Source organism: Helianthus annuus, chromosome 1 (genome assembly GCF_002127325.2).
Source record: "Helianthus annuus cultivar XRQ/B chromosome 1, HanXRQr2.0-SUNRISE, whole genome shotgun sequence".
NCBI classification, from domain to species: domain Eukaryota; kingdom Viridiplantae; phylum Streptophyta; class Magnoliopsida; order Asterales; family Asteraceae; genus Helianthus; species Helianthus annuus.
This window is the reverse complement of record NC_035433.2, coordinates 68034621-68106709: the sequence shown is the minus strand read 5'-3', so window position 1 is coordinate 68106709 and position 72089 is coordinate 68034621. Positions and strand designations below refer to the sequence as shown.

The following is a 72089-nucleotide window of genomic DNA, read 5'->3' as shown; positions in this document are numbered from 1 at the left end:
ATAGCCTAAGGAAGTCCGAGTATCGAATCCAAGAGACTCTACTGATTACGCTAACGACTCTATCTAGACTTAGACTGACACGGACTTAACTAATTGTTTATTTGATGGGGGGGTTTTTCTAAATATCCTAAAAAAAATAATTAAAATTATACTAACTAGACGCGAACTTGAACGAAGGCTTTGACCAGAGATGATGAAGACTACCTAGGCTAGACGCAAGCTAAACTCAGAATGGATCTCTATTCGATGATTTTGTGGTGTGGAACCGGGATCTTTGAATGCTAAACCTATTAAGACGCCACTAAGCCCCTCAAACACTCTCAAGGCGATTCTTATGGCACTACCTAGGCTGTTACGCTCACCGGTTTTCTAGATTTCTTTTCCGTCCTCTAGTTTCTTGAAAGTGCCTATGTAAGACGCTCTACTTTGCCGCGCGAACGTCTAAAGCAACTACGGGTTTTAATCTTGGCTTAATAGACAATGGGTTGTTAATTCCTTATAACTACACCGAGACCTATTAATATCCTCGAGCCTTTCCGCGACGAGTCTAGCAGCACACTTGATTTTATTTAATTACCGATTATTACTTCTAAGGTTACTTACTAGATTTTCACCCTAAAGGATTAAAGATTTATTATGTGATATAGACACTCACCAAAACCTAAAACCCTAGCCCGACTCTATTCCGTGATAAAGACCGTCACCAAGAATCGAACGAAGCAATAAACAATAATCAAACAATCACAAGCACGCATATGCACCAAGTTAAATTCCCAAAGCTTTTACAGTACAAGAAAGATCCACAACCACGCCAAAAACCGAATAAAAATCCAAACTTTATTAAACTATTGTCATTAGCCTAGGTAGTTAAAGGTTTTTAGCCGAATATCATAGTCAAGAACAAGAAGCAAATCTCAAATAACAAACAATCCATAATTATGAGTTCGAATAACATAAAGTATATCAAGCTAATAAAAATAATTATTTGCAAACCCGGGATTGAATCTTGATCGTGGCTTGAACCCTTGAACCAATTGGCTTCCCTTCTTTAATTTCCTCCACACTAATTTTTGTCTGATCTTGCTTCTGTCGATGTATGTCTTCACGTCTGATGATCGAATAGATGTTCGAATTATTCCCCAGGTGATGTCCAGCCGTCTCCAAGTTCCTCCCCTTTCTCTGTCGTATATGTCTATGTATATATTAAGAATGATTATAATTCCTTTCCGTGCAAGGAAGCTCCAACCAATTATATATCGTCCACCACTCACGTGCGTCCCAATTTAATTGATGTGCGGCTTGGCCCAAACCAATTCACGGCCCAATGTGGGATCCTGCCAAGCCACTATATATTTGCAGTATTTAACAATTGGCCCATGTATGAATATAAATGATCTGATCACTTTTGATGTTTTCTCCTCCAATAAATGCAGCCTCCAACCATAATAATTGTTATTGTCAGCTTTTTGTTCTATTCGATCCCCAACAAATATATCTATATATGTAGGATTTTGTTTTAATAATATAAAGATAAGTGGGTCTGGCCTAATCCATGAAAATAGCGGCAATTTTACTTCGATCTCTGGCATTCTCCTCTGCTTAACTGGCTGGCTATTTCCATATTACTCGTTTTTACTTCATTCGCATCAGGACCTGGCAAAACACAAAATAATATAATATACACTAAAAAGAATAAAAAAAACTATACAAAATTATACAATTTACACGAGTCAAATATGTGTATTTTAACCTACATCAAATATCCCCACACTTAACCTTTTTTCGTCCCCGAAAAAGAATTATGCAAAACGGAATCATAGCCAAGATAGTCGCTCGGGCCAAAAGCTTATGTTAATTTATTAAAATCGAGACATGTGTTAGTTGCGATTGCAAGTATTTCGATCCTCTTAAACCCAAACCCGGTTCCGAGCCCTTATCATGCAATTTAGGTTCAAATATGGGTCAATCCACCTAGGGTCTCACACTAGAAATCGCATACCCATCTAATCCCACCTCAAACTTATAGGACAAAGAGAACGATCACTGGACCAATTCCCAACCGTCTTATATCAAAACCAAGAGAGTTCACAATCAGATTTTTTTTTTCTTTTTTCCATTTTTTTTTCTTTCGTGAGTCTAGACGGTGCTTTCCCGACACAAGAGGCAATCCGGCTGTAGAGTCGCTATCCCCAACCACAGACTACTTAGTTTCGGTACTTTTTTTTTTCATTATTTTTTTCTTTTTACTGCTTTGCACGGTTGATTTCACACACCCTAGCGGTAATCCGGCTGTAGAGTCGCTATCCCCAACCCAGACTACATAGAAGTGGCTACTTTCATTTAGTTTCTAGCTCACTTTTTATTCTATTTTTTTTTTCACATGATCACAAACTCTAACGGTTTTAACTTATAACGGTGCCCCTTATGTTATTTTTGGCGGTTTCAACTTCCCACTTTTCCTAGATGAGAACCCACTAGTAGACCGACATTAGGTATATTAAGATCAAAGGAACTCAAAACCGAATCGAGCCTACCCGCGCATCCCAAACTAGACACAAGCTCAATTAAATTGTCTCATATTATTATTATTTGCACCCGAACAAAAACTCGACTTTTCTATCATTTTCCGTTTTTATTTTGCAAACTTCTTATTTCAAAAGACATTTTCTAATTTTTTAATTTTTTTTTTATTTTTGAAATTTTTTAATTTTTTTTTGTATTTTCTTTTCATTTTTTTGACTCAAGACACTATTAACTAGACACACTGAACACTAGTTCCCATCCCCACACTTAAACTTTACATTGCCCTCAACGTAGGATGGAAACCGACTCAAAAAACTAAAAATAAATAAGAAATAAAAGACACAATGGCATAAATGGAAAGGACTTAGCTGGTAATATGACGCATAAGCTCCAAAACTCTCGTCCAATCCAGCTCGATCGTATAGCATTTCGTTCGCGATCGGCTTTTGACTCAACTGGTATACTCGATAAATGCTTGAAATTTGATAAGCAGCTCCAAAATCACCCGAATGGAGATTGAGTACGGGTGGTACGATTTAAACCTGCATAGACAAAAACAAGCAAAAACCAAAGCAATACCGACTCGACACAAACGACTGACTCAAGCCACTAACTTAGACTCATGTACATAATAAAAGATTCAATATACAAACTACCGAAAATATACCAAATAAATAAAATTACAAACTCTACAAAACCTCCCCACACTTGAATTTAATCAGGAGGCTTCTCTTTGACCTGGACCCTGTCCAACCCATTTAATTCCACCCGAACCTCAAAAATTTTCAAAAATATATTGGTGGAATTATAAAATATTTTAAAAATTTGAAACGGGTCAGACCACCAAAACTTAAACTTACCTGGAAGAAACCGGATGCGTGGCATGTAATGAGAAGACTGATCATGTTTGAAATTCAAAGGCTTTTCCTTCTTCTTCTTGTTTAACCCTTCGGTCCTCTTCCGTTTTTGATCTTTTCTTTTTCGTTTCTTTGCCCTCTCCCGTGGTTTTGTTGATTTTTTAGTTTCATCTATCACTAATACTTCCACGGGCCAGCTGTGGTGCTCTTCTTCTTCCACCACTCTCGCATGATGATCCCCACACTTAGTCTCTTCGTCTGGGGCAGGTTCGATCACCTCTGTCGATTCACCTTCAAGTAGGGCATCAAAGTATGCTATATCCCCATCAGGATCCAACACTCCTACCTCTTCATAGACCGGTAAACCATCTAATTCTAACTCTAAAAACTCATCCTCCCCAGACGACTTAATTTCTACCTCTTCAATTTCTTCCTCTGCACCAAACATTAACCCTATTGAGTCTCCTAACTCTACTTCCTCCTCTATCACTTTTTCTTTTTCCACTTCATCAAACATCCAACCAGTGGAATCCCCCAATTCCACTTCTTCTTCAATTACTTTTTTCTTTACTAACGACCTCTGATACGCCGCCCATTCTTCTTCGTCTATTTCATCATCAGAGTCACTCCCGAAGTCATATATAATACCCTTCTGGACCGGAGGTGGGACTTCGTCGTCCATTATCGTCTCCGTGACTGGAATGATCTCCTCATCTGACTCTTCTGCTACTTCCTCTAGCTCACCCCGCTCTCGAACTAACTCCTCTACTCTCTTTTTATTTCTCTCCGTATATTCAGCCATGCTTTCCAGGGTAGCTTGATTTTGCGCTATGAACTGCGCCATTTGTGTCATTGTCTGAGTGAACATCTCTTCTAACCTACTCATACTACCCTCAAAACCTCTATCGCTCATCTGAACCAGATTATGTTGCGGCTGCTGATACAGATCATTGTAATATGGCCGATTATCATAACCTTGCAAAGAATATCCCTGTGAAAAATATGGCTGCGGCTGCACAACAGGGTTAGTGTAACGTGTGGAGTACCTCGGGGAATATGGACAAAATATAGATATGTGAGGTATACCACAATTTTGACACATAAAAGGGTTGGCGTCACATCGTGCAGAGGACCCCTCATATTGTGGGCACTTAACAGTAAAATGAGGTCCTCCACAAATTTCACACATATTTACAAGACTCAAGAAAAATAAAAGACGCGGACAATTAGACTCCTACGACTCAATATACAAAAGCAAGTAGCACGTATGTGTCAATTAAGTCCAAACAAAGTAATCAACGCAATTGCCAAAGAGTCCCCGGCAACGGCGCCAAAAACTTGATGTGCTGAAAGTGGGTTAATTAAAACAACTAAAATTACCCTAATTCTAGACTCTCTAAGCTTTAAATTTATAAAACTAAGACTCTCTAAACCCTAAACCACACAACCGGCAAGTGTACCGATCGGTGTAGTATAGCCTAAGGAAGTCCGAGTATCGAATCCAAGAGACTCTACTGATTACGCTAACGACTCTATCTAGACTTAGACTGACACGGACTTAACTAATTGTTTATTTGATGGGGGGGGTTTTCTAAATATCCTAAAAAAAATAATTAAAATTATACTAACTAGACGCGAACTTGAACGAAGGCTTTGACCAGAGATGATGAAGACTACCTAGGCTAGACGCAAGCTAAACTCAGAATGGATCTCTATTCGATGATTTTGTGGTGTGGAACCGGGATCTTTGAATGCTAAACCTATTAAGACGCCACTAAGCCCCTCAAACACTCTCAAGGCGATTCTTATGGCACTACCTAGGCTGTTACGCTCACCGGTTTTCTAGATTTCTTTTCCGTCCTCTAGTTTCTTGAAAGTGCCTATGTAAGACGCTCTACTTTGCCGCGCGAACGTCTAAAGCAACTACGGGTTTTAATCTTGGCTTAATAGACAATGGGTTGTTAATTCCTTATAACTACACCGAGACCTATTAATATCCTCGAGCCTTTCCGCGACGAGTCTAGCAGCACACTTGATTTTATTTAATTACCGATTATTACTTCTAAGGTTACTTACTAGATTTTCACCCTAAAGGATTAAAGATTTATTATGTGATATAGACACTCACCAAAACCTAAAACCCTAGCCCGACTCTATTCCGTGATAAAGACCGTCACCAAGAATCGAACGAAGCAATAAACAATAATCAAACAATCACAAGCACGCATATGCACCAAGTTAAATTCCCAAAGCTTTTACAGTACAAGAAAGATCCACAACCACGCCAAAAACCGAATAAAAATCCAAACTTTATTAAACTATTGTCATTAGCCTAGGTAGTTAAAGGTTTTTAGCCGAATATCATAGTCAAGAACAAGAAGCAAATCTCAAATAACAAACAATCCATAATTATGAGTTCGAATAACATAAAGTATATCAAGCTAATAAAAATAATTATTTGCAAACCCGGGATTGAATCTTGATCGTGGCTTGAACCCTTGAACCAATTGGCTTCCCTTCTTTAATTTCCTCCACACTAATTTTTGTCTGATCTTGCTTCTGTCGATGTATGTCTTCACGTCTGATGATCGAATAGATGTTCGAATTATTCCCCAGGTGATGTCCAGCCGTCTCCAAGTTCCTCCCCTTTCTCTGTCGTATATGTCTATGTATATATTAAGAATGATTATAATTCCTTTCCGTGCAAGGAAGCTCCAACCAATTATATATCGTCCACCACTCACGTGCGTCCCAATTTAATTGATGTGCGGCTTGGCCCAAACCAATTCACGGCCCAATGTGGGATCCTGCCAAGCCACTATATATTTGCAGTATTTAACAATTGGCCCATGTATGAATATAAATGATCTGATCACTTTTGATGTTTTCTCCTCCAATAAATGCAGCCTCCAACCATAATAATTGTTATTGTCAGCTTTTTGTTCTATTCGATCCCCAACAAATATATCTATATATGTAGGATTTTGTTTTAATAATATAAAGATAAGTGGGTCTGGCCTAATCCATGAAAATAGCGGCAATTTTACTTCGATCTCTGGCATTCTCCTCTGCTTAACTGGCTGGCTATTTCCATATTACTCGTTTTTACTTCATTCGCATCAGGACCTGGCAAAACACAAAATAATATAATATACACTAAAAAGAATAAAAAAAACTATACAAAATTATACAATTTACACGAGTCAAATATGTGTATTTTAACCTACATCAATACTGTAATTGCTATTGCTCCCTTGGCTTCGAGGTTGGCTTCATGGATGATGTATAACAATCCTTAGCCTCCTGCTGATCACTGTCGATCTTGATTATTCCCCATGGGCTAGGGAGTTTCACACATTGATGATAGGTGGATGGGACTGCTTTCATATCATGTATCCAGGGCCTGCCAAGGATAACATTGCAACAAGATAAACAGTCAATAACACAAAATTTTTGATAATTATGTAATCCTTCCACGTAGATTGGGAGTTTGATGTCCCCCAGAGTTTTCTTCGTTTCTCCACTGAATCCTACAAGCACGGAGGATCTTGGTGTGATGTCTGATTCTGGAATACCCATTTTCTTCAGAACATCAAGCTGGATAATGTTCACTGAGCTTCCTCCATCGATAAGGATCCTGCGGACAAAATGGTTAGAGATAAAGAGAGTAATAACCAAACTATCATGATGAGGATCCTGAATGTTAATGCGATCCTCCTTATCAAACGTTATCCTCTTCCCCTCTGAGACACTTGATGTCCTAATAGGTCTTTCTCCATTATCCATTTTTGACTCCTTTGCATGCCTTTTGGCCGCCGAGAAGGATGTACCACAGATGTCTGATCCTCCGGAAATAAAGTTGATCACTTGTGCATTTGCCGGAGGTGCTGGAGCCTTTTCAGGGATCCTTTCAGGATCCTGAGTCCTTTGCTTTTTTCTTCCCAACAATTCTTTTAGGTGCCCCTTGCTTAACAGATATCCAATTTCTTTTCTTAAAGCTATGCATTCTTCAGTTAGGTGCCTGAAATCCTCATGGTATGCACACCATTTTGACTTGTCTTTAGTCCCGGATGGTTTATCATTCTTCCTGGGCCACCTAGCTTTTTCACCTAGATTCTGCATTGCAAGGATTAGTTCATGATTATCAACGGAAAAACAGTATTCTGAGATTGGAGGATAATCTTCATCATCCTCTTCTTGGTCAACAGCATGCACATTCTGGTTCTCATTTCTATGGTAGGATTTGAATTTGTTGTTCTTGAAGGAGGATCCTTGCTTCTCCTGTTTTGAGGATCCTACTTGTCTCTCCTGGATCCTCTTGTCATCCTCTAGCCGGATGAACCTGAGTGCCCGAGTCCTTACTTCATCTAGATTCCTGCATGGTGTCATAACAAGATCATCATAGAATAATGAATCCTTAAGCAGTCCCATTTTGAAGGCTTCAACAGCCGTAGCCATATCCATGTTGGGAATGTCCAAGGATTCTTTACTAAATTTAGTTATATAATCCCTTAATGATTCATTATGACCTTGAGTTACCCTATATAAATCACTGGTTAATCTTTCAAATTTTCTACTACAAGAGAATTGGTTATTGAATAAATTAACTAAATTAGCAAATGAAGTAATAGAGTAAGGGGGAAGACTTAGCAGCCACTTAAGAGCTGATCCAGTGAGAGTGGATCCAAATCCTTTACATAGGCATGCTTCCTTCAACTTTTCTGGGATAGGATTGATCTCCATCCTCTCCCTGTATTGTGCTATGTGTTCCTCTGGATCCGTTGTACCATCATACAGCTTCATAGTAGGGATATGGAACCTTTTGGGTACCTCTGCATCACAAATTGGTGGTGCAAAGCGAGATACCTTGTGGCTTCCATCTGCAATCTCAGGGATAGGCTTGACTACCCCTGGAACACTTGAGATCATATCTTTTAGCTTCTGCAATTCCCTGGCCATAGCATGATTGATACCTGTATCCTGCATGAATCCATGGTTAGTGGTAAGATAATTATTTAAAGTGTTACCTCCTATTGGGTTCAAGTTAGTGAATCCATATTGCTGGGATTCTGGAATAACGGAGGGACCAGTGGAAGCAATGGTCTGCATTGGAATGAAGTCCCCTTGATGGACATCTAGATTTCCTGTTTGCAAACTTTTTAGGGATCCTGGCATCTGGAAGGATCCTGGTATCTGGAAGGATCCTGGGATCTAGGATGATCCTGGAACGAAGGAGGATCCTTGAACCTGGAATGATCCTGGAACAAAGGAGGATCCTTGACCCTGGGATGATCCTGGAACAAAGTAGGATCCTTGAAACTGATGTGCTCCCGGATAGGCTCCCGAATTCATGAAGGATCCCATATGCTGGGGATAGGATCCTGCCGGCTGAAAGTGTGAGCCTGATGCCTGAGTCATTGCTGTTGATCCGAGGTGCAATCCTCTTGATTCTCCCATAATTTGCACGTCTGGAATTCCCGATGGCTGAGAAGTGATCATTGGAGTATCAAAGCTCAAGGATTTGGGCATCAGTGGGGAATGATCCTCTGCCATTCTCTTTTGTCTTTTGAGATCTCCAATTTCCCTGAGGATCCTATCATTAGTTTCATCCTGCCGCTGCATACGATCATTCATCTGCAAAATCAAAGTAAATACATCACTAGTACTGGGAATATAAGAATTCATAGCAGAAGAAGATGGAGGTTTAGAGTTAGTAGGAGTTTGTCTCTTCTCAGCATTCTTCTGGGATCCTGCCGGTGGGGGAGGCAGAGTGTTCTGAGATGAGGTGACTGCAGACATCGCCGTGGACATGTTTTTCAATGATGAAGCCATGTAATTCTCTGAAATGATTTCAAACAACAGGTTTTCTTATGAATGAAGCACCAATTGCCCCACGGTGGGCGCCAAACTGTTTTGGTCAAAAATCACACAAGGATAATGTAACCAAACTTTATGTAATCGGGGTATGATGCTTGGTTAATTATAAAAGTAAAGGATCACTTTTGTGAGAAATATGCAAAGACACAATGATTTATACGAGGAAAAAGCCCTTGATCAATGTATGATCTCCGGCATAAAAAACCTCGGGTGATGGCAACTACCGATCACCAACTTCAATATAAGAAAAATATAGTTACAACTTCGGATGATAATGAGCTGAGTACAAGGATCACTATAGTTTCGAGTGTCTAAGCGTGTGAGAATTGTGTTGTGTGTTGTCGTGTGTTCTTCCAAATGAGGAAGAGTGGTATTTATACAAGTGTAGGTGACCTATTTTAGGTAAAAAGACTAATAATCAGCTCATTACCCCTTTAGAAATAAAAGACAATCTAGCCTAAATTGCCGCCCATAAATCAAGCTAAGTTTCCATATCCTTTGCAACGTCTATCTTCGATTAAGCTCATGCTATAATTGTGAAGACGCGTCCCTTGATTATGATGCTAAGAGCGTATCCTGCTAGATGTTCCTGCAAAATAACATTGTTTTAAACGAAGGTAACTGTTAGCATGAGGATCCTTTGATGATCCATGATCCTGATCCTGAAGTCCTGCTGAGGATCACTGTCTGCCAAAGAAACGAGGATCACTGGTTAGGATCACGTATAAGGATCACGTATAATAAAAATCCAGCCCTAACAGATCCTATGCAGTCAAGGGTGAGAAACTAATGGAATACCTCGGTATTCTTAAAAAATTAGCAGGATATTTCGATGTTTTTAAACTTGAACAGGTACCAAGAGAGGATAACGCCGAAGCAGACGCATTGGCAAACTTGGGATCATCAATCAGGATACAGGAGGGAATCCCAATACCGATATTACATATCCTGTATCCTGCAACGGATCCTCAGCATAAGGAAGTAGCAAGTATCCAAGATCCTGAAGTGGTGTATCCTGGAAAGGATCCTAAATCCTGGACAACCCCAATTATGAGATATCTCAAGGAAGGACATATTCCCGAAGACGAAAATCCTAAGGCATTTAGGATGAAGGTATCACGATTCACTATCATAAATAATATTCTATATAAAAAATCTCTTGCAGGTCCATACTTGAGATGCTTGGAGGATCCTGAAGCCAAAGAAGTACTTCAGGATATACATGAAGGGGATTGTGGTAACCACACCGGGGGCAGGTCATTATTTTCGAAAGTGCTGAGGACAGGTTATTATTGGCCAACAATGAGAAAAGATGCTGCAGAATATGCTCGAAGGTGTGATGCATGTCAGAGGCATAGTAACATATTGCATCAACCAGCTGAACCACTATATCCTGTAGCATCCCCTTGGCCGTTCATGAAATGGGGGATGGATATAGTAGGGAAGTTACCAAAAGCTCCGGGAGGAAAAGTCTTTATGCTGGCAATGACGGATTATTTCTCTAAGTGGGTTGAAGCTGAAGCATTTGTGCAAGTTAGAGACCAAGAAGTAGTATCCTTCATAAAGAGGAATATCCTGACCAGGTTTGGAGTACCAGCTGAAATAATTTGTGATAATGGGTCCCAGTTTATAAGCAAAAGGACTACCGACTTTTGCAAGAGTTGGGGAATCAAGATGATAACGTCTACTCCGGTGCATCCTCAAGCGAATGGGCAAGCTGAGTCTTCAAACAAGATAATAGTGAACAACTTAAAGAAGAGACTTGGAGCCAAAAAAGGAAGATGGGCAGAGGAATTACCCTTTGTGTTATGGGCTGACAGGACAACGGTAAAAAATGCAACCGGCCAAACCCCATTCTCCTTAGTATTCGGAGCAGAAGCAGTAATTCCAACGGAAATGGTGATACCTACTGCAAGATCTATCCTACAGAATCCTGAACAGAATCCTGAAGCCTTATGTCAAGATTTGGATACCATAGACGAAAGAAGAGACGCGGCAAGGCTAAGGATGGCAGCATATCAACAAAGAATATCCAGAGCATATAACAAGAATATAAGGACTAGGAGATTTCAAGTGGGTGATTGGGTGCTAAGGAAGGCTTTTCAGAATACTACTAATCCTGCCGATGGCAAGTTAGCTCCAAAATGGGAAGGACCATACGAAGTTGAATCAGAAGCAGAGAAAGGAGCATATAGACTCAAGAATATGGAAGGGGATATGCTACCAAGGTCTTGGAATGCTGTACACTTAAAGCTCTATTTCAAGTAAGAATAGAATTTAATTTCTATCTCAGAATGGTATGTGTCCTATCTCTTTTAAATATATATGTTTATTATCTTGAACCCAATACTGACTTAGGCATCGGAGGGGTGTTAGCCAAGCTAACACCCACCTTAGTTTACAATTGTTTTGCAGCATATGCTCCAGGATATAGCTCCAGGATGTGTACTCAGGATAACTCAGAAGATTAGAGGATTGGCCCCCTCTCTCACGTTTAAGGGATACTGATCCCTTCACAGGTTTAAAGGTATTCACCTTTCTCCCGAATTGGGTTTAAACACCCCGCCTGGAGCGCAAGTTATTCAGAGATAGTTCAAGGTGGCGGGACCAGTCCATGTAAAAGTGGCTGACAATTTCGTTACTGTTGGCTATATCCTGAATTCTAAAGGTATATGAGGATTGATCACCCTCTCTCACGAAAGGGTATTTTCATACTCTCTAAGGTTTAAAGGTTTTCACCTTTCTAAGTCTTGGAGTTTATACACTCCCGCCTGTAGCGCATGAAACTCAGGGTTTATCCGCAGTATACTAAGGGTTCATTTCAGGATATCAAGAGTTTTGCCCTGAGGTATGTGGAATTCATTCGAGTCAAAAATATGAATACATTTGTGTTTCTATGTTAAGTACAGGGGACATACGTCATACTATTCTGAAGATGGATTCGAGTTTATAAGTATGCACTGGGGACAAGCCTATAATGAGGAATTGAAATTGATTCACTAAGAATCTCTGGTATGATCTTTCCTTTTTATTTAGACAACTAATAGGTTGTATTTTAATCAGAATATTTTTCAGGATATTTACCAGGATACATTTATAATGTGTTCCGAAAAATGTTCAAACAAAACAATTTTCACAAGTGAAATTTATATATCGACGACGACGATGATAAAGCCAAAAAAGGGTTATATTATTAACATAGCAAAAGATTATGCAATTGGCTTCGTCTCAAACCGAGACCCATCCACCAAAAGCATAATTAGTTTCCTAACATATTTACTTAACAAATGAAGGCTTCGTCTTGGAACCCAAGATACCTCCACCTTCACTTGTTAAAAGCGTTCAAAACAAACCATACTAACTGATGACCAAGGGCTTCGTCCTGAAACTCAGGATCCCTCCACCTTTGGCCATCATATTGTCTACGTGCAGGAAATTAAAATTGTTCAACAGACAAGAAAAGTAAATTGTTCGAGACATCAACCATCAAACCTAAAAAAAAAAGTGGGCTCCGGCCTAGGCATCAATATCCATCATCGCCCACTCAGCTGCCCTCACACAGCGGCACCCTCTCCTGCTTTCCCCGGCTTCTCAGCACCAGCATCCTCTCCAGCATCCTGTCCAGCATCCTCACCAGCATCCGCTCCAGCATCCTTCTTGTCTCCAGCCTGATCCGCCACCTCTGCTGACTTGGAAGATTCACCGGCTTCAGATGGGAGTGGCACAGCCTTGCCTCCGAGCTCCTTCAGCTTGGCTACCCAGGAATCAATTGGCCAGGATGGACAAACAAGACCTGTCTCCTTGGCCTCATAGGCCATCTTGATGCGTGCTTGTAACAGGGAGACAATAGCGGAAGTCTTGATTCCTTCCCGGAAATTGATCATGGCCTGATCGTGATCCATTTGCATGGTGGCCAATTTGAGCTCAGCATCCTGGGTGACCTTTTTCAGCTTATCCTCATAGTGCCGGCTCTTTGCCTCGGCAATGGCACCTTGGTCGGCAACAGTGGTTTCGAGCTGCTTAATCCTGGCTTCATGGAGGGCGACAGTACCACATGCATCGTTGTACAAGTGGAGCAAATGCTGGAGGCCCTGTGCATCAATAACAGGTACGAGTTAGAATCTATATATCTATAATGACCAAGATATCCTATCAGGATATCCTGTTAGGATATCCAGGCAGGATATGTGTGCAGGATATATATGCAGGGTATGCGTCAGGATATTACCTTGTTAAGGAAGGATGTCATCGGCTCTAAGGAATCGGTAAAGCTGAGATCGTCATAGGAGAACCCTCCTGAGCTTGGAGCACTGACCTCAAGGCCCTTCCTCTTTTTCGCTGTGGAAGCACGAGTCCTTGGGTTGGCCTTGGGAGCTGGAAGTGGCTTGGAGCTGGTGGCAGTAGGAGCCTCCTTCTTGACTAAGGTTGGAGTTGGATAGCTGTCGAGTTCGTCAAGGTCCAGATAGACTGGAACTTTGCTGGAATCTGCACACAGGGAGTAAAATTCTAAACCTTTCCTAAAGATATCAAATAAAAAAAACATGTATCTACAGGATATCTTGCAGGATCCTTACCAGACATGGTTGCGCTTGAAAGAGGGCTTGGAGTTGCTGGAGATGGGTTGAAACTTCTCTCTGCTTCCGGAAGGAGCCTGATAGCGTCTATTCTTTTTTGAGAATCTGCAAGGGGAGGTGCTAGCTTCCTAAAATCAGCTGTACAAGAAAACGACAAAGTCAGTTCAGGATATAAAGCAGGATAACAAGCAGGATCATCTTTAAACCCTAAATCCCACCCTTCTTCAACCAATGCACCGGATAATCCGCTCCACCAGGGATTGAATCTCTTTTTACGAAAAAGAATTTGGATTTCCATTCCTCTTCATTCCTGGTGGCTCGGAGGATTAGTGGGTCACTGGAAGTAGAATAAAACAAGAGTCGACAAGAACCGTGGCACCTAAGTCGGTATGCTAATGGGAGATCATGAACAGAAAGATCAGGGATATGATTGTTCTTGATTTGATCAAGAACGGACAAGACTCGCCAAAGCATTGGCATTGTTTGACTAAAACAAATTTTTGTGACGTCAAAGAACTCGGTGATAAATTCAGAAAAAGGAAATTGTAGCCCTAGAGTAAAGGGGAAAGCATTGAAACACAACCACTCGTCGGAAACCATGTCTGATCGGATTTCCCGATCAAACGGCCGGAACAATGTCCCTTTTGGGAAAATGCCGGAGGTTTTAAGGGCCGATAAGTGTGCACCATCGAAGGTGCAAATTTCTTTCTCCGGATCCTGGAGAATATTTTGGTGGATGAACGTAGGAGCGGAGTCGCCGGAACTAGACCTGGTCTGCCTTGTCATATTGTGGCCGGAATATTAGAGAGAATGAGAAAAGAAGTTGAGAGAGAAGTCTTTACCTTTTTCTCTTTGGTAAAAGCTAAATGGGGATATACATGAGAAGATATAGGGAGCAATGAGTAAATATAGGCTGATTGGTTACAAGTAGTCACCTCATGGGTCTTATCACTTAATTGCCTCGTTCTTCGGGAAAAAATATAACCGTTAGTGACCAGGATACTTAACGGTAACATTTTTTGGGGACAATTGTTATGGGTGAAATTCTGAGCCCATATCCTGGAAAATATCTTGATATATATCTTGTTTATTGTATCTGTTTACATCCGGGATGCTGACTCAGGATATTGGTAACATCCTGAATGGTATCCTCAGGATCACTAACGGATTAAATGCAGGTACGTGGGTTAGAAGCTAGCAACGTTCATGAAGACCTTTTCTACTGAAGACTCGGTCCAAGTCGTTCACAAGAAGCCGTTGAAGCCGCATTACTCGGTCTACAACGTTCACATTGGAATATTCGGAGCATCCCATGTTTATAGGAATTTTAGTTTGTAATTTGTTACTATAAATAGTGGGTATATCAGATCAACTAGGACATCACAATCACACTCTCTACACTCTCAACACTTGCTCTCTCGCAACTTTCACAAAATTCATTGTAACACTTAGCGATCTGATCTATATCCTGCACTGTATCCTGAAGTTTAAAGCAATAAGAAGAACTAGGCAGCTGCGATTGTCAGCTCCCGAGGTTTTATGCCGGCGATCTAGATTGATCAAGGGCTTTCCTCGTACATCTCGTGTCATTTACTTTACTTTTTTGCTCATTGTTTGATCGTAGATACAGCTCAATATCCTGAGCCGTATCCTGAACACTGTTTTTCCAAAGAACCTAACAAGCATATTTTCAACACACTTTTTAGCACACTACCTCACTTAACTAATTTGATCACTTAATTGCTTCGGTAATTTTTGACCAAAACAGCCATAACCGCAGGTTCTGAGCAGGTTAAAATTTATTAAAAATCTTTAAAAATCCCAAAATACTATTTTATTACAGTGGGTAAAAGTTTCGGTGACGGAATCTTGGTTTAGGTAGGCGTTATGCTAATTGCGCCGTTTATTACAAAAGTTTCTTATAAATGCGCTATTTAGCATAACTCCCATTCTAGACCTCGGATTGGCGTGAAACTTTTAGGGACATGCTTAGAATTTAGTAAGCATAGTCATGGTCCTTTCACGTATCCGAAATACTCGTTTTATTTTGAAAAGGGCGTTACGGTCAGCTTTTTAAGCAATTAACGGAAACGCGTAAAAGACTCGGATAACAACGAACCGGTCACAGAGGGTTATACCATCATATAACCTGGTCCTAAGAGAGTCCTAAGGCATATCTATATTGCACTAAAACGGGTCAGAACTGAAGTCAAAGCAAAAGTCAAACTTTTGCGACATTCGGTTCCGAACCGGGTCAATATAGCAAATGGCCGAATCAAACGAGCGTAAACAAGTTTATATATTTATTATCATGTTTTATGAGTGTCTAAACAGGTTGAATATCGTTTATATTACAGATTATGCATAAATCGCAAAAATAGCTTTCTGTTGACTTTTTAAGTACACGTTTGACTCGACATTTGAACTAGTTAGAGTGGTGATCATGGGGAACCCTTTCAGAGGTTTATTACCCACATAAATACCAACACATAACCACTTTTGATTCGACAAGCGACTGAGCCATTAAGGATTTATCTTGAAGTCAAACCGTAGTTACGACGGTTTGATTTTTAGCTATTAAACTAGGAAAAACTTAACCACAAAGGATTTGAATTACTTACAGAAGCTTGACACGAAATAGGATGCTAAGAGAAAGCTTTGAGAGCTCCAATATCAGAAGAATGTGTTTGAGGTGTGGTGAACATATGCACACAATGTGTCTATTTATAGTGTTCAAATGGCTCTTAGATCATTACACAATAGCCTACAAGTGGTCATGGATGAATGGCATGTGTCTCTAGGTGTTATGGGTCGAGTAGGGGGCGCCCATGCCTCTGGGAAACCCATCCTTAATTGTTTTACCGCTTTAAACAGCCAACTTTCTGTCGCTGGGCATCGCTTACGGACCGTATGGCTAAGGCCTTGCGGTCCGTAAGACTGTAGCGGATCTGAGTTTAATCATGCGCTCCCTTACGGTCCGTAAGGCATGACCTTTACGGTCCGTAAGGGGTTAAGAAACAATATTTTTAAATCTTTTTACAATGATTACCAAAATCTTGGTAATTAATAACCTGACCTTTCGGGTTTGAAGGGGTAACTTTGCGATATGGCCCTCGGTTAATTATAATTAAGGACCTCGCGTTATTTACCCGTGTTGTTAAGCCCCCGGATAGTTTACTTATTATCCGAGAAGCCTTAATTTATATAGTTGACGCTTTTAACCCCTCTCGTACGAATTTGGTCATAAGTTTCTCGTTTTAAAACGAAACTTCGCGGAATTTATATATTATATTCTAGTGAGCGTATTATACTGTTACAAGGCTTCGGGTACGTCAAAGGGTCACTCAGAGGTATAATTAAACATGTTGACACAGTTAACCCCCGCAGCTTGTAATCTCTCACTTTCTTCCGCGTTTCGCTTCCGTACGATCCATGATTTATTCGTTTTAAGGTACGAGCATCTTTTAGGGTTACTATACAGTATACTTACCCTTGTTTGACATTTATAACCCTCGAATTTACATACTTTCAAGGTTTGTCAATATTAGTCCTTTATTAAATATTAAATGCCACGTGTAAACTCAAGACACGTGTCAATACATTATTGGACTCAAAATTTCGAGGTGTTACAACAGGTCCGGAACTGGTACTTGAAACTTCAGAGAAGATTGTCCAGATCAGAAATCGTATGGCGGCAGCGCGCGACCGTCAGAAAAGCTACGCTGCTAAGCGAAGGAAACCTTTAGAGTTCGTTGTAGACGATCGTGCCATGTTGAAAGTCTCACCTTGGAAGGGTGTGGTACGTTTTGGGAAACGCGACAAGCTTAATCCGCGTTATGTTGGGCCATTCAAAATTCTGGAGCGAATTGGTAAAATGGCCTACAAACTCGAATTACCTGCTGAGTTGGGTAACCTTCATGATGTCTTCCATATTTCGCAATTAAAGAAGTGTTTGTCCAATGAAACACTTGTGGTGCCGTTTCAAGAGCTGAAGATTGACGACAAGTTGCAGTTTGTCGAAGAACCTATCGAAATCATGGATCGGGAAGTTAAGGTTCGTAAGCACAGTCGAATTCCAATCGTGAGAGTTCGTTGGAACTCAAGACGTGGACTAGAGTTCAAGTGGGAACGCGAGGATCAGATGAAGCTCAAGTATCCTCAACTTTTCCCAACTGATCAATCTAAGCCTGATGCAACTGGTGAATTTTGGGACGAAATTCCCTTTCAAGTTGGGGATGATGTGGTGCCCGAGGAAAATCCAAAGTCATCCTGATATAATACTCCGCCGCTTTGGGTTACTTGTCAAATTTCGGGATGAAATTTCTTTCAAGTTGGGGATGATGTGACAACCCGAGATTTCAAGATCTTTTCCTCTACGCATCACTTGTTTCACAAGTTTGTTTTCACAATTCATTTTACGTTGTATCATGTGCACGATATTTGAATAGTTAAAGTATTGCTATGTTTGGTTGTTGCATATAATTGTAGGTGTTGTTTAAGGTGTAATGTTTAGGCATAACATGGCACCACACTTGATTCACGAAAAACCCATGCCGACGAAAACCTAGGGTTCTTCGCCCAAGCTCATGTCGACGAAGAAGGGTTCTTTATCACAATAACTTCTTGACGAAGAAGGGTTCTTCGCCAAGAAGGTCTTTCGCCGAAAGGGCCCTCGGCCCAGGATTATTCGTGGCCCAGAATGAGCCCGATGGTTATTTGTTTGTATAACCTCTCATAACCTGCAACATCCAACCCTAAAACTCTCTCCCTTTCCTCTCCTTCCTGTGTGACGGCTATAATGGGTCTCGAAGCCTTTTCATCTCGAGCAATTTAATCACTTCGGTATCACGGTAGTGTTCATCATTGTTAGTTGTTTGAATCTTGGTGTTGTGACTTTATGTAAAACTAGGGTTTCATCTATAAGATTGTGAATCTAGAATATGTGAATGATTATGGTGTTGGATTGTATTGAAATTAGTGATTAGAAACCCGGTAATAGACGATTGTATGCACGTGACTTCGATTTCGTATGCAACAAAATGATTTGTTTGATTAACAGTGATGATCGCATGCTAAGTTGTTAACTAGGGTTTGTATACTAATGAGTAGTGTAATTGTTATGTTTCGAATGAATTGATGAACGGTGGACATTTGTTCATAATTAGGGTTCTTGATCATGATAAAAGTGTCGTTTGATTCAATTGGGAAACTGTCAAAATTGTGAACATCCGTTACGGCTGAGATTAAGGGAAATTGTAACTGTCTTGAAGGCAGCGACGAAGGACTGCCCCCACGAATAACGTAATTCGACGAAGAACCTAGTTCTTCGTTGACTGATTCTTAACGAACCATTAGGGTTCTTCATCACATTCCTTCTCGACGAAGAAGGGTTCTTCGACGTAAGGGTTCTTCGCCGAAAAGACATCCCACGAAGAACTGGTTCTTCGTGAGGATGCTGAAAAGGGGCAAAATGAGCATAACAGTGAAACAGTTTAGGATGTGTGTGATGATGGAATACTTGTGTTGTAAAATTCTATTGGTTGCATGATAATAATGTTAACTAGAAATGAGGATCTTGATTTGACTCGTGTGAGTAGCTAATACATCTGTTAAACGTTATTATGTGACTTGCACATGGGATGTGGACTTATATGAAAACTGAGTACTTGCTATGTGATATACGGTGATCTTGCGATGAATGCAAACTGTGAAAAATACGTGACTTAATTGATTATGAAACTGATTTCGTTGGTAACCACAGTAGGGTTTGGTTGACTAACTGGAACGGGTAACTTAATATACCGAGCAAATCTAAGGTGAGCTCACTTCTCTTGAGCATGCGTCCCGGTGGGTGGGACATTCAATGAATATTCCTGAGAGGAATAAGTCTTTTTGGGTAAAAACTGGAATGTAAGATAATACACTCATTTCCTATCACCATAAGTCCCATCTTCTACCGAATAGTTACCTGAGAGGTAACGGCGCATTAATTGATAGCGCTACTAGGCTTGGCAACCTCACACCATACCTGAGAGGACGGGCATGAACTAATGACCTTAATCATGACCAATGCTTATATAGGGGGCATTGGGGACGGGCAAAACAATCTGGAGCCAACTTGTACGGTACTCGAGTTATTATCAACATTATCAATAAACTGAACTAAACACTTGGCAATTAATGTTTTCGGAAAACTATGAACTCACCAGCGTTGTCTAATATACTTGTCGCATGCTCGCAGGTCACTAGATGTTATGGACAAGGAACTTGCTATCTGGGATTACTGGAGTGGTCATGGGTCGTACTGCTTGGATATGCATGATGGGCTTACTGTTTTTACATACATTTGGTGTTGAAACATTTAAACAATGAATTATTATTTGCTTCCGCTGAATCTTTTAAACTTGCAATATGATTTGAAATGTTTGATTTAATAAATGGGAGTTTATTTTATTGTATTGTGAATAGTTCAATTTGATTGGTCGCTAGATTCTGGTACGTCACACGCCTAGCGGGGTTTTCCGCATGTGGTATTTTGGGGGTGTGACACTCGAGCTCGATAAGCGAGCTCGGGCTCGGGCTCGTTTACTAAATGAGTTTGTTTTTAGGCTCGGACTCGAGTTAAAGCTCATTTAAGCTTTTTTTCAAGCCAAACTCAAGTAGTTCGGCTCATTTGCACTCCCGTAAAACATAAATATGTATCATGTATATCAATAATCTTATCTTGTAAGTCTTCATCTAACACAAGACGTGTAAACCTAAAAGCACGTGGCTTAATTTAGTATGATAAATTGATAATCGCCAACATAGTGACTTGTGGGACCTACTAGTCCAACATGATTCAACGACCAACCAATCAGGATTACGTAATGAGACGAGAGAATCGTTTTTGAAGTGTGGACCATGTAGGGAGGGTCTAGATATACATTTTTACTTTAATTTAAAGTGACAGACAGTGAGGATACCAGTCTCCCCAATTCATCAAGATTCTCTTGGTCGGTTAAACTTCCTTAATCGTCTAACCTGATTCAAGAACATGACAATAAGGTTACAACCTAACATGGATTTAGGTTAATTTTTGGGTCAAATTCTAACAAATTTAGCTAAACGCATCATGTTCAGGTTGATTTATCGTGCTCTAGACTGACTTATTTATTTTTACAGATTTAAAACTTAAACTGAAAACATAGCATATACTATGTTATCAATTTGTATAATGTTTACATTAATTTTTTAGATAAAAACAAAAAATAATATTTTTTTTTTTGAACGGCCAACAAAATTTTATTAATCAAAACTAGCAAGACGCTAGACGCCAAATTTACAATCATTACACCCAAATCGAACCAGCCAAAACAGGAGAATTAAACAACAAACATTACATGTTAACACTAAAGCTTCGCCAATCATTCCATGACCAATTAGAAGATCCCGATCGATTCTTAATCCAGAGAAAAGTCAACGATTTGACTTCTTCAACGACCTTAGAGACGCTCGGAGATGCCTGGCCGAAAAGAACTTCGTTTCGCATCCTCCATACACTCCAAATAACTACCTGGGCTATAGCATTGAATACCAATTTCTTCTTTTTTGATCCATGCACAGCTTTGTGGGCTTCCAAAATATCCTTCAAGCTGAATGCAAAAGTAGGTTGGGATCTACACCATTGAGCCATGATAAGCCATATTGACTGGGTGAACTGACAAGCCACGAATAGATGATCGCAAGTTTCGTCATATTCCTCACATAACAAGCACCTGGTGTCCGCAATTTGAATATTCCTTGCTGCCAAAGCTACCCGAGTCGGTAGCCTTTCCGATAAAGCACGCCATGAAACGATTCCCACCTTCTTTGGTACAAGCTTATTCCAATGAAAAACATATCCCGGGACCGGGCTCGACTCAGTAGCAGCAATATTTTTTATGCTAGCTACAGAGAATATTTCTGAATTATCATGCTTCCACACCCAAGTGTCCAGGCCCTCACCACCATTGAAATCGCACAGAAGCAGCAGAAGATCGGACAGTTCCTGCTGTTCTGAATCCGACAGAATAGAACGGCTCCATGCCCAGGATACATTCAGCACATCGAGACCCCACGAGACCCGGTCGGACACCCGGCAGGACCGATCAGATTCGAGAGCAAATAATAAAGGAAAACCAATGTACAAAGGATTATCTCCAATCCAGAAATCGAGCCAGAATGCTGTTTTTGATCCGCCGCTCACCCTACTCCATATCGATTCCGACAAATTAATCCCAACCTGACTTAGACAATCCCGAATACCGACAATTTGTTTCCATGGACCAGCCACCGATACCTTAACCGGAATAGGAGCCCATGACCTATTATTGTGATGAATTGACCAAATGACTCTTCTCCATAAATTATCCTTTTCCGTCGTGAATCTCCACCACCATTTCGCTAGCAAAGATAGGTTTGCATCCCGTAACGAACCGAAACCTAAACCTCCATATTCTATTGGAGCAATTACTTTTTCCCACGCCATCCAACTCGTGTAAGAATTTTCATCCGACCCGCCCCAAAAGAAAACCCTCCTCAATTTTTCCAACATCTCTAAGACTTTTGAAGGAGCTTTATATAGCGAAAAGAAGTAAGTAGGCAGTGAGTTCAAAACTGATTTAATAAGGGTAATTCTACCCCCATAAGACAAGTTTTTTGCTTTCCAAATTGATAATCGATTTTTAAAGACCTCTACAACCGGTTTCCAATTACGAATAAGATTCATATTCGCACCAACAATCAAACCCAAATGTTTAAACGGAAAGGTACCATATTTACAACCCAATAAATTTGCCATGTGTTGAACTCCTGCCTCATCCACCCCCACCCCGTAAATAGAACATTTGGTAAGGTTCACCTTCAAGCCAGACACCAAATAAAAGCACCTCAATAATCTTTTCAAGTTTACGGCGTTTTCACCCAACCATTCCCCAAGGAAGACCACGTCATCGGCATACATGAGGTGAGATAGCATCGGGCCTTGGGAAGTACATTGTAGGCCTTTGAATATCCCAACCGAGATGGCCTTCTTCATAATACCTGAAAGTGCTTCGATTGCAATGACAAACAAAAACGGGGACAAAGGATCCCCCTGTCGTAATCCACGAGAACATTCAAATTCCATGGTAGGAGATCCATTTACTAGTATTGATGCTCTAGATGAGACAAGCGTTGCCTTAATCCAACTCCTCCAACGTTCCGGGAAATTCATTTGAACCATAATCGAGTCTAGAAATTTCCAATTAAGCGAGTCATATGCTTTATTAATATCAACTTTAAAAATCATACCTGATTTTTTTGCCTTCTTCAACCAAGCAATAACTTCATTTAGAATAAGGGGGCCATCCGATATATTCCTTCCCGCCAAGAAAGCGGTTTGTTCCTCAGAAATAAGCTTCCCAATCACCTTTTTAAGCCGGTTCACCAAAACTTTTGAAATCGCTTTATTTACCACACCAATCAAACTTATAGGCCGGAAGCTAGATGGAGAAGACGGGTCTTTTACTTTCGGAATTAACGCGATGAATGAGGAGGAACAACACCGACTAATAGAGCCATGCATGAAAAATTCCTGAAAAACTTTATAGAAATCCCCTTGGAAAAGTTCCCAATGTTTTTTAATAAATTTGAAATTGAAACCGTCCGGGCCCGGGGCCCTATCGCCGACACAACCCCACACAGCTTCCTTGATTTCCGCGATTGAAAAAGGTTCAACAAGTGAACTCGCTTCAGCCGGTGATAAAGAAACCAAGTTTTGACACACCAAAGTCGGCCGAGTATCCATCGGTTCCACGAATTGGTTCGAAAAAAATTCAAAAAAGGACTCTTTAACAGCCACTGGATCCGAACACCAAACACCATTGATCATTAGACCATTTATTCGGTTATTACTTATATTTGCATTGATGACATTATGGTAGAACGCTGAATTTTCGTCCCCTTCTAGGGCCCACCTAGATCGAGATTTTTGCCTGGCATCCAGTTGCTTCCTACGATCTGAGTCCATAATAAAGGTAATACATTCTGCCCGTTCATCCAATTCTCTAACCTCCAAAGGTCTCGTCTCAGCCACCGATTCCAATTGATTCATCCGATTCTTTTTTATTATGTACTCACCATCAGATCTTTCCTTTTCGACTTTAAGCCATGCTTTAATATTATTTTTTAACCATCTTAATTTAACGGTGAGAGCCATATCTGCAGGTCCATTGAACACAAAATTATGACATACCTGTTGTACCAGATTAGAGAAGCCAGGTAACTCCAGCCAGGAGTTAAAGCAGCGAAACGGGATATGACCGTAATCCGTAGGAGTCGTGGATAGTAAAATTGGGCGATGATCAGATGCATCTCTTTTAAGCGCTGTTACCGATGCCGTAGGCCAGTTTTCCATAAAACCCAAGCACACGAGGAACCTATCCAACTTACTCATTTTATCCCCCCGATCCGAAATATAGGTGAAATTACCTCCTCCCATATGATATTCACACAAGCCCGCGGATAGAATAAATTGGTTGAAAAATTCAGCATTAGACGCATTAAATTCAGAATTTAGCCTTTCCGATTCGCACCTGACTTCATTGAAATCTCCCATCAGAACCCACAACCCTTGGGACGAATTTTTTATCCCCACCAATTTTTGCCATATCTGCCTCCTCACCACAGCATCGTTAGAGGCATACACATTAACCAAATTAATCCGAACACCCGACGGGCATACCAACCCCGATAAGACCAGAAAAAAACGGTCTCTAATCACGCTGGTACAATTAAAAACCGATGGATTCCAGAGGCAAGCTAAACCCCCAGACCTACCCTCTGCATCAACTACTTCCAGATTGTATGCCGAACGACCCCAGAAACCGTTGAACATAAAACTCGAAGCAGCCCGGATTTTTGTTTCTTGAATAGCTAGAAAATGTACTCCGTATGTTGACTTTATACCCCTTACCCAATCCACTTTTCGGGAATCCCGAACCCCGCGAAGATTTACTGAAAGGAAATTCATTGGTTACCTATGACATCACCTTCACCAAGAATGACATTCCGGGTAACATCCTCAAACCCTTGCAGATTTATTCCAATCAGCGATCCAACCAACATCGATGCTTTAACTTCTTCCAGAACAGGATCATCAATCGGAGCACTGGGTTGGATGAAAGGAGCATGGGTCCTCTGATCCGGCTGATCAACCGGCGAAATCGGAACGGGATCACCGTGGAGATCTTCATCAGGAGGTTCAGGACATTTTGAGTCTACCGAGGATGAGGGTCTATTAAGGTCAAATAGTGGGTCACCAAGAGGGTCATGACAAAAACCTCTATTCGGTGGGCCTTGCATAGAAGCATCCGAAGGTGGGCTCCTTAAATTTCTGCTCCTCTTTCCAAGCCCAGTCATAGGGGTTGGCCCATTCTGCTGTAATTGATCTCCCAGGTTATTTTCTCTCTCTACCCTCCTGACGTCACCATGATCCTTTTCCGCCGGCATGTCTTTTGGACCCACATTATCACCATTTGTTTCCCCATGACAATTATATTCCCCATGCAAATTCCCCACATTTTCTTGTAAACCCAAGTCGACCCCATGCACATTCCCAACATTCTCATGCAACCCTAAGTCATCCTCAGGCTTTTCATGTTCCACCGGCGTTTCAATATTCGATGCAACATTCGGTCCATGTGTCACGGAGGGAGACGATTCGATTACTCTTGCCGGAAGTGTATCGACAACCACCGATGACCGGATTTCGCCGTCTTCCACATCATCCATCATGTTATGATCCCCACCGAACGCATCTACGGAATAACCTTCTGGTTCAACCACCGGTTCGTTTACCATGTTAAACACTGAGTTTTTGTCCTCCAACTCAGGTCTCCACGCATCAATATCCTCAGCAACCCAGACCACAAACCTCCTTTCTCTCCAAGATACTACAACCGACTCCTCAATCCTCTTTCCGAGCGGCACAAGGACCAGTACCGAGCATTCCGAGTTATCAGTTTCCGTCCATGAAAAGTCTGCTTCCTGCACAACTCTGCCAAACAATCTGCCAATGTCGTCATATACCGAACTATCTCGGAGGTGCACCGGAACCCCTGAGATCCGGAGGTAAACAACGCGGTCTAGTGGTAAATCTTCTCCCTTCCAAACGCTGAAACTACTGAACACCTTAGACATGGATGCCGAGAAATTATTCATTACGTCTTTAACCATATCAGGTGTCCCAAGAGTCAATAGAACGCTAAGCCCACCTATGTAGGACACCCCAAAATTCCTCAACCCCTCCTTGGTGAGAACCGCATTCAGATTGTTCAATGATTCTAAGTCAAGGGCTACACCATGGATGGCACGACCCTTGCAATGTAGGGGATACTTAGATCCATTGAAGTCGATAGTGATGGTTTTAGAACAGGAGAACGAACCAGAATTACCATCCGGGTTTCCATTTTGGAATAGGCTAGCAAATGATTTCCCCTCCCTAACAGTAGACCCCCGGATACCTGAAGTGTTATTGTGGGGTAGATCTTTACCGGACGATTCCTTTGGTTTCCAAATTTTTTCTCCCACTACCTTTGATGTGTAGATGAACTTCTTATGATTCTTGTCATATTTAGCTAGCGAGACCGAAACCTTGGCTTCAAGGATTTTCACCGTATTCATTTCCACCAACGTAGCGTCCACATTATCTACTCCCCGGTATCGAATGAAACCGAAACAATTACCTCTTTTGTCTCTTTTACGTGCCACATATGCATCGGAAACGAATCCGAACGGTTGGAACGCCAATCTAAGTGCAGATCTCGTTGTGCTCTCCGGTAAATTCTGCACGATGAAAGTCAGCTCCACACCATTTCCACGAGACTTCTTATTTCTATTATAGTTCACGTCAATCCATGGACCTCCACCATCGTCCACACCGCCCCAACCCTTTGCGGACTCCATAGGACACGGACAGCCTCAAGCTCACCAAAAACAACCCACTGAAAGGTTATTACCAACAGAACAGAAACGCTCCCCTAACACCTCAAAAAAAAAACAAACGAAACAATGGCGACTTGATCCTAAGGGTGTTAATGGGATTCGAATCGATCTAGCTCAACTATACTCAGATAGCCGCGACCAATATCAGACCCGCTAAGCCCCGAAGAGATCCAGAAACCACTGTGGGAAAAGAGGGTAGAGGATGTTTAATCACGTGCTCAGAAAAGAAGGAAGGTGGCCGAGTGGAGGAGATGCAAGGTCAAGATAGAAAGCAAGGTGCAGACCGAACCTACCGGAGGAGATTCGGGACCTCACACGCTATGTCGACGGGCAAGCTCCGGTATCACTCCGGCGACTCTTCAGGTACTCGAGAGAGAAAATTTATTCATGACTCCAAATCAAACTCCAACAAAAAATAATATTAAAGACATGTTTTCAATTCATACACCAACAAAAACACATTGTTTTTATCAAACACAAGGTTGAGGTAACTAATCTCTAAACAATCAATATCCGAACATATTTATGATTACACTGAATCTTTATTACGTTCTTTTAGCTCGTCTGATCTGATGATTCAGTTTATAAAATTCCACCTTTTCAAAAAAAAAAAAAAAAGTCAAACTATAAAAAGTGGCAACGTTTAATACATTTAAACTTAATAAAACTAATAAAATGAAATTCTTTCTAAATTACTTTAAAGTTCGATTAACATAAACACAAGTTTATCCACCGCATACTGATCGTTTTTTTATAAGCTGGAGAGGAAGGGAAGCAGATCATTTGTAGCCATTCTTGGTGTGTTTCTAACAAGGTTTTGATCCGGGTTAAATTCAGAGTTGACCCAATCAACTTAAATAATTTGTTCTGCTCCTTTCTACTTTAATAAATTGTTTTTTTTTTTTTTTCTTCTTATACATGTTTTTCAACTTATTAAAATTTTGTTCCGATTTTATAAATTTACTTTTTATCCTTTAAGCTATTTGTTCATTCTATAGCCAGTTTCATAAAGAGAACTAACATTTCTTAAACATAAAAAATAATTTTATGTTGATTCATGAAAATATTGGTAGCCCAATCTCTTTAAGCCAAGATCCAAAGGCCCAACCGCCCAGGGGAAGCCGGGTACGCATTTAATGGGCCTAATACTCCCTTTAAATATAATTGCTTGTTAAGGTACTTGAGCCCATTTTATATCTTGAAACTGAAAGTTTCTTTTTGGGGCCAACAATACTACATTTTTTTAGGCTATTATCTGAGGATAACTGATAAGGTTTGCTAGTTTGGGCTGTATTTTTTGTTAAGGTTTTGGGCTATGTTTAAACAATCCAGGTTCATGGTTTAAAATCGTATTTTTATATTGGTTTTATGTCAGTGGGCAAGAAATTCTTCTATATATTCTTCTATATAGAGTAAATTCTTCTATATATTCTTCTATATATTAAAAAGAAATGGAGTAAATAGTAATTATTTTGAAAACCAACATGGTGTATAAAATATGTGGTTGTGGTAATTTGCTTTGTGAAGGTTATGTTCTATTATAAGGAAATAAAAGAAATTTTATTTTGTTAAGTTGATTATGAATAATTTGTGATTATAAAAGAAAAAAACTTCAGTTAAATAAGGTTTCAATATTTTATATTTTTTTTTCCTGTCATAACGTGTTAGTCCTAAGTCAAATTAGCTATTGTTTTCTATATTTTACGTTTCAACCTATTTTTTGTGAATATTATTTTGAAAACCAACATAGTGTATAAAATATGTGGTTGTGATAATTTGCTTTGTGAAGGTTATGTTCTATTATAAGGAAATAAAAATTCTATTTTGTTAAGTTGATTATGAATAATTTGTGATTATAAAAGAAAAAAACTTCAGTTAAATAAGGTTTCAACATTTTATATTTTTTTTCCTGTCATAACGTGTAAGTCCTAAATCAGGTTAGCTATTGTTTACTATATTTTACGTTTCAACATATTTTTTGTGAATGAACATGACACAGCTTTTTTATGTTAATTTTTTGCCCGGTTTAGCGGTCCCGCTGTATTGCGTGGATCCTAAATCCTAGTTTTGTTAACAAAACAAAAGACTTTATTTACGACATATTAGACCTAATTACACAAAACGTGGGTTCTTGTAAGGGATGGTTTCCACTCTCATTCTTCCCTCTTGCCCAAAAAACATAAGAGGTGGTTTCCCCTCATGTCATGGGGGTAAACTAATTTTTTTTCTTTTTTTTAATTCCTAGTTAATAAATGAAACATAATTCTAACAAAATAAAAGTACATTAAATTAAAAAAAAACATTACATTAAAATAAACTAACTAAAATTACATTAACTAAATTAAAAAAAAAAAAACATTACATAAAATTAAACCTACTAAAAAATAAAACCATAAAAAATTCAAAACTACATGGCCATCCATATTTTTTTGCGATCTCGTGTTTTCGGGCTAGTGTGATTTCCAACAAACACTCCGGTGGAACATTGTTGTGTGGCATGTTAAACGTCTCCAGATCCTTATCAAACCGAATCGATCTCAACGTCTCTCGATGTTCATCCGCCAACTCAATATATTTTTCCTCTCGTTTCTTTTTAATTTCCACCAACTCTTGTTTCATAAATTTGTATTCTTGGAGCTTGTCGGACATACCAACTGACCTTTCGCTCGACGTTGTGGGTCCTTTATCTTTTCTCTTTTTTTTTTTTTGCCTTGTTGGAGAGGGGTCTACGTTTTTGTCGGGTGTATCACTACGGTAGTTACCCGAATCCGATGACTTTCTTTTTTGCCCTGAACCACCACTATCATCACCCACCAATGGTACCGGGGCCCATTTATCATGCTTTCTAACCACCTCCCATGCCTCAATATGAGGAAAGCCACCCGAATGTTGTTTTTGGTAATCTTTTAGCGCTTGTTTCATAACATGAGCATCGTCACTTCCACTAGGAGGTAAACGATACTATAATAAAATATAAATTATATTAATGTAAAAAATAAGAATATATTTTAGGGTAAAAAATAAAAACTATGTAAACGTAAAAAATTATACTGCTTGATGCCAAAAACCATTGAATAAGTTCAACCGTGCTTGCATAGTTTTCCATTTCGGACGGACTTGATGAACGGTCTGTGAGCTTCCTCCAACGGTCGCATTGTAGTGTGCATGAACTTTCTTCCAAAACCTTTTGAATTTTGGACATTTCCTTTTTTTTCTTGTTAAGACTACGATGCACATACGCCATCGCTAAAGCCTCTTGTTACTTCTTCGTCCATCTTGGCGGATCCGCCCTACCCCCTTTCCTTTCTTTTCATGTTCGGCTTCTTCTTCACCTTCAAGATCTTCCTCTTCGTCGATGATGCGTGTCGGTGTGTATATAACTTTTATATATATTTAAGCCCCTTTTTACACTTTTAGCCAAGTTTTAAATTTATAAAACACGATATTTACTAACACTAAACACACATATGGGCAAGTGCACCCATCGTGGACGTAGTATAGTGTTGGTAAGATACCGAGGTCGTCCAAGGACACAAGAGCTTTTAATACCGGTTTATCCTCAACGTCTAACCAAATCAAAAAGTGAGAAAAATGTTTTAAACTAAGAAAAATAAAAACTAACTAAATGCTGAAAAATAAAATAAAAATAAAAACAGATAGACAAGATGAATCACTTGGATCCGACACGTGTGTTAGTATAACCTTTGATTATTTTCGCACTTTTGCACTTGTTTAAGAGATTATCTTAGTTATTGTAGTAGGCCCCTCTTTTGAAGGCGACGTTACCCTCAACCCAGTAGTTTGAGTCAGCAAGGATACAATCCTAAAGGGTCGGATTATTGAAAGATAATGAATTAAGTTATTAATGCAAATTGTGGTAGGCCCCGCTTTCGGCGGTGACGTTACCCTCGGCTAAGTAGTCTGAGTCAGCAGGGATACAGTCCTAAATAGCCGGGTTACAGTATTAATAGTAGTTAACTTATGAGGGGGTCAAAGAGTTTGGATCCCCGCCATCCAATACCTATGGGCATTGAAGGAGATCCTACTAAATTTGACCCAGGTCCCAAGCAGGACCTCTAAACGCTGAACAAGGGCAAGACCCTTACCAAACCGTTCCCTTAACCCCCGACCAGGTAGCCAACATACCTCCATATAGACCGTGGAGATATGAATGGTGAAAATCTTTTATTTTATATAGACAGTAAAATAACGCCAAGACACCACGGACAAACGATAAGGAAAGATCACCTTCAACATAAGTAACTAGTTATTAAAGTCATTAATACAAAACCAAATAAAAAGTGCAAAAGATTAAAAATAAAAAGTATTATACTAAACACTTGTCTTCACCAAGTGATGTAAGAGACTTAGGCAAACATGGCCTTGATTGTCAAGAAATCTTACGATCAATCTTGGATCCCGAGACGACTCACACACTCTATGATGGACAATGGATGATGGTGGTGGATGATGGTGTTATGGTGGTGGTGGATGGTGGATGAAGTGTGAGAGAGGTGGTGTGCCAAGGGATGAGATGGAATGAAGCCAAGCACCCCTACTTACAGGCTGAACAGAAGGCTGGGCACGGCCCCGTGTCCGCTGGACACGCCCCCGTGCCCGTCTGACATTCTCTCTCTTCATTAATTGTAATTCGCAATTACAATTAATGCGCCTGCTGTACTTTCACCAAGCCCCCGTGCCCGCTGGACACGGCCCCGTGGTGGGCAATGGAAGCTTCTACTGGTTTGTCTTTTCTGCTGCTTCCTGGGCACGCCCCCGTGTTCGCTGGACACGGGGCGTGTTCAGTCTCTGTTTTCTCTTCTTTGCCTTGGGAGGTGCCGTTGAGGGTCCGGGCAGTCTACTTTTGTTCCTTTTCTTGTATTTATGCTAGAATTAGTTGTCTTTTTGCTTCTTTTGTGATTTTGAGCTCATTTCATCCTGAAAATACAAAAGGAAGACAAAAACACTCTTTTTCCAACATTAGTACTTAAAAAGGGTTAGTTTTATGCCTTAATTGATGTGATTTATATGTTGCATTTTACACACATCAAATACCCCCACACTTGAACTTTTGCTTGTCCTCAAGCAAAACTCTTTAAATGTGGCTCACACTCCCAAATGGAATAGGTAGAAGAGAAGGTTTTTAGCTTGTCCTAGAGTGTCGGGAATCCAAGGTCTTTGTACGTTTTATTTTTATTTATTTACAATCCTATTCGTTATGATTTATTTTGAACGTTTCATAAGATAAATTACTTATTTGGGCATAGCATGCCTTATTAAAATTCCATTTATATACAAGTTCACATACCTCACGGGGGATCACTCAACACTCGGCCGAAGGTGTATATTTTTAGTGAATCACTCGAGAGCGGCATGGAACTTACGCCTTCCATAGGCTTGCCAAGCAATCAATCCTCCTTCTTTTTAACTTTTTACCTTTGTAAATATCAAGAGGACTTTTGGGGTGAAGGGTTAGGCTTGGGTTAAAGGTGGGTGGTTGGGTTAGTGGTTAGTAAAAAGGGCGAAAAATCGTAAAAAGCGTCGGTTTTCGTGACATACCTTGTTTTTAGTGACTTTTTATTTTGAAGTATTTCTCCAAACAAGATTTTATATAGCTTTTGTTTGTTTTTGACTTCATTTTTTTTTTCATCACATAAAAAGGTGAGTTTACGAAAAACCGAGCTTGTTACTAAAATAAAAGGTGAAAAATAAAAAAGGGTTTTTGGTGGGTAAAAAGGGTTTTGGGGTAATGAAATGAAAGGTTTAGGCTCAAAGGGGCTATCTAGGGGGATTTTGGGTAGGTGGTAAAAAAAATGAAAAATAATGGTTTTGAAAGAAAAAAAGGGTTAGTCCTAATGCCTCCATCACTTACTTACTTGGGTTTAAGTTGGTAAGGACCGGGAATGTATCGTCGTGGCAAGTTCTAGAGTTGTAAGAACCAAGCGGCTATTCACACAAGAAACGAAAAATGAGCATTTAGTCTAAATATGTATATTTTTATGCTCAATAAAGGCTCAAAACTCACTTTTGTGGGAATGGGTTTTTAATGTGATCAAGTATATATAATCGAATTTTTAACTAGACTTGTTATGCCGTTTCATAATTTTCTTATGTTGGTTCTTTGTTATCACGACGCTATCGGTTGTAAACTTATAAAAATATAACCTTTTTAGAACTTGTTATTCCCAACTTAAACTAAGACAAGTAAATAAAAATAAAAAATGAAAAAGTTTTTGAAAAAATTTGGGGTGTTTAGCGGTTCCAATAGAGTTTTGTGTAAGGCTTGTGTTTAGGATTTGCAAAATTCAAGGTTTTAGCATCCCCCCCACACTTAAATTACACATTGTCCTCAATGTGTCCAAAAATAAGGTTTTTGGTCGATTAGGATGTGTAAGAGTGGTTTAAAAAACAAAGATTTTTGTTACTGGCATCCTGGACACGGCCCCGTGGTGACCGGGCACGGCCCCGTGGTCAAGTGCCAGTAACAAAAATTAGAGAATTGAAACAGAAGCCTGGACACGGGGGCGTGTCCGCTGAACACGGCCCGTGTCCATTTACCTGAACTGGGTGTTTTCCTGCAGGTGGCTCAGCACGGGGGCGTGTTGGTTGGGCACGGCCCGTGTTGAGCCTTCTGCGATGGAGATTTGTGTCGGGTTGCTCTGTTCTTCGTGCATGGTTCCATTTTTCTCGTTCCCTTTTTCATCCATTATCACCATGAGTGTGTTTTATTCTGCAAAATAAAACTAAAAGATTAAACTAAACTAAGGATAGTTCCGCGGAATGCCTCCGTGGTGCGCCACGTTTATAAGGGTCCTTGGCTAGACCCAATGCGAGGTTATATGTTTTCTGAGTGGGATGCTTGGCGTCCCATGTTACACCGTCGGAGAGCAGCATCCAAGCTCGAATCAATAACCTTCATGTAATTGACCGGGTCGTCATCTTCTATTCTCTTCCCAACTCCGAATTTCACTTCATCATCCCCATACCTCAAGGTGAGTGTCCCGTCATTCATATCCACCATTGCCTGGGCTGTGGCAAGGAAGGGTCTCCCTAGTATAAGGGGGACCTCGGTGTCTTCCTCCATATCGAGTATGACAAAGTCAGCTGGATAAACGAATCTGCTTACCCTTACCAAGACATTCTCGATGACACCTTGTGGGAATTTGACGGATCGATCAGCGAGTTGTATGCTCATTTTTGTAGGGCTCGTGGTCCCCAAGCCGAGTCTTTTGAACATTGATGAGGGCATGAGGTTAATGCTAGCCCTTAGGTCGGCTAGGGCATTGCGAATGGGCGATTCCCCTATTGAGCATGGAATCGTGAAGCTTCTGGGATCGATTTTCTTTTGGGGAAGTTTATTGAGCACGAGGGCAGAGCATTCTTCGCCTAAATTAACTAATTGCAAATTTTCAATTTTCCTCTTATGCGTAAGGAAGTCCCTCATAAATTTAGAGTATTTGGGCATTTGGGTTAGGACTTCGATAAAAGGAATATTGACGTGCAATTGTTTTAACAGACTTTCGAATTTTGCGAATTGCTCATTTGTCTTTTGACGAATTAACCTACCGGGGTACGGAACTCGAGGAGCCTTTGTCGGCTCTGGTGATGGAGGAGAGTTCTTTTCCTGCAGAGGTGTCGGTACTGTTTCTTCCGTTGGCGGTGGCACTTCTGTAGGCCCTACGGTGCGGTTTCGTAGTGTGATGAGGTGAACTTGCGCCTTTGGGTTTGTTTCGGTATTGCTGGGTAATGCGCCTTGTGGTCTCTCGGAAAAGTTTTGAGCTATTTGATTTAGTTGTTTTTCTATGTTTTGAATGCTAGCTTGTTGATTTCTAAAATTAGATTCTAATTGTAGAAATCTTTCCGAGTTTTTCTTATCGGTGTCAGAGACGAGGCGAGATATAGTATCTTCGAGCCTTTCTCGTCCACCTTGTTGTTGAGTGAAATTTTGTGACTCATTTCTTGGTTGCTGAAAGTTTGTTCGTTGGGTTTGTTGGTTACTACTATTGCCGGGTTCCCTCCAACCAAGGTTTGGGTGGTTTCGCCATCCTTGGTTGTAAGTTCCCGTTGGGGGACCCGACGGCCTAGGTCTATTATCAATGTAGTTTACCATTTCTTGTTGATCGTCTGTTTCTTTCATGCAACTCCAATTTTCATGTGACCCACCACACCCTTCACAAGCCATAACCGAGACTGTTTTTGTCATTTCCAATTTTTTTATCTTTGAAGAAAGAGCCTCGATTTGGGCTTGTAAAGAAGTGCTTTCATCGACCTTATGGGCGCCCGGGGCGATAAACTTATTTCCCCGGGGGGTGTGCCATTGAAAATTGGTTTGAGCAATTTCCTCAATTTGATTATATATTTCGTGTGGGCGTCGATTACCTAAAAGTCCCCCGGAGCTAGAATCAAGTGTCTGCCTAGTGTGTGGCAACAATCCATTATAGAAAGTGGATACTTGTTGCCATATTGCGAGGCCGTGATGGGGACACTTGCGTAATAGCTCCTTGAACCTTTCCCAAGTTTCATATAAGGATTCCCCGTCCTCTTGTGAATATGTATTAATTTCAGCCATTAACTTAGCAGTTTTAGAAGGAGGGAAATACTTATATAGAAATTTTTGGGCTAGTTCATCCCAGGTGTTTACCGATCCAGCTGGGAGGGTGTTGAGCCAAGCTTTCGCTCGGTCTTTTAGTGAGAAGGGAAACATACGGAGGCGGATGGCGTCGTTTGATGCTCCATTGATCCGAAAGGTATCACATATTTCCAAGAAATTAGTTATATGTAGATGGGGATCCTCGTCCGCAAGCCCATGGAAGGTTGCGGAGTTTTGGAGCATTTGTATCAAATGTGGCCGAAGTTCGAAGTTATTGGCTTCGACATTCGGAGCATTGATAGCGGCGCCTAGATTACCTACGGTGGGTCGTAGATAATCCATAAGGGTACGTTGGTCCGCCATTGGAGGTGGATCACCCGAAACCTTCTCTTGGTTTTTGGCTTTTAACCTTTTTCTGAGAAAGCGTTCGGGTTCTTCTAGTGGTTCTTTTATGTCTTTATTGGAACTAGAGCTCATACACTACGTGAGGGTGGCGTCGGGTTCCAAGTCCTGCAATAAAAACAAAAAAGAATGTTGGTCAGAAGGTTCACCACGGCCCCGTGATGAGCGAACACGGCCCGTGGTCGGAATTTCAGTGATTGTTTTCCAGATCCCAGTTACTGGAAGTTGGACACGGTCCCGTGTTGCACCGGCACGGTCCCGTGGTCAGCCTTCTGTAACTTGGAAAACAAAAACTGCCAGTGACGATGCTGAACACGGCCCGTGTCCGACCAGGCACGGCCCCGTGTTGAGCTCTGCAGAAGCTGAAAATCTAAGAAAAAATCCTAAAAAATTAAAGAAAAATAAAAATATGATTAGGCCGCTGATTCCTAACTTTCTTAAAATCCTTGTGTCCCCGGCAACGGCGCCAAAAACTTGATGCGTGTCGGTGTGTATATAATTTTTATATATATTTAAGCCCCTTTTTACACTTTTAGCCAAGTTTTAAATTTATAAAACACGATATTTACTAACACTAAACACACATATGGGCAAGTGCACCCATCGTGGACGTAGTATAGTGTTGGTAAGATACCGAGGTCGTCCAAGGACACAAGAGCTTTTAATACCGGTTTATCCTCAACGTCTAACCAAATCAAAAAGTGAGAAAAATGTTTTAAACTAAGAAAAATAAAAACTAACTAAATGCTGAAAAATAAAATAAAAATAAAAACAGATAGACAAGATGAATCACTTGGATCCGACACGTGTGTTAGTATAACCTTTGATTATTTTCGCACTTTTGCACCTGTTTAAGAGATTATCTTAGTTATTGTAGTAGGCCCCTCTTTTGAAGGCGACGTTACCCTCAACCCAGTAGTTTGAGTCAGCAAGGATACAATCCTAAAGGGTCGGATTATTGAAAGATAATGAATTAAGTTATTAATGCAAATTGTGGTAGGCCCCGCTTTCGGCGGTGACGTTACCCTCGGCTAAGTAGTCTGAGTCAGCAGGGATACAGTCCTAAATAGCCGGGTTATAGTATTAATAGTAGTTAACTTATGAGGGGGTCAAAGAGTTTGGATCCCCGCCATCCAATACCTATGGGCATTGAAGGAGATCCTACTAAATTTGACCCAGGTCCCAAGCAGGACCTCTAAACGCTGAACAAGGGCAAGACCCTTACCAAACCGTTCCCTTAACCCCCAACCAGGTAGCCAACATACCTCCATATAGACCGTGGAGATATGAATGGTGAAAATCTTTTATTTTATATAGACAGTAAAATAACGCCAAGACACCACGGACAAACGATAAGGAAAGATCACCTTCAACATAAGTAACTAGTTATTAAAGTCATTAATACAAAACTAAATAAAAAGTGCAAAAGATTAAAAATAAAAAGTATTATACTAAACACTTGTCTTCACCAAGTGATGTAAGAGACTTAGGCAAACATGGCCTTGATTGTCAAGAACTCTTACGATCAATCTTGGATCCCGAGACGACTCACACACTCTATGATGGACAATGGATGATGGTGGTGGATGATGGTGTTATGGTGGTGGTGGATGGTGGATGAAGTGTGAGAGAGGTGGTGTGCCAAGGGATGAGATGGAATGAAGCCAAGCACCCCTATTTATAGGTTGAACAGAAGGCTGGGCACGGCCCCGTGTCTGCTGGACACGCCCCCGTGCCCGTCTGACATTCTCTCTCTTCATTAATTGTAATTCGCAATTACAATTAATGCGCCTGCTGTACTTTCACCACGCCCCCGTGCCCGCTGGACACGGCCCCGTGGTGGGCAATGGAAGCTTCTACTGGTTTGTCTTTTCTGCTGCTTCCTGGGCACGCCCCCGTGTTCGCTGGACACGGGGCGTGTTCAGTCTCTGTTTTCTCTTCTTTGCCTTGGGAGGTGCCGTTGAGGGTCCGGGCAGTTTACTTTTGTTCCTTTTCTTGTATTTATGCTAGAATTAGTTGTCTTTTTGCTTCTTTTGTGATTTTGAGCTCATTTCATCCTGAAAATACAAAAGGAAGACAAAAACACTCTTTTTCCAACATTAGTACTTAAAAAGGGTTAGTTTTATGCCTTAATTAATGTGATTTATATGTTGCATTTTACACACATCAGTCGACTTCTTCATCTTCATCTAAATGTTGAGTATCGGGTACAAATTCTTCATCTTCGTTGTCGTCGTATATGGGAAGCATGTGTTCAACATTATCTCTTGGAGATTGAGACGGTGGACTCCGATAAGCAAACGGGTCAAAAGCGTTTGGGCTTCCGTAGGATACTCGTACACACCTGATGCAACCATCGTGGGACCTTGTGGTAATGAAAAAAATTGTGGTTGATAGTTGGGTTGGGGTTGGGTGTTGTAAAAACCCGTTTGTGAAAAACATTGTGGTGGGAAGTTGGGTTGGTACACACTTGATCCGCCTCGTATACTTTGCGAGTCGCGCCCCCTCACATTCGAACCAGAATCCGATACTTTTTCTTGTCATCGCCCTTGTTTTGTCTATCCATTGTGTGTTTGAGAATTTGTAAATTGGGTGAAAAATGAAATGTTTAAAATGGTAGAATGGAATGTTATATTTATAAAGGTATTTAATGGTTTTTTTTTTCTAAAAACATAAACGGTCATATAGCGGTTTAAATCAAGTCCCCAATGGTCAAATCAAGCCCACCAACCTTCTCCCTGAATGCGGCAACCTTTCCCCCGATCCAACTCCTCCCCGCGCGGCATACTTAGGTGACGACAGTATTCCCCGAGCGGCAAAGGGGCGTGCCGCACCCTTGCCGTTTCCACCCCGTACACCAATGTACCAAAAAGAATATCGGCATGTCTTTACCATCAATAGTAATTATATACATCATAATGAAAATAAGTGTCGAAGTTGTCGGTAGCTGGAGATTTCATATATTTGGTGGGGTCATCGTCCGAAATTAGGAAAACATAAATTCTGTCTTATATATTGTAAACCTTACCTTGAGGCCCTTTTCCAAACTCGGGTCTTGGGATCGGTAACTACGTATCCAAATTTTTATAGCATGAGATGTTAGCAAACAATTGGGAAAACTATTATACGCTTTCACTCATTTCTTTGAAATCAAAACTCTTATCCCGATTGAGGGGTTAGGACAATGCATCTCGGCAGTAGAATATAGAACCATTCTCAAATACCGGCTAATGATCCCTATGTACCCAGAAGATGAAACCTGCCCGATATGTCGTAAAGCTTGTATGGATAAATATGGGGAGCACGCAGTTCACTGTAAAGAGCTCCCTGGGTTTAAATATCGGCATGACTGGGTGTGAGATGTTTTGGGGGACATCTTAAGAAGAGCTGGGATTTCTGCTAAGAAAGAGGCCCCTGTGAATTTCCTCACGGACCCTATGGAAGGGAGATCTACTCTGCGACCAGCGAATCTGCTCCGTCTTTGGCTGGGCTGGGGGGAAACATGCTTGTGTAGACCTCACGGGGGTTTCCCCTTTGGTTGGTTTAAGGGAAAACGGGTTTGTAGCTGGACTAGCAGCAAGAAAGGCAGAAGCAAAGAAAATGGATAAGCACGCTAAAGCTTGCGCAGAGAACCAACATGTCTTTATCCCTTTTGCCTTTGATACTTTTGGCTCCCTAGCGCCAGAAGCCATCAACTTCTTGACGAGGGTTCAACGGGTTATCCACAGTAACTGTTCGACCCCAAGGGGGCAGGGGTTTGTGTTCGGGAGGTTGGGGTTTGCAATTCAGAAAGGGTTGGCGGCGCAGCTTGTTGCCCGTCTACCTTCTGTTTTGATGTAACTTAACAAGTTTTCTGGTTATATTTAAATTGAAAACATATAAACAAAAAAAAATTATAACAATAACAATAAGGTTTTGATTAAATTAATCATTAAAACTCTTCTGTTTTATACTTTTAAATTGAAACAAGTAATGTTATACTTACATAAATCTAAACAATTTTTCACTATCATTAAGTCATAAAATCTCTGACGATTCATATGTTCGCAATGTTTTAGGATTCTCGTTATTCCTAATATGACGTTCTTCCAACTTGAGACGAATAATAACACGTTTTACATCCTGGTTGCCGATAATTTCACGAACGCAACTTCATATCATGATCATTTCATGATGGTTCATGACGAATTCACTTATAAAATAAACTACAAAACCACTAAGATTTCCTCATTCTTTGACACATGATGTTCTTAGTTTCCTAATCTCATGCAACTCATTTATCATTTTATTTAGTGTTTAAATGTTAATGATAAATTGAGGAACCTTAGAATATGTACAACTTAGAATATGATATATCTATCATAGATGCAAAATTTACAAATGGGCCTTGTGTAGAAACTCAACACGTAGAACACCTTAATCAACCATGAATTGCAAACAAATAAATTCAAGAACACACACACGTGCTATTCTAAAGCTCATATTCAAAAACTCAAGCCGAAAAGTAAGTTGTAATAAAAACGACTCAAGAAAAAAAAACATACATAGTGAAATAAGGAAGGAATGTCATGCGGGAAAGGACAACCACCCAAGGAGAATGTCAGGGTACGTCAACATATACCGACAGTGCGAAAAGGTCGTTGTCACTTGTCAATATTTCTAAGGACCGGCTTGCTTGCTAGTGTGTATTTGTTTGTATCTAATGATTATAACGATGATGACGTTATACCTTTTTTTTTTAACATTTTACTATTGTATTACTCATGTTAGATGATACTATATTAAACGACTGTTAAAAAACAAAAGTCAAATGGGGATGTAGCTCAGATGGTAGAGCGCTCGCTTAGCATGCGAGAGGTACGGGGATCGATACCCCGCATCTCCATTTTTATTTTTTCTTTTATTTTCCGTAGGTTATTTTTACCCCTGAAGTTTGTGAAAATTACAATCGCAGTCCTTCAACATTATTCATAAACATGGTTGCGGAGATACCTTTGTATCATATTTATTTTTATTTTTTTAAAAGCACACTCTTCATATTTATTTTTGTTTTTTTTAACAGCACACTCTTCAGAATTTGAACTCCCAATTCATATATCATATTTATGTTATTTCTATATGCATAAACAAAGTCATAAGTTAACTTAAGTGAATCATATTGGGATACTAAGATATGAGTTGGGTATTGTTGATTTACATAATTTCTAAAAAAAAAATCATCTAAGTTCTACTTTTAGATAGAAGCTTTAGTTGTATTTATTTAGAAGAAAATACATGTATAACGTTTAAACTCTTAAGAAAATTTTGATCCCAAAAAATATTAGCCCATTCATCGCGCTACTGATGCTCTTACATGCTAGGCATGTCCGAATTATGGCATCGAGTTGTTCCAATACATAAAATAATTATTTAATAGCAGTATAATGTTTTTATAATCTTTCCTAATAAGTTTTCATTCTAAACTTTACTTCATCAATATATAGTGCACGGGTTTCATGCTTAGAACTTTTTCGAATCGTATTCGTACAAGACGAAATATATAAAGATGTGACAAAAATAATCATAATAAAATGATAAAACTTAGTGTGGCATAGTATAGTATAACATAAGATAATATAACATCATTGTAAACCCATATTCAAACCAAAACCAACCTCAAATGTGAGTAAATGAAACAACAATTTGGATTTGAGAAAGTTAACAAACCCTAAACTGTTTAATAGACAAAATTGTATAAATCCATCCAAAATGGATATGGAAAGGACAAAGGTTTCAAAATCCCATCTTCGTAGTAAATTTTAAATCCATGAGTATTAATCCAAAAGACTTTAAGTGGATAACCAAATTAACTCATCAAACCGAACTGAATCAAAAACCGATGAGTCGGTTAATTGTTTTCCTGAAAAACGAAAGTAGTGGGTCAGTTATAGTTATTAAGGTTTCTACACCCACCATAACTGAAACGAACCAACAAGTAGTAAAATTCTTTGTCGGATTTTGGATTTTTGACCATTTTTTCAATATTTGATGTTTTAACGTTTGTTTGAAATTATGAGTTATAACTTATATCATATCATTTTGGTTGAACGTGTGTTTGAATTTGTGGATTATATTACATTGTTTTGTTTGAATATTTGGTAATTGTCAGGACTAATCTTATAGATTATTTGTATTTTGTAAATGTTATGTAGATGTCAAATGTGTATGTGTAATATCACTACGTCCATGGTAAAAAAGAATGAGCCCAAACTTTAAGGCCCAAATGATGCATAATTGTAATGTTTTGACTTATTTAGTTAGGTCCAATTTTACGGTTAATTAACTCATAACTGGTCCGTTATAATCTTTAAAACAGATTAACTGAAACTATCATAACTAATCGGTTATATTTATGGTTATCCATTAACCGACATCTCGATTATCATTATGTTTTGGGCTAAACCATGTACACCCTTATCTTTAATAAATTATGAAATACATTACGTATAAGTTTAAGAAAGACAAACATCATTGTTTCTGAATACAATATGGCTCGACATTCTTAATAACATTTTGAGTTTTTGACTCGTTGATCGGTCGGACAGGTTTTGATGATACGGTTAGAGAAGCTGCTAGTTCGTTTGCCTTTGAGGGTCCGACAGATCTCTTTCTTTTAAAAAAGTTCGAGTATATCAGAAACCGTGTGAAAAAGTGGAGAGATATTATGCTGAAAGATGGAGGAGAAAAGGAATCCAAGGCTAGAGAAGAGCTAGAGGAGTTAGAAATTTTAATGGAAAACGGGAGTCTTTCGGAGGAGGAGGAATGGATCCTTACGGAGAATCTCAAACTTATTAAGGAGGTGGAACAAAATAAATCGAAAGACATTAGACAGAGTTCTCGGGTTAGATGGGCTAAAGACGGGGACGAGAATTCCAAATTATTTCACTCTATGGTTAATTGTCGGAAAGCTAGCAACTTTATTCATGGGCTCAGGATTAACGGGAATTGGTGTTCAAAGCCGTCGATTATTAAAAAGTCTGCCTTCGAATTTTTCTGAGAAAAGTTTAGAGAGGAGCTGGTGAACCGGCCGGAGGTGTTGTGTGATAATTTTAGGAAGCTGAGTTATTCGGAGGCAGCTTATCTTATTGGGGAATTTAGTAAAAAGGAGATTAAATCCATGGTTTCGGAGTGTGGGAGTGACCGTGCACCCGGGCCGGACGGATTGAACTTCAGATTTCTTAAACACTTTTGGGAATTATTTGTGGACGATTTCGTTAAGATATTGAATGAGTTTCATGTTAATGGGTTGGTTAGTAGAGGCTGTGTCGCTGCCTTCATTACTTTAGTGCCAAAGGTCAATGACCCGGTGTGCTTAAGTGACTTTCGACCTATAAGTTTGGTTGGTGCTATAAATAAGGTTATTTCCAAGGTTCTGGCCGATCGCTTAAAGAAAGTTCTTGGCTCGGTAGTTTCGGTCAGCCAATTCGCTTTTTTTAAGAAGAAAGTTAATCCTGGACGGGCCGATCATTATCAACGAAGCTATTAATTGGATCAAGAAAAAAAAAGAAGAAAGCGTTTCTTATGAAGCTGGATTTCGAAAAGGCATACGATAACGTTAGTTGGGGTTTTATTATGTTTGTCATGCGACAGATGGGGTTCCCTCCTCTTTGGTGTAAGTGGGTCTTCGGGATTCTATCGTCTGCCAGAGTTGCGGTTCTTGTCAACGGAGTTCTTACCTTTGATTTTCAATGTCAGAAAGGAATGAGACAAGGTGACCCCCTGTCTCTTATTCTTTTTTTGTTAGTTATGGATGACCTTTCATGCTGTGTTGATAAAGCAGTTGAAGTTGGAGCGATGTCAGTGGTCCAGCTCCCCAATGGTGGGCTGATTCTTTCCCACCTCTTTTACGCGGATGATGCCTTAGTTATCGGGGATTGGTCTAAGGAGAATGTTCTTAATATGGTCAGGATCCTTAGAGGTTTTTATTTATGCTCGGGCCTTAAAATTAACTTGGCTAAATCGAATATCTATGGTATTGGTGTAATGGCTTCTGATATCGATGGATTGGCTGGTTTGGTGGGTTGTAAGGCGGGTCAGATTCCTTTTGTTTTCCTCGGCCTTATGGTTGGTGCTAATATGAATCGTATTGCGAACTGGAGACCGGTTTTTGATGTCTTCGAATCAAGATTATCTCTTTGGAAGGCCGCTGTTCTATCCATTGGGGGTAGGGTGACGCTCATTAAGTCGGTTTTGGGGTGTCTTCCTAATTATTTTTTCTCCCTTTATAAGGCTCCGGTGGGAGTTTTAAACAAGTTGGAGGCGATTATTAGAAAATTTCTGTGGGGTGGCTCGGGTGGAGATAATAAACTGAACTGGGTTGCGTGGGACCGTGTGGTGTCCCCCATTGATTGCGGCTGGCTCGGAATCAGGAATCTTGACTCCATCAACAGATCTCTTCTTCTCAAATAGGCGTGGAGGTTCAAAACGGAAAAAAGACAATCTTTGGGTCAAGGTCATTTCAGCGATTCACCATAATCGGAGGTCTTGGGATTTTCTTCCGGTTAAGACTTCTTTGGGTGGGGTTTGGGGAAATATTGCTAAAGTGGTGTCTTACCCTATTGTGGCGGGTGACAAGTTTCGGAATTTTATGCGGGGTAGTGTTGGTAACGGATCCGGTATTTCTTTTTGGCTTGACCCTTGGCTGTGTAATGCTCCGTTGAAAGATTGCTTCCCTAATCTCTTCAGGTTGGAAAAGGATAAGAAGTGTTTGGTTCGCGACAGGATAGTTCGTCCGGTTTTGAATCCGGAAGCTAGATGGGATTGGAAGCATCCCCCCGATTCCAATGTCGAATTAGCTGAGTGATTGGATTTAAATTTGAAACTACGGGATGTTAGTTTGTTAGAAGAAAAAGATAAATGGTCGTGGTTGGGTGACGAATCGGGTGAATTTAGTGTGGGGTTTGTTAAACAACTATTTGATAAAAATAAAGATTTCAGTTCCAGGTATGTTTGGGAATGGTGTAAGTGAGTTCCGTTAAAATGCAATCTCTTTGCTTGGAGGGCCGAGTTAGACAGACTTCCAACAAAGGTGGAGCTTTGCAAACGTAATATCCCTCTTTCAGATGACATCTGCCCGTTGTGTGAGTCTGATAGGGAGTCCGCTTTACATCTCTTTACGGCTTGCCAGTTCGTAGCGTCGATCTGGATGAAGATTACACGTTGGTGTAAAGTGCCTGACTTGGTAGCATTTTCAGTTAGAGATATTTTAGAATTCCATAATTATTGCGGTCTTAAAGGTTGGCCCCTGTTAGCTTTGAAAGGGATTGCGATTATCACGTGTTGGCAAGTTTGGAAGGCTAGGAACGATCTCGTTTTCTCGAACAAAGCTCGGAAAGTAGAGGAAGTGGTTAGTGCGATTAAATCCATTGGTTTTCTTTGGTTTAAAAATAGGTCTAAGTTCAAAGATGTAAAATGGAACGATTGGTGTAAATTTGTATAGTTGTGTTGGCCGCCTTGTTTTGGGTTGTTCCTGTTGTTAATGAAGTTTTCTTTAAAAAAAATAATAATGGAATTTCTGTTTAATTGTACGATAATTCAGACATTTATACATATTAAACCAAACTTTTCATGAACAGTAAATTCATACAAATATTTTTATAATTTTATTTATACTTTCGATTATTTCACTATTTTATTACTTAATTGATTTCAATATTATGATTATTATTATATACACTTAAATCGTTATTTTTAATACTCAATAACATTTATGAAATTTGGTGAACATAGTTCACCTGCTTTGGCCAACTTAAATTATGATTTTGTCTCCGCTTTAAAATTACGTTTTTTCCCTCAGTTTAAATTTACATCTATGTCATCGTTTTTGTTTGCTTTCTCAGTTAAATTACGATTTTTACCCCCATTGTATAACTACAGACACAAGATAGGGGAATAGTGCAAGGAAGCTGCCTAGCACTCCCCCATTGGTCCAACCAATTTACAATTTTATCCCTGCTTTAAAGTTACGATTTTGCCATCAGTTCAAATTTATATTTTTACTCCAGTTCAAAATAAAATTATGCTTTTGTCCCCAACTAAAAATTACCATTTTGCCCTCGATTCAAAATTACGATTTTGACCCGTTTAAATTTACAGTTTTGCCATTAGTTTTGTTTTTCACCACCCAGCCAAATTACAATTTTGCCCTCAATCTAAATTTACATGTTTACCATCGTTTTATTTTGTTTTCCCAGTCAAATTACGATTTTACCCCCAGTGTAAAATTACAGTCATGCCATCGTTTTAGTTTTTTTAACAAAACTATAGTAGTGCTTTGTTTTAATTGTTTGACTCGATGTAGTTTTTATTTGTGTCAGGCGTCTGTCTGACGCACGCTCATTTATCCTGAAAAATTACAATTTTGCCCCCATTTAAATTTTTGTTTTTCTATCGTTTTTGTTTTTCTTAAGCAAAAGTATGATAGTGTTTTAATTTAATTGGTTGACTCAAAGTAATTTTCTTGAGATCGTTGTTATGAGTAGTATGTGCAAGTAACCAAAACACAGGCGTACATATTATGAGAAAGAAATATTTGGCTTAATGCCCCGCAACTCGTGCAGAGCAAATCTAGTTTTTATTAAAAAAAACAAGTGAAATAATATTTAAATTGGAGTGGGAGGGAAGTAATGAGAACAGATGAGCACAAACAATACCCCACAGGTTTTCCAATCTAAGAAGCAAAAGAACATACTTCGTGCTTATCGCCATGATTTCCGCTAAGTGTAGTTGAACAGTCAAAATCATTACCATACATGCCAAGTTGCCAACCACAACACAACATACACACATATAAATTTTATTCTTATCATATTATTTGTTTGTTAAATAATAAGTACACAAGCTCATCGCTTTATAGCCTAGTGGTATTTTGAGAGTGTGATAAGACTTTGAAATCAATAGGTTCTGGGTACGATTCTCACAAGGGAGGATTTTCCTATATTTAGAAATAGATCAGGTGGTTCTACTCGTGACACGATGATATTTCAGTGGTCCGTCAATTATTCAAATTTATAGTTAAAAAGATATAATAAGAACACAACTATCAAAATGCAAATAATAATAATAAGAATGTCCTATTGGCAATATGGTCGGTCACGTTACTTGCAATAATGAACTCATAACCCAAACGCCAAAAAGTCTTTTAACCCGGTTTTAAAGTAAATCTGTTGTTTGTAAATCAAAGTTACAAGACATAAGATTTAAATTTTTAAAATATAAATTTGACATTAAAAATTTACTAACTCAATACTAATTAAGTTTCCCAAAGTGTTTCTTTTAGTGACTTAAAATAGAATATCTATAAATCTTGGTTATTATTACTAGGTGACTATTATTATTTTTAGTTTCACTTAAATTGAACAATTATGAAAAGTAATTATTATTTCGTGAATATTTTTCACTATTAACTTCTATTCTATTACAAGTTAAAGTGGGGAAAATATATACATCTCTAAATAGAAAACAAGATTCATATATATTTCATTTAAATCAATTATTTTTTTCTAAATCAACGTTTATTCAAAAAATAAACAACATTGTAACACATATTAAAAGATGAGTGATTTTTTTCATACAAAAAAGTTCAGTTAACTTTAATAAATCATTAAGAAAACTTGACTACTATCAGGTGAATTTAAAAAGATTGTCGAGGCTCAAAACACCTTCAATGTGGTGCCTATGGATGAACACATCGTTGATACTTGTTTTCCGTTGCGCCTTAATGCCGAGGACAAAACAATTCCGTCCTCACAAAGGACTAAGAATAAACTTTCGTGAATCTAACACTCGCTACTCACTCATAGTGACGGACCCAAGATTTTTACGAGAGGCTTAACCAAACTTTTATAGGGAGAATTGGGATTTTAACATATAAATAACACTAAAAAATGCTTTTTCATGGGGCAGTTGCCTTCCATGGTTATTGGTTTCTTACTAGGTTCACCCCTGCTCTGATATTAGTTTCTTCAAGAATTATCACCATCCGACTTTTTTTTAACCATAAGACCATGCGTAGTGGAAGAAACCCCATTCTTGGGCGTTTTGCGCCATGTGGCTGTTCAGTCGGCAAGAGGGCTTTATGGGGCGTTTTTCTAAAATGGGTGTATTGGGAATGTGGGCATTATGTTAAAAGGAAGAATGCATGTGACTGGACAAGAAAACAAGAATGTATGTGATTGGCTACAGAATTGGAAATTGGGCGTTGAATTAAGAACGCTGCAGCCTAAAATCATCAAAAAACGCCCATGGGGCGAAAGCAAGGGCGTTTGGGGGCGTTTATTTGTAAAAAAACGCACAAAAATGGCACCAGTAAGAGTGGTCTAATCAATCTATTGTGAACTATTTACAAACTTGAAGGACAATTGAAGCTCCCTTGCTCAATTCTATTAATTGTTAATTTGTTATCATCATGTTTCGTTTCATTATATAAAGTTTTTTGTTACGTATAGAACTAAAATATACAAAGATTTTTAAAGTTTATCTCAACATCTGCTAATGTATAAATGAGTTATTTTAGCTTGAAAAAATGTTCTATAAATGAAAAACGGAAAAAAAAACCAAAACAAATATATAAAAAAAGTTTATCTTCTAAATACATAAACCGGTTAACGGGTCAACCCGAACTGTTTTTAACATGTGTCAACCCGAACCGGACCCCTTTTTTCCGGGTCGGGTCAGTAATTGCTACCCCAAATTATTATAGAATTATTATTTTTTTTTTTTGACAAAAGAAAATTTTTAAATTTATCATTGTGTTCAGATGTGTTTTCTAATTATTAAAATGAAAATAACTACACAGAAAACATCTAATCACCTCCCCCTCCCACCTTAGATCTAATACACAAAATTTCTATTATTTTATTGCATATCCACATTGATGATACTAAGATCAAATAAATTGAAAAAAAAAATTAAAAAAAAAATATCAAGAAAAAAAGAAAAAAAAACATTACCCTTTTCAAGAACTAGTTACTGCATGCTCACTCTTTCATGTCAAATTTTACTTACTATTTTGATGGTGAAGAAGCCAATGGAATCACCTTTGAAACAGTTTGATGATTTTGTTGAGTCATCTCAACTTTTGCACCCTCTAATTCCTTCAATCTCCTCAAAAGCTTCTCCTCTGCATCTCTCAAGAACTTAAATGTTGGAGGTGGTGAAGATTTCAAACTTCTTACATCACTTTCAAACAAAGGATTTATGTTCAATCCATTAAACTGAAAACTTTCAAAATCTTGAAATTGTGACCCCTTTATTGGTGGTGAAGCTTGAGGGGTATCAAACTGCACAAGAAGATCACTCAAACTTCTTGTTCTTGAACCTTTTCTACTCCTTTCTGACTCCAAATCCTCTTTTGTTTCTTCATTAATAGTGGTCAAGAACCTTGGTGGGCCATGGAGATTATGCAACCTCATGAGTTCAAGATCCAAACTTTCTTCTTCAGAATCATTAAAAACCTGATCTTGCACAATACCCATCTCTAAATCTTGATAATTTTCATGGGTTTTTGTGGGTTTTGAAGAATTTGGTATTTTCCAACAAGAAAGATGAGTAGGGGTATAATTGGAAGAACAAGAAGATAAAGATGACTTTTTGTTTTCAGTTTCAATATCAATTCTTCTGTTCTTCCACCATAAAAGATAATAAACCTCTGCAGCACAACCCAAAAGAACACACCCACATACAAACCCCAAACCAATTTCTAAACCACTAAAAGTTGCCATTTTTGCCCTTTGAGATATTAAACATCAAAGCCCCCAAAAAGATTGTATTTTTATAAATCTTTTTTGAGTTTGTAAAGCTAAATTTGACAAGTAAACTCCATGGGGATGAGTTGAGACACAAAAGGTTGAATGTTTTCTAGAATTGAGTTGTGTAAATTTTGGAATTGGAATGGAAGATTCTTGCTCTAAAATAATTGAGAATAAACCCTTTAATAAAATCAATATTTTGAAAATTTTTAACGACAAATTTTTAAAAAATTTAATTACTTCACAAAAGCCAAGAAGGATGATGGGTTCTCACATGCAGAGTGTGTGCCTAAAACCATGAACCTGAATATTTACCAGAGCTGAAAGAGTTTAATCCAGGGTAGTGAAGATGTATCAGCTTGTACATTATGCAGAAGAAGTTGTATGTTGTTCTGAGAGGCAGGATTTTTGATCTGGAGAGAGGATGCCAGATTGTAATAATAAAGAGATATTTGTCTGCAATTAAGTATTTATTGTCGTTTTGTTAAAATATTTGAAAGAAATCAAATAATTAATAAAGAAAGTAAAACACAACTCATCTGCAATAAATAACACTTTCAACGAGGAATTGGACAAATTCTAAATGAGGACGACATGTTCTTTCAAATGAATCTGAAAAAGTTTTTTCTTACTAGTTTCTATCCGAGTAACAGTCCGGTGGAGTGGATGGAGACAAAAGTTAAATCTAAATTCTAGACACTTTATGTGTTACAGTAATGTTTTTATAACCGGACCGGATGATTAATTGAAGTAATAAAATGAAAACGAGCTAACCAAACACTTCAACTTGAAACGGGTGAGCCGGTTGAACATAGTAAGTTTATAGAAATTATATGTGCGTGTACATATAGCTGAGTTAATGTAGATAGCGTTCAAAGATGCTACCAGGGTGCGGCACGTGATTTTAGGCAGGGCGTATGTGTGTCTACGCCATAATTACGCACAATTGAATAATTACGCAACATATAAATATTCACGCAATATATATAGGGAGAAGATCATGCGAGAACCACCTCTTATGCGAGAACCGCGAGAATCAATGTGAACACAACCAATAATGCCTAAAAATAGCTAAAAATCACATAATTTTTTTTAAATATTTTTTATATAAAAATCGCTACTTTTCGAAGCCAAAAAAATTAAATTTAAAAAAAAAAAAATTTTGACCACTAAAAGTAGCGATTTGAGCATAAAAAATAAAAAATAAATTTTTTTTTTTTTGATTTTTTTTTTGATTATTTTAGGTTTTTTGGGGGTTTAACTTTTAACATTTTAGCTTGGGGGGGGGGGAGTTTAGGTTTTTTGACATATTAGACCTTAACGGTGCATTTCGTAATAGTTTTGGTCCGTAACACTAATTGATACTTTTGTGCAGTTAAGTCTAAAGGTATTTTGGTCCTTTTACACATTAAGGGCGCTTTATGTAAATTACAAAGTTCTTTTCATATTAAAGAGGCTTTTATGATATTGTTTAGGTTTTTATATAATTTTGTTATTTTCACAACTATTATTTAATAAAATACGTTTTAAATATAAAAATTTGTTTTTTTTTTCATATATGTTGTCTTTAAATTCATTTGTTTTTAAAACCGTTCATCTTTTTTTTAAATTGTTCATTTTTAAACCGTTTATTTTTTAAACAATTTATTTTTTTAAGTCATTTATTTTTAAAATCGTTTATTTTTAACTGAGCTTTTTAGAACCGTTTTTTGTAAATATATTCATTTTTAAACTTTTTATTCTATAATTTATTTATAGCTGTTAGGGAACAAAACTTCAAAAAAATGAAAGATTTCAAAAAATCAAAAGAATTAAAAAACGAATGATTCTAAAAGTCAAAGGAATTTAAAAACAAACGATTTTAAACAATAAGCGGTTTAAAAAAAAGGAAAATATTAAAAACGATGTTTATAAAAAACAAATTGTTTAGAATGTTAAGTTAACAAATGTAAGGTTTTAAAAAGCGGCCAATTTAATAAACAAAAGGTTAAAAATAAACAATTTTTAAACAAACTAATGGTCCAAAGAAATAGAACATTTGAAAAAAGATGAACGTTCCTTTTTTGAGAATTTTTATCAAACATTTTAGAAAAATGAACAATATTTGTCAAACAATTGATGAGAATTTTAATATTTTTCAAATCATCCATTTCATTGGAACGTTCGCTTATTCAAAATCCGTTTATTTTTTAAACCTTTTGTTAATTGAAATCGTTCGCTTTTTAAAACCATACATTAACTTAATTTTTAACACCTTTTAATTTTTATTTTTTAGGTTGTTCGTTCGTTTAAAATTGTTCGTTTTTATATTCCTTTGATTTTTAAAATCGTTCATTTTTTGAAGTTCTTTTTTCCTAACGACTTTAATTAAATTATAGAATACAAAGTTTAAAAAATGAAGTATTTTAAAAAAGAACCATTTTAAAATGCACGGTTTAAAAAATGATTTGTTTAGAAAAAAGTTTAATAAATAAACAATTTTAAAAAGAATGGTAAAAATGAACTGTTTAAAAAATAAATGATTTTAAAAGGACTAACGTAAAGGTAAGAAAGCCACAAGGCGACTCTAGGCTTTCTTACCTTTACGTTTTGCAGAGATATAATTCAAAAAATAGAAGATTTAAAATGAATGATTTTGAAAGAAATGGACGGTTTTAAAAAAGGTTTACAAAACAAATGAATTTAAAAACAACGGTTATAAAAAACGCATTTGTATATTTAAAACGTATTTTATTATACTAGTAGGATGCCCGCACGATGTCGCCGCGGCAACAATTTACAACGCGGTAGTCTTTTAATGTGAGTTTATCAATCTTGTTAGGTTTTTTATTCGTAACATCGGTGTGTGGTCTATGCCATGAGTCTTACAGACCTTTAAAAATAACAAACGCACTATTAAGAAAATATCAGTCACAAACATAGTAATTTAAAAATAAAAATCCGAACATAAAAAAGGGAAATTATCAATCATAAATATAGTAATTTAAAAATAAAAATCTGCATGTCAACTACTTGCATTGTGATTGAAATGTTTTTTTTTTTTTTTTTTTTTTTTTTTTTGACATAAACACGTCTTAATTATTTCATCTAAAAGGAAAGCTGGAAGTAGTGGAGTCATGAAACATAACCAAATTGACAGAGACACCAGCATGGGAAGCAGATACATGGCCGCAAGAATAGGCACTAAATACAGAGGGAGTTGATATGGAAAAAAATGAACGATCTCCAATCGACCATGAATGTACTGTTACACCAACACTTATTGCCGAGACATCCTACGACCCTCTGCATGTCCCTCATTCACCCGAAACCCCTCATCCTACTTAGCTTTTTCTTTCTTTTTATATTTTGTATAAAATTATCTTACATTTGAATTTATTTTAGCTTGAACTTTTTTTTGATTTAGAGTGTCCTTTTAATTATTTGCAAGTTCTGTAATATTTAACTTCTTAAATATTACAGATAAATTTTATTTTAAAGAAAACTTATATATTAATCTTTGAAGTAAGTGCATGATGAATCATCAAGGGAAATTTTGTTGGTTAAAGTTCAAAAAGCATGTCGGTGATCGGTCACTAACCCTTAGACCATGCGTAATGATTTGATAAATAATGCCCTCACTCTGGGGTGTTTTCTGTCATGTGGCGGTCCAGTCAGCATGAGGACATTATTGGGCGTTTTTGCAAAAGTGGTGTAGTAGAATAATGCCCAATAACGCCCCATCCAATCATTACACAATTATTTATTTTTTAAATTAAAAACTTAAAATACTTCATTAAATTAAAAAAAATTACAATACTAGAAATAAAAAAAAATAAAAACCGACTAAACTTAAAAAAAAAGTCGGAAATAACAAAAAAAATGGAAATAAAAAAACAAATAAAAACCACAGGGGCCCATTTTTAAACTTAAAATAAAACTATAGGGGCTTAGTTTGCCACTTTTAAACTTAAAAACCACAACAAAATAAAACCATAGGCGACTCCCACTCTTCTTCTTCAGTTGACCGGCAACAAAATCCGGCAAGAATTCCGGCAGACCACAAAGCTCAAATCCTCTTGAATCCGGCAAAAATTCCGGCTATCTCCATCTCTATCTCTTTAAACCCACATGGTCTCATCTGATTGGCCAAAAATTTGCCCTTTTAGCGTGATTCAAACAACGCCGGTGGGGTTTTTTGCAAAATACGCCGGAGGGTGTGGGGGGAGGGTGTTTTCAGGCGTAATTGGGGGGAAAAACGCCCAGGATCTTGTCCACTACGCATGGTCTTAGAGGCTATGTATTTACACATAAATTAAATCTAGATTTACCCAATGGTTTGATTTGGTAACAAGTTAATCAGGGGCCCACATTTATACAAACAAGTTTAGACATATTTAAGCCAAGCTTAATTGTTAAGCTAGGTTGGTAAAAAAGAGGTTCAGCTTAATATGGTTCATGTTCTTACTAATCAAAATATTAGATATTTAATACATTTAATTAACTTGAGAGTTTAATTTTTTTCAACTCGTTGAATATTAATGTACTATTTTGTAACTAAAAATTTTGTTATAATTTTTTTTAATTAACACAATTTTAAAATTATTTATAAATAAATATACTATAATCAAATCGTTGTTAATATCTTTAAAAGAGCATTGTTATTCAACACGATCAAAATGATGTCCTTCCAACTCTTCACTTAAGGGGTCTAGATCAATTTTTTTGCCTCATCAAAAGCATGTTTAGCCAAATGGCAGGCCCTGTAAATTAGTTTACATTCAAACTCATGTACATTTTTATCAACAAAGAATGATAACGTATATTAAAAAAATGAAAAACACCTCTAGAATGAATTCATAGTTTCATAGTAAAACATTGAGAAATTGAGAGCAAACATTGAGAAATTGAGAGCAAGGCCAAGACGAATTGGGTGAGTTGAACAAAGTTCTGTATTTTTAGCAGTGGCTGCAGCCTACGCTATAACGAGATGTTGAGTAAATGATAGTAAGTAATTATAAAATAAAAAGCTCGTAAATTAGTACAAAGAAAATATAGATAACATAATATGTTTGTTAGAAAAAAATAACATACGTGGGACCCTTTAAGATTCTCGAAAGAATTGGCAAAGTGGCCTACCGACTCGAATTACCGATGGAACTCAGCAACGTGCATCCGACTTTCCACGTCTCAAACATCAAGAAGTGTTTAGCTGAAGAAAATCTTCACGTGCCTCTCGAAGACTTACAAGTAAATGAGACCCTGCACTTTGTGGAAAAGCCCATGGAAATCATGGATCGAGAGACCAAGAAACTTCGACGCACACGCATTCCCATATGAAGGTTCGCTGGGAAGGCAAACGTGGTGCCGAGTTCACTTGGGAACTCAAAAGTGATATGAAGGCTAAATATCCGCAACTCTTTGTTACGCCTGTTCCTTAATTTCGGGATGAAATTTCCTAAAGTAGGGGAGGCTGTAACAACCTGACTTTTCGGATCGTTATCTTTTTGCTTTCGCTCCAATTGTAACCTACTTGAATCCCGGGATTCGATATAAACAATGGGTTATATTATACTAAATACTTTTTCATCACACCGCACCGCTACACGTATAAACGATATTCGCAACGCTTACGCAACACGAATTACAGAGAATTATGCTATTTAAATTGCCGAGTGTGTTTGTATGGTTATCATACACCTCCGCATACACTTATCACGACTAATACGCTTTACAATCGCAAACGCTGTTATCAGTAGTAGTAATGTTATGTGTGTATTCTTATGTGTCTTACTTGTGTGTGCTTATTATGTGTATTATTACTCGTAAATCCTATCACAACGCAAACTCAACGCTACTCGCACAACTCAATTTATCACTCTAAAACGCAAAGCAACTCGAAACTCGGTATTATACTAGAATATTAAATGTACCAATACTACCTAAGGCAACAAAACGCATTAAACGAGCATCACACGCGAAATGAGGAAAAGGTTGCACAAAACAGCACCTTAGTTCGAAGCTAGGCAACTTCGTACGAAGGCAGCCTGTTTGAACCAGGCTCTTCTGTGCGAACCCACTCCCTTTATAAATACCCAAGCCCTCCTCATTCATATCTCACTTGCTGATTCTAAGCCGAAACTCTGCCAAATTGTTGTCTGACCATTTTCAAGTAAGATTTAACAGTTTTCTTCAATTATACAACGTTTTTCACTTCGATTTTCACAAGAATCACTACGCTCTCATCTAAAATCTTTTGGTTTTACATAAAAACAATCAATTTTTCACTTAACTTCTTCTTTTCTTTATAAATTCCTGCTTTTTGCCGGGACCCTTCATCTTTTTCATCAAATCTTCTTCATCTACAACGGTTTTACACTTAACCTAGTGCATTGGGACTATCCACGGCTTCCCAAGTTAGAAATAAGTTGATTTCGCACTCACCAAGTGTTAGAACTTAAGATGAAACTTTCAGAACATGTTTATACTTTATTTTTACACCAAACCGGACCTAAAACGACAAGTATCTCATTCACTAAACAGTGGAACGAGGTAATGTTGAAACCAGCTCGAATTGGACTCGGAAACACATCCGATTCAGGCGAAAACACAGCACCGAATGCCAAAAACAGCCACGGTTGTGAACTGGACTGTTCTGTGCGACGCCAGCTTTGTACGAAGGCACTGCCTTCGTACGAAGGTTCTGGTTTTACACAACACAGCCCAATTTCCATACGTGACGCAATCAAAGACCTCTCTGACTCTAAGCTCAATCAATAGCTTAAAGTTGGAGGGATGAACACTCGATTTTCCGAAGACGACGCGAAGACACTCGATTTTGGACAACGGAAGCAGCACGTGTACGAAGACCCACCTTTGTACGTGTCACACCCTGGCTTTGGACAACTGATCATCCGGGAGAACAGAGCCTCAGCAGGCTGCTCCTCGAGGACCAACTCGTCCTCCATCTCTATATCCTCATCATCGACAATACGAGGGAAGAAACCAAATCCCAACGGTGGAATAGAGGAAGCTACCGACTCAAAAGAGTCTGGGACTGACGAATCAGAATGAGCTCCATATCAGGACTCTCAACCAACGGAAGAGCGACATCATCCGCAATCGGGGCCCCGCCCTCATCGGCGTCCTCAGGGGGACCCTCGAAAAGATCGACGTCGTCATCTGTAAGGACCTTCAAAAATGTCCCTAAATAACCCGTAAATATAAACTCGGACCCCTGAAACCCTAATCCATATAAAAAAACCAAGAAATCTAGAAAATTGGTCTTCAGGCGGGCCGCGTAAAGATTAAGCATGTCCTTACGCGGGCCGCGTCAACTTGAAATTCATCCGGATAAACATCCGGGCCACGTATAACCCATTTGTCAACCCTAACCCATGACCCATGCAGCCTATACGTAGACTAGGCGGCCACGCGGGCCGCGTAAGATTTAACTAAGGGTTTACGCGGGCCGCGTAAAACCCAAATTCAGGCTATAAATAGCCTAGCTCAGGAGCTTTCATTCTGTTGTCGAAACACTTTCAATTATAAATGAGTTCTCACTGTTAAAGCTATAATTTCATAATAGGGAGGTGCTGCTACAATACCGGGTATTAACTCGAACGCTATTACGATTCAACGTCCGATCGATTGAAACTATCCAACGAATGTTTAAGTGCTGCTCAAATTGGGTTTATACTTTGTCATTCATCGTTAATTCGATAGATGTTTAAGTATCGCACTTTGTCATTTGTTGTGAGGGTTTAATCTCGTGAATTGTCGTAAATGCTGTATTAGTTCCTAACCCAGTTCGTGTGCATTGTTATTTAAATTAGGTTAAACAGGCTAATCAGTAGATTAAACTCTGCCCGCATAAATCTGCAATGTGAGTCATTCTCTTTATACCAAACTTGCTTTCAAAATCATGTTTGTTTTCAAAGTTATAATTACAGGGATTAAGTCTATGTAGTCTTCATTACAGCCGGTATGTGGGGTTTTGTATACATTACTTGTTATCCATTACCATTGGACAACGAGATAGCCAATGGGTGGTCGAGTGACAAATACCGTGGGTATATGGTTGACATATAGAAACATTGTAATCGCTCTTAATACCGTAAATTATAACAATGCATCGTTTTAGACAAAAAGAATGATTCACTCAGTATTTCCCCGCTGACAAAACCTTTTTCAAACATGTTTCAGGTGATCTGTTGTGATCCAGGAAAAGTGTCGTGAAGCACTACAAGCTTAAGAAAGTGGCTCAATATAAATAAATAAAGAAACATGTTTTGCGAAATAAAGATTTCCCAGTGAAATCACTTTATTGTAAATTACAGGGTTTAAGCAGCTAATGGAAAGAAAATTCTGTCCCGAGTATGAAAAGGAACAAATGCCAAATAAGTTCCTGAGCCATCGTATGGTGGGTGTAGACTGTCGAGGATATACTTCAACATTCTTAGAGTACGCGAGAGTGGTACCAACCCTAGCTTCGCCAGAACCGGTGCTTATTTCCCGTTATATTTGGGGATTGATTGGCGAAATCCGTAATATCGTTAAAGCTGCGAGACCTCGCACTATAGACGATGCGGTGGAATTAGCTAACACCCTAACTGACGAACTGGTACATACAAAAGAAGAAAATCGGAAGAAGGAATTGGCTCAGAAAATTACCCAAGGAGTTCGTATGGGTAATAATAACAGGTTCAAGAAGAGGGGAATTGGGCAATCTTCCACTCCGCCTTTCTGCACGAATTGCAGAAAGAAACATTTTGGAAAATGCAATGAAACCTGTAACTTTTGCAAAGCTATAGGACATCGTGAGGAAGATTGTAGGAAAAAGACCAGAGTCTGCTATAACTGTGGAGAAACCGGGCATTTCAGAACCGAATGTCCCAAACTGGTCAAACCAGCAGACAACAAAGCTAAGACGACCGACGGAACTACTAAAAAGAATGCCAGAGCATTCCAGCTGACCACTCAAGAAGCAGAACTCATTCCCGATGTAATAGCTGGTACGTTCCTAGTTCACAACGTGTATGCAAAAGTATTATTTGACTCTGGTGCAAACCAAAGTTTTATCAATACTTCATTCTGCCAAGCTCTTAATTTACCCTTGACCAATCTTAGGCAGATTGTTATAGACGAAACGGCAAATGGAAATTCTGTTAAAATAGATAAAGTCTTGCAAGAAGGAAAGATACAACTACTAGAACATAAATTTTCTGCAAACCTGTTACCTATGAAGTTAGCCGGATTCGATGTGGTGTTAGGAATGGATTGGTTAGTAACCAACCATGCTAGAATTCTCTATGATAAAAATTCCGTAGAAATCCATACACTTACAGGAGAAGTAATTTCAATCACAGGAGATAAACCTCGAAAGCCACTGAAATTCATTTCAGTAATGAAGTTGGCTAGTTATTCAAGAAAACAAGAAGTAGTGTATATGATTTCAGTAATCATTAACACAAAAAGTAAGGAACTTAAGGAAATCCCAGTAGTCTCAGAATATTCCGATGTATTCCCAGAAGAATTACCCGGGTTACCACCCGATAGGGAAGTAGAGTTTAGGATTCATCTAATTTCTGGAACTACACCAATAGCCAAAACACCATACCGGCTAGCACCCACTGAAATGCTAGAATTGAAAAAGCCGTTAGATGAATTACTAAGCAAAGGATTTATACAACCTAGTTCATCCCCTTGGGGAGCACCAGTGTTGTTTGTGAAAAAGAAAGATGGATCAATGAGAATGTGTATCGATTATAGGGAACTGAATAAGGTTACAATTAAGAATCGATACCCATTACCTAGGATTAATGATCTTTTATATCAACTCCAGGGAGCAAGGTATTTTTCTAAGATAGACTTACGCTCCGGATATCATCAGTTGAAAGTACAAGAAGAAGACATACCTAAAACTGCTTTCAGAACTAGGTATGGTCATTATGAGTTTACCGTCATGCCCTTCGGACTAACAAATGCTCCTGCAGCATTCATGGACATGATGAATCGGATTTGTAAACCATACTTGGATAAATTCGTAATTGTCTTCATTGACGATATACTTATTTATTCCAAAAGTCAGGAAGAACATTGTGAGCACCTGCATGCACTCTTAACTTTGTTAAGAAAGGAAAAGCTTTACGCCAAATTCTCTAAGTGTGAATTCTGGATGCAAGAAGTGCAATTTTTAGGGCATATGGTAAATTACGAAGGTATTCACGTAGATCCTTCTAAAATAGAAGCAATCACCAAATGGAAGGTTCCACAAACAGCTATGGAAATTAGAAGCTTTCTAGGTTTAGCTGGATATTATAGACGATTTATTAAGGATTTTTCTAAGATAGCTGTACCCTTAACTAAGCTAACCTATAAAGCAGTTAAGTTTGAATGGGGACCTAGACAAGAAGAAGCTTTTAAGATTTTAAAGCAAAGGTTGACAAATGCTCCAATTTTAGCCTTGCCAGAAGGAACTGAAGATTTTGAAGTATATATTGTGATGCTTCAAAATTAGGATTAGGATGTGTGCTAATGCAACGCAAGAAAGTAATTGCGTATGCCTCCAGGCAATTGAAGAAGCACGAGGAAAATTATACGACTCATGACTTAGAACTAGGAGCTATAATTTTTGCCCTTAAGATCTGGAGACATTATCTGTATGGAAGTAAGTTTACTGTTTATACAGATCATAAAAGTTAAAGGTATATATTTGGGCAGAAAGAGTTGAATATGAGGCAAAGAAGATGGATGGAAATCCTGAGTGACTACGACTGTGATATCCAATATCACGAAGGAAAAGCAAACATAGTCGCTGATGCTCTAAGTCGTAAGTATCATGAAAAGCAAAAGCAAGTCCGTGCTCTTAGATTAAATCTGCAATTTGATTTAATGGAACAATTAAAGAAAATTCAAGAAACAGCAATCGAAGACGATGCTGAAGGAATGAAAGGACAAATAAAAGAGTTAGAGCAAGGAAATGATGGAATTTGGAGATTCCACAAGAAAAGAATTTGGGTACCTAAGCAAGGAGAATTAAGAGATAAGATTTTAGAAGAAGCTCAAAAATCCAGGTATACCATGCATCCAGGAAACAATAAGATGTACCAAGATTTAAGAAATAATTTCTGGTGGATAGGAATGAAAAAGGACATAGCTAAATATGTATCTAAGTGTCTTACTTGTTCACAAGTAAAGGCAGAACATCAGAAACCTTCGGGACTACTACAACAGTTAGAGACGCCTGTATGGAAATGAGAACTCATAACAATGGACTTTGTTACTAAGTTACCCAAAACCAGAAAAGGTAATGATGCGATTTGGGTAATTGTAGACCGATTAACCAAATCAGCTCATTTTCTACCCATGAAAGAAACCTTTAGCATGGAAAGGTTAGCAAAGTTGTACGTAGACGAAGTAGTATCCTTACATGGAGTTCCGCTCTCCATTGTATCAGATAGGGATAGTCGTTTAACTTCTCATTTCTGGACTAGTTTTCAGGAAGCAATGGGAACCCGACTAAATTTAAGTACTGCATATCATCCACAAACAGACGGACAAAGTGAAAGGACGATACAAACTCTAGAAGACATGCTCCGAGCATGTGTAATTGATTTTGGTGGTAACTGGGATAACCACTTACCCTTAATTGAATTCTCCTATAACAATAGTTATCATTCAAGCATTGAAGCTGCCCCATTTGAAGCACTATATGGACGTAAGTGTAGAACTCCAGTTTGTTGGGCAGAAATAGGAGAAAGTCAGTTATCAGGTCCTGAAATTGTGCAAGAAACCACTGACAAGATAACTCAAATCAAGGAAAGACTGAAAACGGCTCGAGATCGTCAGAAAAGCTATGCAGATAATCGCTGCAAGCCGCTAGAGTTTCAAATTGGAGATAAGGTACTCTTGAAAGTTTCTCCTTGGAAAGGAGTCGTATGATTCGGTAAGAAAGGAAAGCTGAGTCCAAGGTACGTAGGACCATTTCCAATAATTCAATGAATTGGACCAGTTGCTTATCGTTTACAACTACCAGAAGAATTAGCTGGAGTATATGATCTATTTCATGTATCCAACCTCAAGAAATGTCTATCGGACGAATCCCTGGTAGTACCTCTTCCAGAGATAGAGGTAAATGAAAAGTTAAAATTTGTGGGGAAACCACTGCAGATAGAAGATAGAAAGATCAAGTTTCTTAAACATAAACGACTGGTGCTGGTCAAAATTAAGTGGGATTCGAAAAGAGGACCTGAATACACCTGGGAGCTGGAATCAAAAATGAAGCAAAAATATCCACACTTATTTCAATAAATCTCGAGGATGAGATTTTAATTAAGGTGGGGAGGATGTAAGGACCTTCAAAAATGTCCCTAAATAACCCGTAAATATAAACTCGGACCCCTGAAACCCTAATCCATATAAAAAAACCAAGAAAACTAGAAAATTGGTCTTCAGGCAGGCCGCGTAAAGATTAAGCATGTCCTTACGCGGGCCGCGTCAACTTGAAATTCATCCGGATAAACATCCGGGCCACGTATAACCCATTTGTCAACCCTAACCCATGACCCATGCAGCCTATACATAGACTAGGCGGCCACGCGGGCCGCGTAAGATTTAACTAAGGGTTTACGCGGGCCGCGTAAAACCCAAATTCAGGCTATAAATAGCCTAGCTCAGGAGCTTTCATTCTGTTGTCGAAACACTTTCAATTATAAATGAGTTCTCACTGTTAAAGCTATAATTTCATAATAGGGAGGTGCTGCTACAATACTGGGTATTAACTCGAACGCTATTACGATTCAACGTCCGATCGATTGAAACTATCCAACGAATGTTTAAGTGCTGCTCAAATTGGGTTTATACTTTGTCATTCATCGTTAATTCGATAGATGTTTAAGTATCGCACTTTGTCATTTGTTGTGAGGGTTTAATCTCGTGAATTGTCGTAAATGCTGTATTAGTTACTAACCCAGTTCGTGTGCATTGTTATTTAAATTAGGTTAAACAGGCTAATCAGTAGATTAAACTCCGCCCGCATAAATCTGCAATGTGAGTCATTCTCTTTTTACCAAACTTGCTTTCAAAATCATGTTTGTTTTCAAAGTTATAATTACAGGGATTAAGTCTTTGTAGTCTTCAATACAGCTGGTATGTGGGGTTTTGTATACATTACTTGTTATCCGTCACCATTGGACAACGGGTTAGCCAAGGGGTGACATGACCATAGTCACAGACACATTGGACAATGAGATAGCCAATGGGTGGTCGAGTGACAAATACCGTGGGTATATGGTTGACATATAGAAACATTGTAATCGCTCTTAATACTGTAAATTATAACAATGCATCGTTTTAGACAAAAAGAATGATTCACTCAGTATTTCCCCGCTGACAAAACCTTTTTCAAACATGTTTCAGGTGATCTGTTGTGATCCAGGAAAAGTGCCGTGAAGCACTACAAGCTTAAGAAAGTGGCTCAATATAAATAAATAAAGAAACATGTTTTGTGAAATAAAGATTTCCCAGTGAAATCACTTTATTGTAAATTACAGGGTTTTATCCCTAAAATAATGTAATAAAGTAAACGAGCATTTTTAGTATTAAAAGATCTTGTATTAAAGACTTCCGCTGTCGCCTAAATTAAATATCACGGGGTTCCTGTCCCGCGGCTTTTGACCGGGTCAAACCGGGGCTAGGGCCGTGACAGGAAAAGGTGGTATCAGAGCCACTGATTTAAGCTAATTAAGTATTCAGCAAAATACTTAATTTTACTGATTGCCATTATGTGATTATGTGTTTTAACTGACTATTTGTTAGTTACAGTATGGGTAAACAAAGACTTTCGGCTATTTATCATAAATTAGATACTTCACCTAAAGAAAAAGGAACTTCCTCAAAATACCCAGCAGATATGGATGAAGGAATACTTGTCCGTAAAGCACAGTTTGAAAAGCCACTTTCTCCCAATAAAAGAAGTTTGATTATTAGGAAAAGTCAGGAGAAAGGAAAGAAATCACAACCAAAGGAAGTGAGGTTTAATCCGAAAACCCAGGAAATAGGCAATAATCCACCTTGGGAAGACAAATTAGATGAAAAATGGGCAGATCTTTATATGTTAGCAACGATAGCAGTAAATACCAACCTTTAAAACTATCAGGATCCTGAATCAGTATTAGCACTTATATTACCTACAAGTCAGAAGCTCTAAAGAAAAGTTATCCCGTAAATAAATAAATCACGATAAACCCTAGTGTGTTTCAAATTTCAGTTGTCCTTTGTATTAAATTAATCACATGGTATGCAATAATACTTAAATGTTTATTTGTGAAATTTTGTTATAAAATTTTTTTAACTTAGCATTTTGTGTATATGCTAAACAGCATGAATGAGTTATCTGAAGCCCTTCAGAATCTCAATCTTTATCCTGTACCAATAGAAGTTTCCATCGACTTCACTGGTTACATTGCTGATTTGGAGGAACCTATGGAATTTCAAGCTCCACCTCCGGAGAAAGCAAAGCCTAAGAAAAGAAGAAGATATGTAGGATGGAGGAAAGTGCGCAGGAGGAAACCAGCAAAAATGTCCCTAAATAACCCGTAAATATAAACTCGGACCCCTGAAACCCTAATCCATATCAAAAAACCAAGAAATCTAGAAAATTGGTCTTCAGGCGGGCCGCGTAAAGATTAAGCATGTCCTTACGCGGGCCGCGTCAACTTGAAATTCATCCGGATAAACATCCGGGCCACGTATAATCCATCTGTCAACCCTAACCCATGACCCATGCAGCCTATACGTAGACTAGGCGGCCATGCGGGCCGCGTAAGATTTAACTAAGGGTTTACGCGGGCCCCGTAAAACCCAAATTCAGGCTATAAATAGCCTAGCTCAGGAGCTTTCATTCTGTTGTCGAAACACTTTCAATTATAAACGAATTCTCACTGTTAAAGCTATAATTCCATAATAGTGAGGTGCTGCTACGATACCGGGTATTAACTTGATCGCTATTACGATTCAACGTTCGATCGATTGAAACTATCCAACGAATGTTTAAGTGCTGCTCAAATTGGGTTTATACTTTGTCATTCGTCGTTAATTCGATGGATGTTTAAGTATCGCATTTTGTCATTTGTTGTGAGGGTTTAATCTCGTGAATTCTCGTAAATGTTGTATTAGTTACTAACCCAGTTCGTGTGCATTGTTATTTAAATTAGGTTAAACAGGCTAATCAGTAGATTAAACTCCGCCCGCATAAATCTGCAATGTGAGTCATTCTATATTTACCAAACTTGCTTTCAAAATCATGTTTGTTTTCAAAGTTATAATTACAGGGATTAAGTCTTTGTAGTCTTCATTACAGCCAGTATGTGGGGTTTTGTATACATTACCTGTTATCCGTCACCATTGGACAACGGGTTAGCCAAGGGGTGACATGACCATAGTCACAGACACCATTGGACAACGAGATAGCCAATGGGTGGTCGAGTGACAAATACCGTGGGTATATGATTGACATATAGAAACATTGTAATCGCTCTTAATACCGTAAATTATAACAATGCATCGTTTTAGACAAAAAGAATGATTCACTCAGTATTTCCCCGCTGACAAAACCTTTTTCAAACATGTTTCAGGTGATCTGTTGTGATCCAGGAAAAGTGTCGTGAAGCACTACAAGCTTAAGAAAGTGGCTCAATATAAATAAATAAAGAAACATGTTTTGTGAAATAAAGATTTCCCAGTGAAATCACTTTATTGTAAATTACAGGGTTTTATCCCTAAAATTATGTAATAAAGTAAACGAGCATTTTTAGTATTAAAAGATCTTGTATTAAAGACTTCCGCTGTCGCCTAAATTAAATATCACGGGGTTCCTGTCCCGCGGCTTTTGACCGGGTCAAACCGGGGCTAGGGCCGTGACAGGAAAAGGTGGTATCAGAGCCACTGATTTAAGCTAATTAAGTACTCAGCAAAATACTTAATTTTACTGATTGCCATTCTATGATTATGTGTTTTAACTGAATATTTGTTAGTTACAGTATGGGTAAACAAAGACTTTTGGCTATTTATCATAAATTAGATACTTCACCTAAAGAAAAAGGAACTTCCTCAAAGTACCCAGCAGATATGGATGAAGGAATATTTGTCCGTAAAGCACAGTTTGAAAAGCCACTTTCTCCCAATAAAAGAAGTTTGATTATTAGGAAAAGTCAGGAGAAAGGAAAGAAATCACAACCAAAGGAAGTGAGGTTTAATCCGAAAACCCAGGAAATAGGCAATAATCCACCTTGGGAAGACAAATTAGATGAAAAATGGGCAGATCTTTATATGTTAGCAACGGTAGCAGTAAATACCAACCTTTAAAACTATCAGGACCCTGAATCAGTATTAGCACCTATATTACCTACAAGTCAGAAGCTCTAAAGAAAAGTTATCCCGTAAATAAATAAATCCCGATAAACCCTAGTGTGTTTCAAATTTCAGTTGTCCTTTGTATTAAATTAATCACACGGTATGCAATAATACTTAAATGTTTATTTGTTAAATTTTGTTATAAAATTTTATAACTTAGCATTTTGTGTATATGCTAAACGGCATGAATGAGTTATCTGAAGCCCTTCAGAATCTCAATCTTTATCCTGTACCAATAGAAGTTTCAACGACTTCACTGGTTACATTGCTGATTTGGAGGAACCTATGGAATTTCAAGCTCCACCTCCGGAGAAAGCAAAGCCTAAGAAAAGAAGAAGATATGTAGGATGGAGGAAAGTGCGCAGGAGGAAACCAACAACTAGGAAAATTCCCAAAATAGAAAATCCTATGGATAAAGGAAAAGGGATCGAGATCGAAGAAAGTTCTAGGCCAGCAGAGATAGAAATCGGGGAAAATGTTAGGCAAACAAAAATAGATATCGGGGAAAGTTCTAAGCAAACTGAAGAATTTCCATTTCAGGAGGAATTAGATCATCTACTGGCAAGCTGTGATATCATTAGACCTATCAACAACAATCTCTACCCTTATCCTGCTGAAACCCAACTTCCAATGAACTTGGAACCAGCTATTCCAAACCCTCTAATCCACACCCAGCCTTTAGGAGAAATGGAGGAATGGTGGACTAACGACTGGCAGTTTCAAAACCTTCTTAATAATCCTTATACCTTTTTCCCTCAGTTTGACCCAGAACCTATACCAAACCCACCGATGAGTAATAAGAACCTAGCCGAACTCCGCCATTTTGGCGAGGAGCTAATAGGTACAGGGAATAGGATCCGGGAAATGGGAGAACAAATCTCCTGAAAATACGACGAGAGGGAACGTCGCTACTAAAATGCCAGCTGATAAAGGAATAGTGGGGTTGGGAGGCTATGTTTATAACAGCAGTAACAAAAATATAACTCTTAAAAATAAAACTTCGGTAAAATAACAGTGTGTACGGATGCCTAATATAATCTATAAAAATGAAAGTCGAGAAATCGACAATTTTGGCTACACGTGTATTGTAAAAAAAAAAAAACTTATTTGCTTATGTGCAATTGTTTTGTTTAATTATCGATTATTTGACACTAATAATTTACACCTATAATAATTACCAGATGGAAAACGTTGGTAATGAACCAGTTAATGAAGTAAACCAATCTGAGCAAAATCAGGAAAATCAATTTATGACTAGACAAGATATCGAGAATATCGTTGCTCAAGGGATAGCGAATGCTATTCCAGCAATTCTGGCTGCTGCCCAGAAACCTGCTGAACCTCAACAAATCATTCCTAGTAAACGTACTCAAGAAGATAACTTCAGTAATAGCGTAAACAGAGGCGGTAATCATGATAATAACAACAATGATCCACGGCAGGCCCCACTTCTTAAGAAAATGAAAGCTGCAACGCCTGGTTGCACTTACAAAGAATTTTTTGCTTGTAAACCAGCTGAATTTGCAGGCAATGAAGGGGCAACTGCGACACTACGTTGGTTGGAGAAGACCGAAGTAGTAATTATGATAAGTAAATGTGCTGAAGACGACAAGGTTATGTATGCGTCACATCTTTTCAAAGAAGGGGCATTAGAATGGTGGAATACGGTACTTCAAGCCAAAAGAAAAAATATGGCCTATGCCATGAATTGGGAAGAATTTAAGCAGCTAATGGAAAGAAAATTCTGTCCTGAGTATGAAAAGGAACAAATGGCAAATAAGTTCCTGAGCCATCGTATGGTGGGTGTAGACTGTCGAGGATATACTTCAACATTCTTCGAGTATGCGAGAGTGGTACCAACCCTGGGTTCGCCAGAACCGATGCTTATTTCCCGTTATATTTAGGGATTGATTGGCGAAACCCGTAATATCGTTAAAGCTGTGAGACCTCGCACTATAGATGATGCGGTGGAATTAGCTAACACCCTAACTGACGAACTGGTACGTACAAAAGAAGAAAATCGGAAGAAGGAATTGGCTCAGAAAATTACCCAAGGAGTTCGTATGGGTGATAATAACAGGTTCAAGAAGAGGGGAATTGGGCAATCTTCCATTCCGCCTTTCTGCAGGAATTGCAGAAAGAAACATTTTGGAAAATGCAATGAAACCTGTAACTTTTGCAAAGCTATAGGACATCGTGAGGAAGATTGTAGGAAAAAGACCAGAGTCTGCTATAACTGTGGAGAAACCGGGCATTTCAGAATCGAATGTCCCAAACTGGTCAAACCAGCAGACAACAAAGCTAAGACGACCGACGGAACTACTAAAAAGAATGCCAGAGCATTCCAGCTGACCACTCAAGAAGCAGAACTCATTCCCGATGTAATAGCTGGTACGTTCCTAGTTCACAACGTGTATGCAAAAGTATTATTTCACTCTGGTGCAAACCAAAGTTTTATCAATACTTCATTCTGCCAAGCTCTTAATTTACCCTTGACCAATCTTAGGCAGATTTTTACAGTCGAAACGACAGATGGAAATTCTGTTAAAATAGATAAAGTCTTGCGAGAAGGAAAGATAGAACTACTAGGACATAAATTTTCTGCAAACCTGTTACCTATGAAGTTAGCCGGATTCGATGTGGTGTTAGGAATGGATTGGTTAGTAACCAACCATGCTAGAATTCTCTGTGATAAAAATTTCTTAGAAATCCATACACCTACAGGAGAAGTAATTTCAATCACAGGAGATAAACCTCGAAGGCCACTGAAATTCATTTCAGTAATGAAGTTGGCTAGTTATTCAAGAGAACAAGAAGTAGTGTATATGATTTCAGTAATCATTAACACAAAAAGTAAGGAACTTAAGGAAATCCCAATAGTCTCAGAATATTCCGGTGTATTCCCAGAAGAATTACCCAGGTTACCACCCGATAGGGAAGTAGAGTTTAGGATTCATCTAATTTCTGGAACTACACCAATAGCCAAAACACCTTACCGGCTAGCACCCAATGAAAGGCTAGAATTGAAAAAGCAGTTAGATGAATTACTAAGCAAAGGATTTATACAACCTAGTTCATCCCCTTGGGGAGCACCAGTGTTGTTTGTGAAAAAGAAAGATGGATTGATGAGAATGTGTATCGATTATAGGGAACTGAATAAGGTTACAATTAAGAATCGATACCCATTACCTAGGATTAACGATCTTTTTTATCAACTCCAGGGAGCTAGGTATTTTTCTAAGATAGACTTACGCTCCGAATATCATCAGTTGAAAGTACAAGAAGAAGAGATACCTAAAACTGCTTTCAGAACTAGGTATGGTCATTATGAGTTTACCGTCATGCCCTTCGAACTAACAAATGCCCCTGTAGCATTCATGGACATGATGAATCGGATTTGTAAACCATACTTGGATAAATTCATAATTGTCTTCATTGACGATATACTTATTTATTCCAAAAGTCTGGAAGAACATTGTGAGCACCTGCATGCACTCTTAACTTTGTTAAGAAAGGAAAAGCTTTACGCCAAATTCTCTAAGTGTGAATTCTGGATGCAAGAAGTGCAATTTTTAGGGCATATGGTAAATTACGAAGGTATTCACGTAGATCCTTCTAAAATAGAAGCAATCACCAAATGGAAGGTTCCACAAACAGCTATGGAAATTAGAAGCTTTCTAGGTTTAGCTGGATATTATAGACGATTTATTAAGGATTTTTCTAAGATAGCTGTACCCTTAACTAAGCTAACCTGTAAAGCAGTTAAGTTTGAATGGGGACCTAGACAAGAAGAAGCTTTTAAGATTTTAAAGCAAAGGTTGACAAATGCTCCAATTTTAGCCTTGCCAGAAGGAACTGAAGATTTTGAAGTATATATTGTGATGCTTCAAAATTAGGATTAGGATGTGTGCTAATGCAACGCAAGAAAGTAATTGCGTATGCCTCCAGGCAATTGAAGAAGCACGAGGAAAATTATACGACTCATGACTTAGAACTAGGAGCTATAATTTTTGCCCTTAAGATCTGGAGACATTATCTGTATGGAAGTAAGTTTACTGTTTATACAGATCATAAAATTTTAAGGTATATATTTGGGCAGAAAGAGTTGAATATGAGGCAAAGAAGATGGATGGAAATCCTTAGTGACTACGACTGTGATATCCAATATCACGAAGGAAAAGCAAACATAGTCGCTGATGCTCTAAGTCGTAAGTATCATGAAAAGCAAAAGCAAGTTCGTGCTCTTAGATTAAATCTGCAATTTGATTTAATGGAACAATTAAAGAAAATTCAAGAAACAGCAATCGAAGACGATGCTGAAGGAATGAAAGGACGAATAAAAGAGTTAGAGCAAGGAAATGATGGAATTTGGAGATTCCACAAGAAAAGAATTGGGTACCTAAGCTAGGAGAATTAAGAGATAAGATTTTAGAAGAAGCTCATAAATCCAGGTATACCATGCATCCAAGAAACAATAAGATGTACCAAGATTTAAGAAATAATTTCTGGTGGATAGGAATGAAAAAGGACATAGCTAAATATGTATCTAAGTGTCTTACTTGTTCGCAAGTAAAGGCAGAACATCAGAAACCTTCGGGACTACTACAACAGTTAGAGATGCCTGTATAGAAATGGGAACTCATAACAATGGACTTTGTTACTAAGTTACCCAAAACCAGAAAAGGTAATGATGCGATTTGGGTAATTGTAGACCGATTAACCAAATCAGCTCATTTTCTACCCATGAAAGAAACCTTTAGCATGGAAAGGTTAGCAAAGTTGTACGTAGACGAAGTAGTATCCTTACATGGAGTTCTGCTCTCCATTGTATCGGATAGGGATAGTCGTTTCACTTCTCATTTCTGGACTAGTTTTCAGGAAGCAATGGGAACCCGACTAAATTTAAGTACTGCATATCATCCACAAACAGACGGACAAAGTGAAAGGACGATACAAACTCTAGAAGACATGCTCCGAGCATGTGTAATTGATTTTGGTGGTAACTGGGATAACCACTTACCTTTAATTGAATTCTCCTATAACAATAGTTATCATTCAAGCATTGAAGCTGCCCCATTTGAAGCACTATATGGACGTAAGTGTAGAACTCCAGTTTGTTGGGCAGAAATAGGAGAAAGTCAGTTATCAGGTCCTGAAATTGTGCAAGAAACCACTGCAAGATAACTCAAATCAAGGAAAGACTGAAAACGGCTCGAGATCGTCAGAAAAGCTATGCAGATAATCGCCGCAAGCCGCTAGAGTTTCAAATTGGAGACAAGGTACTCTTGAAAGTTTCTCCATGGAAATGAGTCGTACGATTCGGTAAGAAAGGAAAGCTGAGTCCAAGGTACGTAGGACCATTTCCAATAATTCAACGAATAGGACCAGTTGTTTATCGTTTACAACTACCAGAAAAATTAGCTTGAGTACATGATGTATTTCATGTATCCAACCTCAAGAAATGTCTATCGGACGAATCCCTGGTAGTACCTCTTCCAGAGATAGAGGTAAATGAAAAGTTGAAATTTGTGGAAAAACCACTGCAGATAGAAGATAGAAAGATCAAGTTTCTTAAACATAAACGACTGGTGCTGGTAAAAGTTAAGTAGGATTTGAAACGAGGACCCGAATACACCTGGGAGCTGGAATCAGAAATGAAGCACAAATATCCACACTTATTTCAATAAATCTCGAGGACGAGATTTTAATTAAGGTGGGGAGGATGTAAGGACCTTCAAAAATGTCCCTAAATAACCCGTAAATATAAACTCGGACCCCTGAAACCCTAATCCATATCAAAAAACCAAGAAATCTAGAAAATTGGTCTTCAGGCGGGCCGCGTAAAGATTAAGCATGTCCTTACGCAGGCCGCGTCAACTTGAAATTCATCCGGATAAACATCCGGGCCACGTATAACCCATCTGTCAACCCTAACCCATGACCCATGCAGCCTATACGTAGACTAGGCGGCCACGCGGGCCGCGTAAGCTTTAACTAAGGGTTTACGCGGGCCGCGTAAAACCCAAATTCAGGCTATAAATAGCCTAGCTCAGGAGCTTTCATTTTGTTATCGAAACACTTT

At 38.6% G+C, this 72089-nt stretch overlaps 2 protein-coding genes and 2 non-coding genes across 4 annotated transcripts; 3 read left to right on the top strand and 1 right to left on the bottom strand.

Moving 5' to 3' along the window:
• The first annotated feature begins 35304 nt into the window (after positions 1-35304).
• LOC118482985 lies at positions 35305-35411 on the top strand. The gene has a single exon (XR_004869416.1). It is a non-coding gene; the product is annotated as a small nucleolar RNA R71 (small nucleolar RNA).
• Positions 35412-40396: 4985 nt separating this feature from the next.
• On the top strand, positions 40397-44276 carry LOC110906702. The gene is made up of 4 exons (XM_022151820.1): positions 40397-40433; positions 42413-42759; positions 42871-43161; positions 43458-44276. Exons 1-4 carry the CDS (start codon positions 40397-40399, stop codon positions 44274-44276), a joined length of 1494 nt encoding a protein of 497 aa, XP_022007512.1.
• Positions 40641-40713, top strand: TRNAA-AGC. The gene has a single exon. It is a non-coding gene; the product is annotated as a tRNA-Ala (tRNA).
• A 4595-nt stretch (positions 44277-48871) lies between the features above and the next one.
• Positions 48872-49588, bottom strand: LOC110906626. The gene has a single exon (XM_022151755.1). It carries the CDS (start codon positions 49586-49588, stop codon positions 48872-48874), a length of 717 nt encoding a protein of 238 aa, XP_022007447.1.
• Between the last annotated feature and the right edge of the window lie 22501 nt (positions 49589-72089).

What these genes read in the sequence shown, in the direction of transcription:
- LOC110906702 (XM_022151820.1), top strand. Translation starts at nt 40,397, where the DNA reads ATGCGGGAAAGGACAACCACCCAAGGAGAATGTCAGG. An exon ending in CACCCAAGGAGAATGTCAGG is followed by an intron (nt 40,434 to 42,412) that starts GTACGTCAACAT and finishes TCGGTCGGACAG; the next exon opens with GTTTTGATGATACGGTTAGA. An exon ending in CCAAATTATTTCACTCTATG is followed by an intron (nt 42,760 to 42,870) that starts GTTAATTGTCGG and finishes TTCTGAGAAAAG; the next exon opens with TTTAGAGAGGAGCTGGTGAA.
- LOC110906626 (XM_022151755.1), bottom strand. Translation starts at nt 49,588, where the DNA reads ATGGCAACTTTTAGTGGTTTAGAAATTGGTTTGGGGTTTGTATGTGGG.